The sequence below is a fragment of the Suricata suricatta genome, chromosome 9, assembly GCF_006229205.1.
Source record: "Suricata suricatta isolate VVHF042 chromosome 9, meerkat_22Aug2017_6uvM2_HiC, whole genome shotgun sequence".
Taxonomy (NCBI): domain Eukaryota; kingdom Metazoa; phylum Chordata; class Mammalia; order Carnivora; family Herpestidae; genus Suricata; species Suricata suricatta.
The window spans coordinates 53,058,785-53,130,873 of NC_043708.1; positions in this window are offsets into that span (position 1 = coordinate 53,058,785).

Here is a 72,089-nt window from a genome sequence, read left to right on the forward strand (position 1 = left end):
AGAAATTCTACTAATGGGAATTTATCCAAAGAATATAAAAACACTAGTTCAAAAAGATAGATGCACCCCTATATTTGTTGGAGCATTATTTACAATAGCCAAATTATGGAAGTAAATCAAGTGTCTATCAAATGGTAAATGAATAAGGAGTAAGTAGTATATATACACAATGTAATATTACTCAGCCATATAAAAGAATGAATCTTGCCATTTGCAACAACATGGATACATCTAAAGGGCATAATGCTAAGTGAATTAAGTCAAAGAAAGACAAATATCGTATGATTTCGCCATATGTGGAATTTAAAAAAAAAGATCAAATAAAGTAAAAAAGAGAAAAATGAAAAAACAGACTGGTAACTCTAGATAATGATGGTTACCAGAGGGTGGGGTATGGGTGAGAAATATAAAAGGAATAAGAAGTACAAACATCCAGTTATAAAGTAAATAAGGCAAAGAGATGAAAAGTGCAGGATAGGGAATTTATAATATTGCAATAACATTGTATGGTGACTACACAAATTGTGGTGGTAGGTATAGAATTATTGAATCAATATGTTGTATATTTGAATCTAATGTAACATTATATGCCAATCATATGTCAATAAAAAAGGAGTGACATAATTTGAGTCACTTGAGTTTAAAAAAATGCAAATACAAAACATCTTAAATAATTGTGAATATCAAATGATGCTGTATATGAAAATATACTTTAAACTGTAATATCCACTTATAAATTTATTATTTTGAAAAGCAACAAAATTTTAGTCCAAAAACATTAATATAGATATGACCATAATCTTATTTATGAAAATATATTCTTCCATCAATTCAGTCATATTGTCATACAAGATAAATCTCATGTATACGTTCTTTATTTTCTTAGTGTTTAACCTACATTTGATTAATCTCTGATACTGTGACATAGTAATAAATCTGTTGCATAAAATTATTTAAGCCTAAATATAGTTATCTTGCTGGGCAGTAATTTGCTTTAATTGGCTTATTATCCTCTTGTATAACATTTTACTGCTTTTGGCATGGGGCTCTTTAAACAAATTTATTAAATGGTGTCAGTCAACCATAGAAATAAATGAAAAATATTTACCAGCCCACAAAATGTTTTACCAGCCCTTCTGCTTTTGTGACATCCCAACTGGAGTAAAATTAATGTGATTAGCATCCTTTATGACTCACTTAGCAAAAGTTTTTTTTCCCCTCTGAACCCACAATGAAAGGCTAATTTCCAAATGCTAATCATTATCTCTGAGTTACTTCCAACTTGAAGCTGTGAACATCATGCTCTAACAATATCTTGAATATCACTAAATTAAATATTCTATAATCAGTATTTAAATATATTCATGTATATTTTAAAACCTGAATATTTAATGGACTAGGAGACAAGAGTGAGACTAAAGGCAAGAAGTTATTGAATCTATTTTTCTCCTGTGATGACTATACCCAAATATTCACTAAACTTAATTATTTTCCAAAGTAACTTAATTATTTTGTTTGAGAAGAAAACTGTAAAGTTTGGGCTTCAACCACTATGCTCAGCAATTCCTTTTATTATTTACAGAGAACAGTGTCTGGGAATTGACAACAGGAAGGAACTGATGATAAAAGGTGACTCATGTAGAGCCCTGGGACCATCTTAGACTTCTAATGCTGTGCCCCTGCTTCCCTAGCAGCCACTTGCTGAGTGACAGCATAGTAATGTGACTCTAGAAACATGACTCTTATCTCTAATTTTAATTCAGTGTAAAGGCTTAGATCTGTCATTTAATCTTGTTGGATTTTGATGTCCTGAAAATTAGAATAGATTTAGATAATTAGGTAATTTCTACAGCCCCTCTGGATTATTAGACTTTTGCATCACTGTTTGGCCTGTGTGACATGGGGTGACATGACATACCTACTGAGAAGTGCATCCTCAAGGCCACATTGCTTAAAATACGTGTCATTTTTAAATGTGTTAAAAGGAACCCATAACTCTACCTATTGATTTATCAAAAAATATGGAAAGCATCTATTCTTAGCAACCAAGAATGATGTAAAAGAAATAGAAAACATCTAACCTTGATATAATGTATGAAACACAAAAATATATGTGAAGAAAGAAATGTATATATTTACTGTTAGTCTTTTTGAGGGTTTTTTGCAAAAAAAAATAGAGAATTCAAAAAGGTACAACAATGGCAAGGCTTGAAAATTAAAGGAAACTGGGGCGCCTGGGTGGCTCGGTCGGTTAAGCCTCCGACTTCGGCTCAGGTCAGATCTCACGTTCGTGGGTTCGAGCCCCGCGTCAGGCTCTGTGCTCACAGCTAGCTCAGAGCCTGGAGCCTGTTTCTGGTTCTGTGTCTCCTTCTCTCTCTGCCCCTCCCCCTCTCATGCTCTGTCTCCCTCTGTATCAAAAATAAGTAAAACATTAAAAAAATTTTGTTAAAAAGAAAATTAAAGGAAAATAATATTGATAGAACAGAATGCCAGAAAGAAATTTATCAGTTATAGACTCAAAAATTAGGACACTTTATTATAGATAAGTAAAGGTAAGAGAGGGTTCTCTAATTAAAGAAATCATCACAAATGTCAGATTCTTCTAGAAGCTCAAGTCTCATTAGCTTTTTCAACAAGATGGCATTGTTGATCTTGATGAGGACAGGTTAGGAGTACTTAAAGTCTTTTTTTATAGTCAGTTTCCTTGTCCAACTGCTTACAAAGCTCTCTTTGGTTCTTAGACTCATGAAGAAAAAATGCACTTGGAGGTACAATCAAGTTAATATAGGTACAAAGAAATATCAAGTTGTAGCTGTCATACCCTTTTTATATTTATATTTGTTCTTTTACATTTGTTTTTGGTCTTTTTGCCTTAGCTTTTAACAATGTGGCTGTTATTAGTAGGCTTGATAAATGTTGAATGGGTTATATCAATAAGGAGACTATTTTTAAATTTACAGCACCTTCTGCTTTCTGAATTCATGGTATTTTGTTCAGTTTCTTGAGAGATTCAAAACATTCTATGATGTAAATGAAATGTTTTAGGAAAGAAAATCATTTTGGGCTAGATCTACTTTTTAAATTTTTATTTCATTTTAAAAAGCAGTGCATTTAACAGCAAATTCACACATGTTGAAGTGATGTAATCTTCACCCACACTGCATATGCTTATTCACAAAATTGGACTTGAAAATTTTATAAACTTTTTAAAATTTGTTTTATGCTCAGTGCCCATTTGCTTGACATTTCCCTTTCAGTATAGAATTATGTATATTTGTGAACGGGGCAATCATTTCCAGCAAGTTCATTTTATTTTGTAGACTATATCGCTGTACGAGCCAAAAGCTTAAATGTTCCTAACCAACAGAGCCAAAAGAGAGATTTTCTACTTTGCTCTAGTCATGCACATGAGAAGGCATTGGAGAACTTAGCCCCTACTGGTTCAATGGCATGCTGTCTTCCTGAATTTGATTAGGGAGTAGCTGAGATTTATATCAGAAGGGAATCTATTGTCAATTAGGACAAGTTGGGAAGCCTATCTTCAAAGTCTGGCCTTTGATGTCACACATTTCCCCAGGGAGTTAGGACTTTCTAATTGTGATATTCAACTTCCTACCTCATCATAGTTTACAAAACGTATTTCCTCAGTGATTTGCTAGTTAACTGGTCAACTGGTGTTAATGAATTGTTGGTATTATTCTCTTACTTCAGTAACATCTTGAATAGGGAAAAATTTGAATCAGATATGAAGTAGGGGTTCTATAGTGCAGTTGGGGAACATAAGGGGAGGGGAACATTTAGTGACTCTCTTTCCTAGTCCACCTTCCTCTGTGCCACAGAGCTGTCCACCCAACCAAAAGGCTTTGGTCATATGAATTTTTAAGAACATTTTTTCCATCAATTCTTATTGACTGCCAATAATATCCAAGCTATCAAACATATCATGTATAGCTTTCCAAGATTTGATCACATTTCTTTGTAACTGATTTCACATACTTTAGTGCAATATTATGAAGAATGAGGATATTATTTCTTTAGAGTATTTAAATAAAAATGAATAAGTAAATTAGCTAAAGAGATATTTAGTATGCTGAAACATATAGAAAAATAATTAGTTGCTATAATGCCACTGATATGTTACTTACATATAAAGAAGAGTGGAAGTCCTAACATAGGGGGTTTTATTATTCTCCATGTTTTAATATAGTTTTTAAAAAATTTATATGTAAGAGGCATGTGAGTTCATAAAAACAAAATAACTAATTTTAACTCTCATGATATCAAGTATCTTACAGAAAAAGAAAAGGAGCCCAAGGAAGAAGATAACACACACAGTACAAATAAAAATTACAAGTAAACAGGGGCACCTACTGGCTCAGTCAGTTGAGCATCTGACTTCAGGTCAGGTCATGATCTCACAGTTTGTGGGTTCAAGCCCTACATCAGACTTACCGCTGTCAGCATAGAGCCTGCTTCAGATCTTCTGTTCCCCCCATCTGCCCCCTCTCCCACTTATGCTTTCGCCCAAAATAAATAAATATTTAAAAAAGAATTATAAGTAAACAGAAAAGACATATATTACAGGCTTATAACAATACAGTTGAGTCAGATTTGACAAGAAATTGTCAAAAGCATTGGAATTATCACAGATAATCTAAAATAGATATTTGAGCCTATTATTGTTAAAAATAATTCTGTTTTTAAGAATACAGTATACTAATATTATTACTAAAGCATGGTTGAAGACATTTACAAACTCAAACTCATAACCAAAAACCCCTATAGTAAAAAAAGAAATGCAATATACCATGTATTTCATCTTTACCTATCCTTTTAAAAATGTTCCATAGTGTATCACTAGAAATACAATAGATGCACATTATTTATGAATACAAAAATATATCTATATCAAGTTTTCATATTCTTTTTTCTTTTTTTAATACTTATTTTTGAGAGAGAGAGAGAGAGAGAGAGAGAGAGAGAGAGAGAGAGAGAGAATATGAGCAGGAAAGCGGCAGAGAGAGAGGAGGAACGGACAATCCAAAGCAGGCTCTGCACTGACAGCAGAGAGGCCCCAGGAGCAGGACTCATGAACCATGAGATCATGACTTGAGCCTGAGTCAGACGTTTAACCAACTAGGGCCCCCATTCTGTCTTTCTTTTGCTTGCATTAACGCATTTAGGGCCTCAGCACACCAGCATTAATTGTAATGTGAATGTATTCCTTCAAATTTTGCAAAACAAAGACTATGGATGCATAATCAAAAATGAAAGACCGGTCAGGCAGTGGACATTGTATGCTCACCCCTACTTTTCCACTAAGAGAGTTCTCTCCTCTTGAATCACTCTCTCCTCGCTGCCCTATTATAACCCATCAAGCATTAGTACTGTCATAGAAATTTAGGAACGTGCACTGTGAATATGTTCCCATATTGCCCTCCTTTCTTGGATGGCTTATTTTCAGACACCATGTATCACATTTTATGCATTACTGAAACCGAAAACAATGTTTTGCATATGCTAAAATCTTAAAAAATACATAACTAATTGATGAATATTTAGATGTAGGTAATGTGGCTTTACATGTGAACTTTCTTACAGGTATATCATTTTTTAAATACAGTCTGCATTTTTTCTCATTGCTTTAAAAAATATAATGTTTGTTTATATTTGAAAGAAAGAGAGAACGAGCCAGCAGGGGAAGGGCAGAGAGAGACTAAAACAGAATCTGAAGCAAGCTGCAGACTCTGAGCTGCCGGCACACCTTGAACTCATGAGCCATGACGTCATGACCTGAGCAGAAGTTGGGCACTTAACTGACTGAGCCAACCAGGCACCCTTTTTTTCCTCATTTTTGAACATCAATAATGATGGTGTTCAAAACCAATTGAACCAATAATGATGGTTCATGTTTCTAAAATGGATGTTCACCCACATTAGCTTCACAGAAATTCCATTCAGCTTGAGAGAACTCTATTAGAGCAGGTTATCTGTACTTAGTCACATGTCTTCTTTCTCAAGGCTATGAATATATATATATATATATATATATATACATATACAAATACATATATATATGTATATATATATTTGCTCCATACAGTTGCATTACAATAAGTATATACATAAATGTAATGAACTGCATCTGCTGATCACTCCATAGTTCTAGAAGTCAGATTGTATGGGAATTTTTAGTGATTATAACATAGCATAGACTCATGAAAATTGTTTAATATTTGAAGACTATGGTGTTAGTAAATCAGAGGCAAAAATAGTTTTGTGGGGTTTTTCTTTTTTTCTTTGTTTTTTTAATAGCAACTCCAGTAAAATCCCTTCACAGAAATAAAAATGCTCAGAGTGACCTTGGCATGTGGTCAGTGGGGGAGACATTCTGCACATATTATTAAACACTCATTTTAATTGTAACTTAAATTTGTGGTAAAGGGAATCATTTTTATTCATTAGTCTCTATTGTGCAATATATAAAAAATATAAGAGAATTGAAGCGCCGATGACCTTCTTCAAATGCATTGAGAAAAACTCTTTGTAGTTTATATTTTAAAGTTTTCCAGTATAAAATATATTTTTTTGAATATTTAAGATTCAATAAAGTATGGATTATTATAGGAAGTTTAAATATTATAGAAAAGAAGTGAAAACTTGTCTAAGCACAGAATCTATAGAAAATTTCTGCTAACATTTTAGAGGGTTTATTTCTGTTTTGTGTATAAACTGTGGATTTTAAGAAGAAATCTTTAATATTAAATACTAAAACATAGTTAAGAATGTTTTAGGTATTAGTTTTTATAATAACATTGTTTTTCATTTTTTTATGTAACTCAAGTCCATGGAAATGAAATAATAAAACTTACTGATTCACAGATGCTTCCCTTCCTCTCTCTAGTTTATTTTAATAATGCAATTAGTAACTTTGAATTCACCAGCTAACATAATCAATGACTTTAACAATAAATTGTGTCTAGCTCTGTAGATCTGCAGCATTCCACTTCTGTTTATCATAATAACCTTTCTCAATCCTATTCTTACCAATCCACTATTTTTCCTTTTATGTTGTTCTACTTCATCAATATTCCTAACAGGGTTACTTTTTAGTGTGCTTATTTTATAACTTTCAAAGAATATAATATGTGTTCATATCATAAGTTAAATTCATCAATTCCATTTATTTACTAATTTAAACTTTATATGGCTACATGTAAGATCATATGAATTGTTCCATACTAAAATAACTTTTCCTTATCTTCAAAATAATGTGGACTCATTGCAAACTTTTCAAGTAATAAAGAAATCTGTAAGTTAGAAAATAGTCCTGTATCAGGGTACCTGAGCGGCTCAGTCAGTTAAGCATCCAACTCTTGATTTCGGCTCAGGTCATGATCTCATGGTTTGTGGGATAGAGCCCCTCATCAGGCTCCGTGCTGACAGCACAGAACCTGCTTGGTATTTTGTCTCTCCCTGTTTCTCTGTCCTCTTCCTCTGCTCATGCTCACTCTCTCTCTCAAGATTAAAAACATTTTAAAAAGTCCAGTGTTACCATCAAAGAGACAGGCTGGAGTTTGATGTACATCTTCCTGGACGTAAGTATCAAGCTCAACTTTGAAAACATTATTCCACTTGTTATACATAGACATACATCAGATTTTAAAGGTAAAATATGTAAATCAGTGTCCAATGTAGGGTCATTTCAACCAAATCTGATTTATATTGTTCTAATCAGTTTCTTTGCTATTTCATTGTACATCTCTGTGCATGTTTCTAAAACAGACATAAGAGTTAAGAAAGAATTAAAATTTTCGGGTTAATAAAAAATTGTCCCATATTAAGGGGTATTCTGATACACACATTCACAAACATTATTTCAGAGTACTTGTCTAACACCATTTGACAAAACGTAATTATAAATCCTTTTTACCCTATATTATGCCATGTTAAAAGGTAAAATTAGGGGTGCCTGGGTGGCACAGTCAGTTGAGAGTCTGACTTCGGCTCAGGTCATGATCTCATGGTTTGTGGGTTCGAGCCCCATTTTGGGGTCTGTGCTGACAACTAGCTCAGAGCCTGGAGCTTGCTGCAGATTCTGTGCCTCCCTCTCTCTGTGACCCTCTCCTGCTCTCTCTCAAAAATAAATTAAAAAAAAAGCCAAACAATAATCAGAATACCATACAAAAGTATGTATATATTACAGAATTGCAACTGTTTTATTTTTAAATACAATGGACTTTCAATAAATGTTAAAAGATACATGGAAAAAACAAAACAAAACAAATTTTGCTTTTTGGCAAAGATAAAGCATAATTTTTTTATGTTAGCATGGGGATAAATTCAGAAAAGAAAGGTTAATGGTTGTTGGCTCAATTAGTGCAACTTGAATGAACACTTTTTTTTTTTGGCGGGGGAGGGCTTGAGGGTAAATTAAGACAACATTTAGCTCTGCTTCTTATTAGCTGTGCATAAATTTTCCCAAGAGCCTAATTAGTTTTGTCACAGTAAGTGTCTCATTCATTTACACAAGAGAACATTTTCCTTTCCTTTACATTTTGCCATGTAATAAACTACTACAAAACTGAATTTAAAGTTGTTTAAGTAGTGATATAAGGTTTTCTGAAGATTACATTTCCTACAATTAAATGAACATTTTGATATTTTTGTGAACCCTGAGATACTGACCTAATATTAAATAACAGACAGCAAAGTGTCCTCTTTTTAATTTATTTACCATATGGCCATTATATTCTGCGTTAAATACAGATTTATTTTGGTGACTGAAATCTCTTACACTTACATCACTAATTTTTACTTCCATTATCTTGCTAGCTCCATAATAAATTCTTTTGTTCCAAAAGCATTTATATGATTTCCTGTCCCTCATTTTATAAAGGAAGCAATCGTCACTCCTACTTTGTCACCAAATTTCTTCCCTATTTCTATTCATATTTATTTTACTATCACATTTGACAGCATTTACATTTTGTTTTCCTATCATAAATAAGTCCTTGGAATATTGTTTATGTATTGCTGATTCTAAAATAAAAAAGCAATCATTTTAATACCTGTGTGTCCTCACATACATGTTTTACATCACATTCATTTTAACTTTCTTGTTATACACTTTTTGGAACTCCTTTATTTGTCTAATGATTTTCTTTCAGTTGGGCACTGTGTAGCTTTTGGAGTGATTACTGGAGTCAGACGTTTGAGAATCTCGGCCCAGCTTTACAATTTACTGTGTGAACTTCTCTTGTCCTAGTTTTGCAATTTACTGTGTGAACTTCTATTTAATCTTTATTTCTTCATTTCCATACATATAAAATGGCTAAAAAACTGCAAACCAGATATGGGTGTTTAGAGGATTCACTGAGACTAAACATATACCCATGTATTTGAGCTAGACTGAAGGATGGTCCCAAAATGCATACAGGTCCTAATCACCGGAACTTCTCTATATTAACTTACATGGCAAGATGGGGAGACTATCCTGGGTTACCCAGATAGATCCTAATATAATTATAGTCCTTATCAGAGGGGATTAGAGGGAGATTTGACAGAGAAGAAAAAAATAGAAGTATGAATTAGAATGATGTAGCCAAAGGGCAAAGAAAGCCAACAGCCACAAGATCCTGGAACAGGCAAGGAGTAAAGAAATTTTATCTGGAGCCTCCTAAAGGAACAAGACCTTCTGATGCCATCAAAACCATTCTTCAAAACATGTATTCCTCATAATTTTCCATAAACTAAGGCTTATCTTCATCTACACTTTGCAGATGAAAAAACTAAGTTTTAGCAAGGTTAAGTAACTTGCCCAAAGTTACCAAGAGGAGGCTTGCTTATCTAAGCAAGTTTTAAATTTACTCATTCTTTATTTCTATTAAATTTGTTAATATATCTTTATCCTTTACCACATTCAAAGTCCCCTTTAACACATTCAGAGGTCCTCAGACCTTTTCATGTAGATAGTTTAGTCCATGACACATACATCATAGACAAGCTTACCCAATACACATGAGTTTCTTACCATCACTGTATGTCACTCATAGTCATTAAGTGGTGTCTCAGTTTCTCTGTGGTCTCAGAAACTTTCGTATTAGTAAAAACATGTACTTTTAGAGTGAAATTCTATTCACTGTCATACTTAGGCATTTTTAAATAGGAGAACAGGAGCAGGGGCAAGATGGCAGAGAAGTAGGGAGCTCTGTAGTCTTTGCCTGCCTGCATGTATTAAACTGAGAAAGACTGAAGTGACTATACTGATATGGAAGAGTGAGAAGAGAACATACAGACTCCAGAAAGAAGACAACCCCAAAGATTCCTGAGTGAGTGAGTGAGTGAGAACTGGGGAAATTAAAAAAAAAAAAAAGGCTGGTCCTGGAGGTACCAAGGAAGGGAGCCCCAGCCCAACACAGTGGTGCACTGAAGAACCAAGGGGAAGAGAAAGAGAGATTGAAAACGCTCATATAATGGTCCCTAAAGAAGAAAGAAAGAACCTGCCCCAGGATGGAGAGAGATATTGTCACACCGTATATAAACACTGGGCATGGGGAGAGAAATCCGTCCCATCTAGCTGGCAAATCCCTCCTTGGGCTCAGCGGCAGCAGCACCCAGTGGGATGCACAAGAAGGGGCAGCCCCCACTCCCCACCCCTGCAGGATCCCGGTTGGGTGGCCAGCCACCATAGGGAGCACATTTTGTCTCCAGGCAACAGCAGGCATCAGGAGAGACAGCCCCTGCCCCTTCCCCCTGTGTGACCCTGGCCTCAAGCAGGAGCTCATTTCATCTTCCGTGGTAGCATTAAAGTGCATGGACTAGGATTTGGAAGTGAAGAGGAAATTGCAAAGTGAGGCTTAGCTTGCCTGTGGCACAGGGAGAATGGACTCAAAAGAGCAGCTTGCAATGTTTGGGTTGAGAGGAGCTTGGGGCGCAGCCATTCTTCTCCCTGCAACCACCAAGGTGGGGCCTCGGATAACTGCCCCTAGACTTACCTATACCAAACCACACCCATCTGTGCAGGAGAGCGCCCTCCCCCCTTTTCCTCTTCTTTTTTTTCTTCTTGACATCTAGATAGATTTTCCCTTATCTCATTTTTATCCCTCCCCTCGACTGGTTTTACCCTTTTATATTGTCCATAGGCTTTTGTTGTCTCTGTCCCCCACCTCTTATTTTCTTTTTGTTTTTCCTTTACTTTCCTTTTCTACCTTTCTCCTTTTGGCTTGCTTACTTGCTTGATGTGTCTGTGCATTTGCAAGCTTTTGTTCCCTGTGTGTTTGTCTCTTTTCCTTTTCAAGGCTACCTCAAGAAAACAAGCCAAAGTACACATGCTGAAAAGTCCCAAATATCACTGAGTACAGGAATTAAAGAATCAGAGGCACAACAAGAGAAACTGAGAGACACCATGTAAAAAACATTTCCTGAAACATTGCCCTGGACAATCAATGAGCATTCTTTAATATAGCAATACTAACAGGTGCACAATGCATAACAGCTTTTAAAACTGACAAGAGATAGAAAGCTAGCCAAAATGACAAAACAAAAGAACCCCCCTCTAAAGAAATTCCTGGAGGAAGTCACAGCTACAGAATTGCTCAAAACAGATTTAAGTAACATAACTGAACAAGAATTAAAACAATTGTCATAAAATTACTCACTGGACCTGAAAAAGCATCAGAGAAGCTATTGATACAGACTAGAGACCTTCAAAATAGCTACAAAAAGTTTAAAAAGGCTATAAAGGAGGTGCATAATGAAATGGAGTTGGCCAGTGTACAAATAGAAGAGTCGGAGAGGAGAATAGGTGAATTAGAGGACACAGTTATAGCAAAAGAGAAAGCTGAGAAAAAGAGAAATTGGTACAGGAGTAGGAAAGGAGAATTCAAGATCTGAGTGATACAATCAAATGGAACAATATCTGTACCATAGGAATTATAGCTGAGAATTCCCCAAATTTAGAGAAATAGATAGACACTGAAATCCAAGAGGCACAGAAAGCTCCCCTCAGATGTAACTTGAATCGACCTTTGGCAAGACATATCATAGTGAAACTGGCAAAATGTAAGGATAAAGAGAGAATTCTGAAAGCATCTAGAAATAAAAGGGCCCTAACATACAAAGGGAAACCTATCAGAGTGGTTACACGTCTAGCTAATGAAACTTGGCAGGCTAGAAAGGGATGACAGGAAATCTTCAATGTGATGAACAGAAAATATATGCAGCCCAGAATTCTTTATCCAGCAAGCCTGATATTCAAAATAGAAGAAGAGATAAATGATTTCCCAAATAAACAAAATTTGGGGGAATTCATCACCACCAAACCAGCCCTACAAGAAATCCTAAGAGGGACTCTATGAGGGAAATATTGCAGAAACACCACTACGAATATGAACTCCACAGAAAACACAATGAATCCAAACCCATATTTTTAAATAACAACACTAAATGTAAATGGACTGAATGCTCCAATCAAATGACACAGGGTAGCAGAATGGCTAAAAAAAAAAAAAAATCTATATTTTCTGTCTACAAGAGACTCATTTTAGATATGAAACACCTTCAGCTTGAAAGTAAGGGGATGAAGAAATATCTATCATGGGACTGGTAGTCAACAGAAAGGTGGAATAGCCATACTTATATTGGACAAACTGGACTGTAAAGTGAAGGCAGTAACAAAAGATGAAGAAGGACATTATATAATAATTACAGGGTCTCTCCATCAAAAAGAGCTAACAATCATAAACATCAACACACCGAATTCAGGAGCACCCAAATACATGAAACAATTAATCACAAATAGAAACAATTATATGGATAAGAATGTGTTTATTACAGAGGACTTTAATACTCCACTTATAACAATGGATAGATAAACCAGACAGAAAATCACTAAAGAAACAATGGACCTGAATGACACATTGGAACAGATGGAATTGATATATATATTTAGAATTCTGCATCCTGAAGCTAGGTAATTCTCCTTCTTCTAGAGTGCATGTGGCACATTCCCAAAGACAGATCACATATTGGGGCATAAAGAAGCCCTCCATAAATATAAACAAACTGAGATTACATCATGCACACTTTCAGATCACAATGCTATGAAACTTAAAATCAACCACAGAAAAATGTCTAGAAAACCTCCAAAAACATGGAGGTTACAAACCACCCTACTGAAGAATGATTGGGTGAATTAGGCAATTAGAGGATAAAATGAAAATATATGGAAACAAAAGAAAATAAAAATACAACAATCCAAACAAAACCAGTTGAACAGATCAATGAAATCAATAGTTGTTTTTTTTGAAAAAATAAACAAAATTGATAAACCTCTAGTCATGTTCCTCAGATAGAAAAGAGAGAACACCCAAATAGAATCATGAATGAAAATGGAACAATTACAACCAATCCCTCAGAAATACAAGCAATCATCAGAGAATGCTATGAAAAATTATAGCCAACAAACGGACAATCTAGAAGAAATGGACAAATTCCTAAACACACATGTACTACCAAAATTCGAACGGGAAGAGATGGAAAAATCTGAACAGACCCATAACCAGTGAAGATATCGAATCTGTTATCAAAAATCTCCCGAAGAATAAGAGCCCTGGGCCAGATGGCTTCCCAGGGGAATTACAGCAGACATTTAAAATGGAGGTAATATACACTCTTCTCAAGCTATTCCAAAAAATAGATATAGAAGGAAAACTTCCAAACCCATTCTGTGGAGCCAGCATCACTTTGATTCCCTAACCAGACAGAGACCCAACCAAAAAAGAAAACTACAGACCAATATCCTTAATGAATACAGATGCAAAAATATTCAACAAGATACTAGCAAATCAAATTCAACAGCATATAAAAAGAATTATCCACCAAAATCAACTGGGATTCATTCCTGGGTTACAGGGCTGGTTCAACATTCGCAAATCCATCAATGTGATACATCACATTAACAAAAGAAAAGATAAAAATCATATGATCCTGTCAATAGATGCAGAAAAAGCATTTGAAAAAATATAGCATCCTTCTTAATAAAAACCCTTGAGAAAGTCAGGATAGAAGGAATTTCTTAAACATTATAAAAGCAATTTATGAAAAGCCAATAGCTAATATCATCCTCAATGAAGAAAAACTGAGAGCTTTCCCCCTGAAATCAGGAACACGACAGGAGTGTCCACTAACACCACTGTTGTTTAACATAGTGCTGGAAGTCTTTGCATCAGCAGTCAGACAACAAAAGGAAATAAAAAGGCATCAGAATTGACAGAGATCAAGTCAAACTTTCGCTTTTCACAGATGACATGATACTCTACATGGAAAACCCAACTGACCTTACCAGAAGCCTACTAGAACTGATCCATGAATTCAACAAAGTGACAGGGTACAAAATCAATGTACAAAAATTGGTTGCATTTTATACACCAATAATGAAGCAACAGAAAGAGAAATCAAGAAACTGATCCCATTCACAATTGCAGAATAAACAATAAAATGCCTAGGAATAAACCTAACCAAAGATGCAAAAGACCTGTACGATGAAAACTATAGAAAACTTATGAAAGAGATTGAAGAAGACACCAAGAAATGGAAAAACATTTCATGCTCATGTGTCAGAAGAATAAACATTGTTAAAATGTCATTATAACCCAAAGCAATCTACACATTCAATGCAATCCCAACCAAAATTGCACCAGCATTCTTCTCAAAGCTAGAATAAATTATACTAAAATTCATATGGAACCACAAAAGACCCCGAATAGCCAAAGTAATATTGAAGAAGAAAAGGAAAACGGGAGGCATCACAATCCCAGACTTAGCCTCTACTACAAAGCTGTCATCATCAAGAGAGTATGGTGTTGGCACAAAAACAGACACATAGACCAATGGAATAGAACAGAGAACCCAGAACTGGACCCACAAATGTATGGCCAATTAATCTTTGACAAAGCAGGAAAGAGTATCCAATGGAAAAAAGACAGCCTCTTTAACAGGTGGTTCTGGGAGAACTGGACAGTAACATGCAGAATAATAAAACTAGACTACACTCTTACACTGTACACAAAAATCAACTCAAAATGGATGAAGGGCCTGAATGTGAGACAGGAAACCATCAAAACCCTAGATGAGAAAGAAGGAAACAGCCTCCTTGACCTCAGCCACAATAATTTCCTACTCGACACATCCCCAAAAGCAAGGGAATCAAGAACCAAAATAGACTATTGGGACCTCACAAGATAAAAGGCTTCTGCACTGCAAAGGAAACAATCAAGAAAACTAACAGGCAACCAACAGAATGGGAAAAGATAGTTGCAAATGACATATCGGATAAAGGGGCTAGTATCCAAAATCTACAAGGAATTCACGAAACTCCACATCCCAAAACAAATAATCCATTGAAGAGATGGGCAGAAGACATGAACAGACACTTTTCCAAAGAGGACATCCAAATGGCCAACAGGCATATGAAACGATGCTCAGCATCAGGGAAATACAAATCAAAACCACACTAAGATACCACCTCACACCAGTCAGAGTGGCTAAAATCAACAAATCAAGAGACTACAGATGCTAACGAGGATGTGGAGAAATGGGCACCCTCTTACTCTGTTGGTGGGAATGTAACCTGGTGCAGCTGCTCTGGAAAACAGTGTGGAGGTTCCTCAAATAACTATTAATAGAACTCCTCTATGACCCAGCAGTGGCACTGCTGGGTATTTACTCAAGGGATACAAAAGTGCTGATGCATAGCGGTACATGTACCCCAATGTTCATAGCAGCACTTTCAATGATAGCCCAATCATAGAAAGAGCCTAAGTGTCCATCACCTGATGAATGGATCAAGAAGATGTGGTGTATGTGTGTACACACACACACACACACACACACACACACACACACACACTGGAGTATTACATGGCAATGAGAAAGAATGAAATCTGGCCATTTGTAGCAACATGGATAGACCACAAGGGTGTCATATGAAACGAAATAAGTCCGGCAGAGAAGGACAGATACCATATGTTTGTACTCATAGGTCTAACAGGAGAAACGTAACAGTGGACCATGGGGAGAGGAAGGGGGAAAAAGAATCAGGGAGAAGGAAGGAGGCACGTCATGAGAGACTCTTGAATACTGAAAATGAACTGAGGGCTGAAGGGGGAGGGGAATAGAGGGGGTGATGGTCATGGAGGAGGGCACTTGTGGGGAAGAGCACTGGGTGTTATATGTAAATCACCTTGACAATAAACTATATGGGGAAAAATGAATAAACCTACTGTAAACTTTTGCATGTAAAAAAAAATACCAGAACAAATGAGTTTAGTCAAAAAAGCACTAGACTTCAAGTCAAACAATTTGAGTTTAAGTTCTATTTCTACTAATATGTTCTCTGATGCCCTTGAAAATATCACCTTACTTTTCTAAACCGGTCTCTTCTTTAAAATGACAATAATCACACATTCCTCGATGGTTTAATGTAAAAATTAATGGTAAAAAATGTGAAAGACAAAATCCGGATACACTGACATATATTAGACATTAGTGTAATTTTCTCTCTCCTTTATCAGAGCTAAGAGGCAACACATTTGAAATCACCAATATTAATGTTACATTTTGTTTATTAAATGCAGTACCACCTTCACTATTAGTTCAAGCATGCTTTCATTTTTTTGAGACTAATAATAGCATTCTGTATTCATGCTTATGTTAGAATTCTATCAGAGTATTAAATCTCACTTATATAAAATGTTCTTTTAGGTTGATTTGTTTTGAAAGAGAAAGTGAGAGAGAGCATGAGAGGAATAGGAGCATTTAACTGCCTGAGTTAGCCAGGCACTTCAACTCTTACAAAATATTTAAAAAATTTTTTCAAAAGATTTATTTTAAAGAACTAATTAAAGGCATCTCAGAAATACTGAATATGGGGATGGCACTAAATATCTATGTCTTTATGTTCCTACATCCTAGGACTTCTTGGATCTAAATTCCAAAATCAAAAACATTATCAGTTATTTAAACAACAAACTATCAACACTATTACTTGTTTAGAAGGCCAAATAAGAAAAGTGGCTGTTCTTTAAGATAGAACCGCAATGTATACACCCTTATCATTCTTGAAAATTGAGTTATGCCTTATGGTCCCTCATTGCTCCTGGTATTTTCAAGTAAATGTCAGAATTATACTTCAAAGAAAACCCAGTATGTCATGTCATTTTATATTTTATTGGCCTGTCCCATGAGATCACTATCTCTGTAGCTTGTGATACAAGTAGAGGTAATTACTTTGTATATAAAAGATCAGATATCACAATATAAAATTGTTACCAGCTTTATACTATGCATTTTTCAATAAAAATTTTGTTTTAAATTAATTTCAACTAAAATATCATTTTGATTATCATGGTAATTCATTATTAGAAACTCAATGCTTATTCATAAAAACTAACATATTTAAAATAATTTCTAGAAGGCAGAGAGTATTAGGCGCAGTCAGATACTTTTTGAGACAGTTAGCTTAACTCTGTTTTATTGTAACCAACTGTACTACACTCTTGACCTGAAACTTATGTGATAAAAGCAAATGTCTTTGCAGTTTGGGTTGCATAAGATCAAAATCACACCTGCTATGTATTATTGACTCCCTCAAAAATCTCTAGAAAGTTTCTTAGCTGAAATAAATGCAACAACAAAGTCCACAATTGTTGCATACAGAAGTCAGCCTGACTTTAGGTCTCCAATGGTTTCCATTAGCACAAATTAATTTGTTCCCTTTGTAAGATGTCAAGATACATAACATTAGTTTAATATCTACCAAAACTCAATTACCATGCCTGGTTTCTGATTTAGGAAAAAATATTTCTGCTTTACTAAAGAGTTAATTAAGATTAATTTCTGGTAAAGGACACACACACACACACATACACACCCATATACACACATACACATATATAACTATATATATATATATATATATACACACACATATGTATATATACATATATATATACAGAGAGAGAGAGAGAGACTTAAAGAGAGGGAGAATAGGGAAAAGTGGTAGAGGAAGGGAAAGAAAGAATGTTAAGCAGGCTCCACACACATGATGGATCATGATGTGAGCCAAAATTAAGAGTCTGATGCTTAACAGACTGAGCCACCCTGGCTCTCTTGGTAAAGGGTTTTTCTAAACCACCACTCCAGTAAGTAGAAAGTTTTGGATTCAAACCTGAGAAGTGAGATGTTAGAATATATGATATATCAATGTAGATTATTATAAACAATAACAGAATCAATAATTTTAGTAAGAAGTTGATGCATGAGGGGCAGTACATTGTAGAATTCCTACCGTAAGTTAGGAAGCAGTCATGTTGTCTCAGATTTTTACCTATAAATTCATGTAGTTGTTGCAAACAGAAATTAAGAAAATAAAACTGCTAATGTTTAGAAATAATAAATCCTACGGGTGCCTGCGTGGCTCAGTTGGTTAAACATCTGACTTCAGCTCAGGTCATGATCTCACAGTTCATGGGCTTGAGCTCCACATCAGGCTCTGTGCTGATAGCTGATAGCTCAGAGCCTGGAGTCTGCTTTGGATATTGTGTCTTCTTCTCCGTGCCCCTCCCCCACTCGACTGTATCTCTCTCTCAAAAATAAACAAACATTCCAAAAAAAGAATGAATCCTCAAGAGATGGAAAACAAAAAATTATAATTATATATTGTATATTATTATCCTCAGGAGACTATATATATTTCTGTTTTACTAAAGAGTTAATTAAGATTAATTTCTGGTAAAGGACACACACACACACACCCACACACACACACACACATATATATATGTAAAATTATCTCAAGATGAAATATCAAAAAGTGTCAAAATCAGAAATAACTCTCACTGGTATGTTTTGACTTGATTATGTTTCCTTGGTTTTTAAAAAAAATTTTTAATGTTTATTTTTGAGAGAGAGACAGAGAGACAGAGTACAAGCAGAGGAAGGGCAGAGAGAGAGGGAGACACAGAATCCAAAGCTGGCTCCAGGCTCCAAGATGTTAGCACAGTGCCCGATGTGGGGCTTGAGCCCACGGACCAGGAGATCAGGACCTGAGCCAAAGTTGGACACTCAGCAGACTGAGCCACCCAGATGCCTCTTTCCTTGCTTTTTAAATTCCATAAAAGTATGAAAATACGTGTGAAAATTAAACAGTGAAATATAATTATAATTAATTAGAATCTATATGTACATGTACATCTATATTGTGGTATATCTGTCACTCTTTCTAAGTAGCTAATAAAATTATGAGGAGATTAGGTCAAAGAGGCTCCTTACTTTGTTTTGTCAATAAATTGGCAGTGATCTAATCCTTCTGCAGTTTACAGGACTTTAATCCTGAAATAAGAAAACAAAGTATAAACTTCAGTAATCTATCTTCTAGCATAGGTCCTTGGCTCATTAGGGGAATTTTGAATTTTTCACCACTGCTCTGAAACACAATGCACATGGGATTTCCTCTGAGTGATACAATTGAGAAAAAAGTATCTTCAAAAGAGGATTCACTTGTCTCTGAACATCAGGATATTTTCAGATAGTTCTAAAATTAAGGAAAGAGGCAAAGGAATGTCATAATTACCCATCAGAGTTATAAGGATTTGCTAGCATATATAATGACTTGTTCTGACTTTTCAATTTAAAACAGACTTTTCACTTTGTTCAATTCAATACTGCCTTTCAATCTAGAGTGTGACCCTGGCTCTCATTCCTTTCTAAGTGACACTGGAAGACACAAAGATGTAAAGATGCCTGTTTACCTATCTATGAAATATATATTCCTATTCAAGAGTGACTTAATTCTAGCTTTGGCTCCATCTGTAGTACATTTATCCTCTACCTGGATTACACAGTACACTGAAATGTGGACTGATTTTTAAGACGTTCTAAAATACATGTAATGCACTTCTGATGTTGTCTTTTGTTAAGTCTTCTATTAGAAACTGTGTATCAATCAGGAAGGATTAGCTTATGCTCTAATATACTGTTTTAAATCACTGGTTTATAATTCAAGTTTCTATAGAAAGAACGATTTGTTTGTTGACTGTGCCAAATATCACACATTGCCTGAGAACTTTGTGATCATAGTCTATAAGAAATACAGGCTGACCAGTACTCAATCTTCACGTGTACTTCCATGACCACTGAAATAGAAGGTGGAAGATGTAGCGGCACATGGGTGGCTCAGTTGGTTAAGCATCCAAATTCGGTTCAGGACATGATCTCAGGGTTCGTGGGTTCGAGCCCCACATCAGGCTCTGTGCTTTGGATTCTGTGTCTCCCTCTCTCTCTGTCTCTTCCCCTCCCTCCCTCTCATGCTCTGTCTCTGTCTTTCAAAAATAAATAAACATTAAAAAAAGTTAAGGATTCAATTGAGCCAAAATTTAACCTCAGAGATGATACACATCACTTCTGTACACATTTTACTGTCCAAAGCAAATCACATAATTTTATTTAATCCAAGTGGAAATAAAGTGCCATCCTATGAGAATCTAACACAGATATTTGGCGAATAGAATCAGTGAATACCAAATTGCATTGGTTGTTTTCTAAAATTTTTAAATTTATCATAATATCTGCATATATGTTGTTATATGAGATAAACATTTATGTAAAATCAGCTTTACATTTTACCAATGGTACTTTAAATTTTACATTTTACAAATGGTATATTCTCTGTATTTGAGAGTATTTTATATTTAACATGTAATAGTTTCTGCTATGGGGGTCATTTTTAGAAAGTTTCCCTACTCCAAATTTAAAATATATATTCTAATCATTTGTCTGTAGAATAAATTTTATTTACAACAAAATTCCCCAAGCATGTTAATTTTATCTTGGTATATGGGGAAGGAATGGATCTAAATTAATTGTTAAAATGTCTACTCAAATGATTTAATAGTTATATTTTCCAAATTAAAATGTCACTTTTATTATTTACTAAATCACCATAATTATAAGCTGTATATCTTTACTTTCTATTAAACCAATTTTTAAAATAAATTTAAAATATTTAGCTAATTATAGTTGAACTGTGAAAAACAGAAAAAATGGTAAAAGAACTGATTAATAGTAAGTTTAATATAGAAGATAAGTTTATATATAGAAATGTTAGATATAGAACGTAAATGTTAATACTACAAACTAGACATTGTAAAGTTAAGAGTAACAACAAATGAGACAGAGAAAATTGGATCAAAGATAAGAATTCCAATGTCCTTAACCTAAATAGCTTCAAGTAGGTCAGTTCTACTGAAAATTAAATCATATAGCTAAGAAACTAACTTCATCTTCAACACACATTTATTTGAATTACAGATTTCATTCAGTTTATTTTTTATAGATGGGATTGAGCACAGTCATATTTTTAAATTGTAAATAGCACTTCAACATAAAATCTCATTGTAACAAATGTATCTGTGTAGATAGATATCTGCAGAGGTTCAATGAACTATAACAAAGATTATTATAGAACAATAAAATTACCACATAATTTTTCATCTGTGCCCTTTTCTACCTTTTGAATAATGAATAAAGAATACATATGTTCTATTCACTTGGGTAAATTTAATTTATTTAAATCTATATAACAATGACTGGAAGAAAATATGCCAAATAGTTAATAGTGGCCAACACTGGGCGATGGATGTGTTGATAATTGCCATTTTCTTTTTAATTTTTTAATGTTTATTTATTTTTGAGAGAGAAAGAGAGAGAGAGAGAGAGAGAGAGAGAGAGAGAGAGAGAGAGAACAAGTGGGGGAGGGGCAGAGAGAGAGGGAGCCACAGAATGTGAAGTAGGCTTCAGGCTCCAAGCTGTCAGCACAGGGGCTAACATGGGGCTTGAACCCATGAACCAGGAGATGAGGACGTGAGTCAAAGTTGGAAACTTAACTGACTGAGCCACCCAGGCACCCCAATATTCTTTTCTTTATACATATCTGTTTTTTATTTTCCAAAATAAATCTCTATGAAGATAATATTAAAATAATGATTTTCAAATAATTTAATAATTTCATGTGACTGCCAGTTTCTGCATTGGATGGCCATGCTTTGTTATTCCTTTCAAGCACTACCCCCATTTTATTGGAGAGTGTTCCTGATTTCCATTTCTGATTTTTCCCTAATAGCAAATTGGCTAAATAAAGTCGTATCTTTTTTTAAACATCAGTCAAAACAGATATCTAAAGTAAGTTATTTTTACCCAAAATGTTAGTCTGAAGGATGTTGAACTAAGAGAAAAAACTAATGACATGTATTCCCAGTAAGTCAAGATATGAACACACTGCTATCAATTTCTTCTGAAAGTGTGCTATATATCCTTACTAATCAGCTAATAAGTTAGCTAAGTAAGTAAGTAAATACACTTCCACCCCAATTTAGTCAAGTACTTTGAGTTGTCTTTACAGAAATGGTAAACTTTTCTGTAGTACAAAAAAGCAATAAATACTGTGCTCTTTAGATCAACATAATAACTTGCAAAAAATGATGAATTAAAATAGTGTCTGTTGATGATCCAGCAATTCCACCTCTGGGTATATCCCCACAATTAGTAAAGGCAGAGACTCAAGCCAAGGTTTGTATACTTATGCTCATAACAGCAATATTCATAATAGCCAAATGGTCATAGTAACCCAAATGTCCAACAGATTAGTAGACAAACCAAATGTGATATATGTATTTTTCAGCCTTAAAAAGGAAGGCAGTCTTTACAAATACTACACCATTGAAGATATTAGATAAGTGATATAAGGTGATCACAAAAGGCAATTGTAATCGTACGACAGGTTATACAAATTTCCTAGAGTAATAAATTCCTAGCGGCAGAAGGTAGAATGGTAGTTGTAAGAGGGAGAGCTGGAGGGAGTTAGCGTTTAATTGGAGAAGACAAATTCTGGAGAAGAATGATGGTGAAAGTTTCATGGCGATGTGACTATGCTTGATACCACAAATCTGTACACTTATAAATGGGCACGATGTAAATGTTATGCTATGTATACATTACCACAATAAAGAAAAATAAATGCCATCAATTAAATTGTCAATTCTCATGTCAGAAAGCAAAATGAATTTCAAGATGTTTGAGTCTTTGCTATGAATACAGACTGATATAAAAAGCAATTAGAATTAGTACTGAAGGTTCTTTTTCAAATGTTCACAACTCATTTCAAATCGTGAAGGTCCTCAATAGAGAGTCTGTATTTTTCTCACTGGTGATATTGTGCTTTTGTTTGTTTGTTTTGGCTTGTGTTAATTCAAGATGATGTAGCCTGTCAAGTTTACAAAAGAGCCTCCCTGAACAGAAAGTCCTTTCTGGTGGTGAGTGTATTTGTGTCTGAACACCCAAAGAGAAGCCAAAGCGTTGTTGTTCATGATAAAGACAAATAGCCTAATTTTCAGTTCTTCTAAGAACTGCCTTGAACCTTAATAAAAATATGTTACTGATTCTGGCTGGATTCATTGAGCTATCTTTTTTAATTCATGTTTCAATAGTAGGTGTTCTGGGCTATTTACAGACTTGATTGTCACTTCTCTATCAGTATGTATTACGTTTAATAGGAAAATAAGAATAGTGATAATGACAACTGAAAATTCCTAAATGCTGATTGGCAAACAAAAGACACCTAGGGCATTATATAAAATATTTCAAATTAACCCTAAAATTTGCCTAGAATATAAGTAGTCAGATATAATTCCTCAGAATAGGAAATCAAGATCAAATACACTGAAAAAAATGGCTTGATAACATGTGTTAGTAAAGAAAAGAGTCAGAATTTAATTCTATATGTGTTTTTGTGTGTGTACAGTCTGTGCTTTTACTAAAGTACATATTGTGAGCCAAAGCACTCTATAGTTTTCAAGACAAAGCTTTCTCTTCTCTTGAGAGAAGTTCAAATTTCAACCTTTTCAATTTGTCTTTTTTTATGTGTAAAAAAAATCATAACTATGGATTTTTAAGATGGACTGACATGCACAGCTCGTAAGCCATTTTGGCAAAAATGTTGCCTCTTCTATTGGCAAAGGCATTACTTCTTAAGTTCCTGAATATTTGCTCTCAATATGCTAGCCAGTGGAGGGTATCAGAATAAAGATAGTAAATAGTTATTTATACCTATTTCATTTGGTATCTTCTAGTTTTAATTCTACTATAACTCAAGCTAATATTCATATTCTAACCATAACAAAATATAATTTGTATTCAGCCACTTTACACTTCCTATAGAACTATACATTTAAGTATACACTTAAAACTGTATATAGTAATTTGACTTTTTTGATGAGGAGAATTTTTTTAAGTAACAGGAAAATGTCATGAAAATAAATACTTCCAGATATTATTAACTACCGTTTTGAGTTTGAGATTAATGACAGTGAAAAAATTTAAAGAAGAAAGAAGATGTGGCGGTATTGAGAAATAAGTGTTTAGCTCTATATATGGGGTAAAACATGAATCAAGAATATGTAAGAATTACTTGTATGCAAAAGCAGCTGATCACTTATACAGTTGTAATATATCCTAATTTTAGAAAGTGTAATGTTATCCTCAATAAGGAACATGAAAACTTAAATCACTTGTAAGGTATACCCTTCTCTTTTGCATTCAGTGTGCTTTCCATTAATCATTAATGGAAATCATGTAAATTTGTTTTTTTCATGTACATTTGTTTTTATGAACACTTCAGTGAGATCCACTAATTTCTAATTTGATAGATAAAATACAATTTTTAACTGCAAGACTGAGAATCAAAGCCCCAAGTGATAGTAAATTAACCATATGCATGCCTTTCCATAAAGTAATGTATCAACCTTTGGGCAAACATTTTCTTGGAAAGTGAAATGCCATAGCTTCACACCCCTACTTTACGCAGAAAAAGAAAATTGCAAATCATTCAACAAATCCCTTAAAAAACATCAGTATATGTTCTTACTTAATCTTCACTTTTATTCCACAATCTTTCAATCCTAACTCAACAAATTATGTTGTTTTCTTTCATTTCTTGAAGTGCAATACTTCACTTAAAGAGCAAATGTAAGGGGGTGCCTGGGTGTCTCAGTTGGTTTAGCATCCAACTCTTGATTTAGGTTCTGGTCATGGGTCATAATCTCACAGATAATGGGATCAAGCACCCTGAATGGGATCTGTGCAGACAGCATGGAGCTTGGGTGCACACACTCCCTCTTTCTCAAAATAAACAAACATTAAGTAAAATATTATTTAAAATAAAAAGAGCAAACCTATGAACCATTAATATTTCTGTGTTTGAGTGTGTGTGTGCACTATATATATATATATTCAATTTGTCTTTTTTTATGTGTAAAAAAATCATAACTATGGATTTTTAAGACGGACTGACATGCACAGCTCACAAGCCATTTTGGCAAAAATGTTGCCTCTTCTATTGGCAAAGGCATTACTTCTTAAGTTCCTGCTATTTGCTCTCAATATGCTATATATATACATATAGATAGATAGATAGATAGGTATAGATATAGACATAGGCACCTAGGTGGCTCAGGGTGAGTGCCTGACTTCAGCCTTCTGCTCAGGTCATGATTACACATTTTGTGGGTTCCAGTCCTGCATCCAGCTCTGTGCTGACAGCTCAGAGCCTGGAGCCTGCTTCAAATTCTGTCTGTCTGTCTGTCTCTCTCTCTACTCCTCCCCAAGTCACACTCTGTCTTTCTCTCTCTCAAATACAAACATTTAAAAATTTTTAAAATATATAATATATACTTATAAATATAATATATATATAGTTTTTACATAAAACATACATCCATATATACAATTTATCCATATAAAATTTACTAATAGGTAGACAGACGTATTGAAGAGCTGGAGTCCCACAGGAGGTTTGTTAATCTTTTTTTTAATTAACGTTTATTTATTTTTGAGAAACAGAGTATGAGCAGGAGAGGGGCAGAGAGAGAGAAAGACACAGAATTTCAAGCAGACTCCAGGCTCTAAGCGTCAGCACTGAGCCTGATGCGGGGCTCGAACCCACGAACTGTGATATCACGACCTGGGCCGAAGTTGGACGCTTCACCGAGTGAGCCACCCAGGTGCCCCTGTCAATCTCTTAAAACATCTGCCAGACTTCCTAATTTCACTGTACTGCTTTATTCTGATACCTAACCAAAACATTTACATAATGAATCACCTGTCGTAAACAATAGAACACAATCGATTTATACTAAGGTCATAGCAAAGTAGAAATTCTTATACATTGTTCATAGACACAAACTGGAGTAACAGTATTACTAACGTGCACTTATACAGATTGTTTTAAGTGCTTCAAATATTCTAAACTTATTAATCTGACAGGTTTACTTTGGATATTCTAGTGTGAGGAAATAAATTCAAATATGGAACATATAGAAAATATGATGAATGAAATTATTCATGTTATTATAATAATGAGAAAAAAATGGAAATGATCCAAAAGTTCAAATATATGGTAAGGTTAAGTCCCTAATAGAGTGTTAATACAGATAAAAATAAACTTAGGAATTGGAAATAAATTGGAAATTATTTTGTTCAAATAGGCACAGAGTTGAGAACAAAGAATAAAATGTTGATTTCATATTCTTGGCAATTATTATTGTTACTATTAAATCTCTAATGATAATCCTAGGAATGCCAAAGAACATTCTCTGGATTATTCCCTGGAGAATTTAAGATTTAATTTTACTCTGAGAGATACAATTCTTTTAATAAAACATATATGTTTTATTAAATTTTACAAAATTTGTTAATTTTACCATCATGATTATATGATTCTAGGATTATCTTTTCATTTGTTTACTGAAATAGAAATCTATTTAATGAAAAAATCTCCCAGTATGTATCATATCATCCAATTTTCCTATCTGTTAACTATCAACTTATTTGTAGTAGTGGTTCTCAATTGAGGTGGGGGCTATTCCGTCTCAGGAGACATGTGACAATGTCTTTGAGACATTTTGATGGACTCTAATGGGAATATACTACTGGCACTGGTAGGTAAAGGTGATAAACATCCCATAATGCAGAAGACAGCCACTCCCTAGCTCCCCCAAAATGAATTATCTGCTCTGATTTATCAATACTGCAAAAATTAAGGGGTACTGATTTATAGTAAAGACACGTAGCACTTTTTTTTTAACAAAAGCAAAACTTATGTTCCATTAGATTAACGGTTAAATTATGAGAGATGGTAATTTATTGGAGGGTGCTTGAAAGTTCACAGAACCAGCAAGAGGGCCAGACTGAGGTTTAAAATGACACAGCCAGGAATACCACCTTCAGACCGCGTTGCTGCACTAGTCTGACACACACACCAATGTCCTAGGTCACACAATAACTTCCTGCAGTGGAGCCCTGCAGCCAGGATCACCTAACGGTATTACTAGGTATCATTATTGTCAGAATCAACTCCTGCCTCTAGGAACTGAGCGAAGACAGTTCCCCCTTGACATGCAGATGGAGTATGCCCCTTCTTGCTTTCCCACAGAGCTTCTGCTAAAGTAGATCCAGCACCTGTATTCTAGACATAAAAGAAGCAAGGAAAGCAAGTGTCTGAAATTTCCTGCTTGTACTGTGATATCTGGATGAGATATTAGCGAAGTTGACAAAGAAAGGAAGGAAGGGAAGGGGAGGAAAGGGAAGAGGGAAAAAAGAAAGGAACAAAGGAAAGAATGAAGGAACAAAGGAAGAAAAGGAAGGAAGAAAAGGAAAGAAGAAAGGGCCACAAATGTTTAACGCTCATTTTATTCAATAATGTCAATCAATCTGAAGCAATTTTTAAACTGAAATTTGTGTGCTCCTATTTAAATCACTTCAAAAATAAAATAATGGTATATTTATACAGCGATGTCTGTTTGACTGAAGTTAAATATAAGTTTGTAAATATCTTATTTTTCTGCTAAGTATAGCTTACCTTAATATTAAAACTCCATTTGAAAGTGTTTTTAAAGTATAATGACTAAAAAAATACCAAGTCTGTATATTTCATACTGATATAAATATTAAATATATACATTATAAAATATATTGTCAAGAAGAAGAATATGTCAAACAAGTCTATTCTAAATTATCAGAAAATTTCCCAAGACTGCATAGTAAGTTACGAAAATAAATTTAGAGTTGAGTGTATTAATGTATCCTTGTTTCATATTGCTGAAAATTGCAAAGACACAGTCTGGATATCTGTTAGTTCAGATTTCCTGTGACTTCTGGTCCTGCTCATGCTATATACAGGATGTGCCCCTCCCAGCATAGTGATGGGTGGTTCTTCAACACATTTTAGCTTGTGCCTGGATGAGCATATCTTTTCCTACATTCCCTAAAATGTCTTTATATTTATTATGCTGTTTGAAAGTTGTATACTTTGAAAATCCAAGGAAATGAACTAAAACAAAATATTTAAAACAAAGTAGTTAAGGTAAATAACATTTTTAAATAGTCTCATTATATCTATAAAAATCAACCATTTATAAGACATAATGAGAAAAATCCTCATTTGCAGTAATAATACTTAAAACAAATATCTATAAAATGAAATAAGCAAAGTATTAAAATATAAAAACTTTCCCACTAATGATCCCCCACTCCAAATATGGAAAACATTGGAAAGTAGAAAATAGAGCAGAAAGACAATCTCACTGCAATTCTACCTAACTATAAATTTAATACTACAACTTTTAAAAACTAATCAGGTTAATTTTTAAAAATCCATGTAAATAAATTAAAATTCAATATTAGCTAAAGCGCTTTTCAACAAATTAATAACAAGGTAGTACAAACCTACCTTTTTAAGATTAAAATATATTTACAATAGTAATCAATAGCACACAAATATATAAAGAAATCAATGGAAAAGCAGAGAAAGTCAGAAAATATACACAAGTAAATGTGAGATTAATATACATTAGAAGTAACATTTAAAATATGATGACAAAAGAAAGATTAGAAGTAAATAGTTTGAGCATAACTTCATATATCTAAAAACAAGATAAGTGGTTCCAACTCATGTAACAAATAAAAGACTGATTTCTTTAACATATGCAAGTCTCTTTAAAATGATAAGCAAAAAATCCAATGATATAATATTAATAGACTATAAAACACAAAATCAAATATACACGCTTTTATTTTTTTAAGTTTTTTTCTTTTGAGAGAGAAAGGGTCTGCACGGGAAAGTGGCAGAGAGAGAACAAGAGACAGAATCCCAGCCAGGCTCCACTCCCAATATAGAGCCCGATGTGGGGCTTAATATCACAACGTGGAGATCATGACCTGAGCTGAAATCAAGAAGCTGTTGCTTAACCAACGGAGCAACCCAGGTGCCTCTACATGTTTTTAAAATATAAATTCTTTCTGTATTGATATGGGATGATTTATAAGATATGGTGTAAACTGCAAAATAAACTATAATACGCAAACCACGCCACCTTTTGAATTAGAAAATAAAAATACATGTGTATATAATTATAGTAGTACAAGGTATTTCTAAAAGCTGACAACCTTGGGTGGCAATCATATAAAGAAACAGTGGGGCTCAGGGAAGGACACTTTTCATTCTATACTCCCATAGTTTCGGAATTTTGTATCAGATGAACATATTACTCAGAGAGTAAACACACTCAAAAATAATATTCTCTCTAAAGTCAGACTAAAATCATTACTTTCATGTTTGTCTCTCTCTTTTCTTTCTCTCTCTTCTCTCTATTCATTTTGGAATAAGTTATTGATTTTATACTCCTCTTATATTCTCAAGGAAAAAAAACTAATTACTTATTCTTACTTCGGCTCAGCTTTTGGATTGCTTTAGCATTGTATTCTTTTTGAAAGAAGGAAAATTAAAAAGATTGGAAAATTTAGCTTTCTCTTTGATTACACATATGCACTCAGAGTGAAAGAGGACTTTGGACCTTATCAATATGAAAATAATTACATGAAATATTGAAGCAAATATCTCTATAGTTCAGGTCAAACACTGTTTGCACTTTCAGTTTGTACCCCATGCCAGTAGATGTTTTTCAGTACCTAAAAAGGTAAGAGGGCCCAGTTGGAATTTTCTGCTTCCTAACAGAGCCTAAAAGGAATCAAAATACTATTACCGCTACCACCATGATCACAATCACCAGCACCACCACCACCATCAACAACAATGATTACGATAACCCAAGTGAAAATTCTAGAAATGAAGAGAGCATTTAGTAATTTAATCCTCAGCTACAGTTAGAGTCTGATGCAAAAGGTAATTTGTCTGTTATTCTAGCACTTGTAAATACTTCATTTAGACCTGAAAGGTTAATGCATAACAAATTTAGGTTAGCCTACCATAGTTAATTGTTCATTTTCACTTCTACAAAATATTGCAATACATAAAAACTGAAAATCCTATCAAGCATACAATATTTGAAGTATGCTATTGTATTTGAAATATGCTATTATCTTATATAAATATAAATTAAATAATTTAAAATATAATTAAAATATATAAATGAAGCCGCACTTAAAGGTTCTGAGTAACATTTTATCATAAAGAGTTCATGGTAAGTCCTAATATATAAGATTTGTAGAATAAATGATCAGAAAATTTATAGCAAAACTGATTTCTAAATACATAGCATTAAAAATTCATCATTATAGTATAAACATAAGGAAGTGACATACTCAGATATTTACTGCTTCTGAGATTATAAATGGAATATCAGGTATTTCTATGGCCATTTGTGGTTCAGCAGTTACAGATTTAGTCTTAATTCTGAAGAAGATGTATTCATGTGTATCCAGGGAAATGTGACTAAGAGGGCTTCACCTTTATTTTGGTAGTTAACTCCCTCCCAGTGATTTTCAGAACACTTGCCTTAGGTTATAGCAGTTTAATGGAATAGTTGCCCATTTTTACCATCTACTTGAACTTACAAATGAGAGAATTTAAACATCCCACATGGGATTTTACTCCAGCTGCCCTCAGAATAAATTCATATTAATAATGATGATCATGATTACCACATTAAAATGAAAATAGGCAAATCTGAAGTAATTAACATTCTAAACTTCTAAGAAGAGATGGTAGTTGAAAAAGTAGTGCCCCAAAATTTGCAATATGAAGGCAGCACGGGAACACACTGAATTACATTAATATGATTAAAATCAAGTATTCAATTTCTACAATTAAACAATCACAGCTTTATCATCGTATTCTTTTTGAAAGAAAGAAAAATTTTATCATCAAATGTGAGCCACCTTTGTCACTGAAATTTTTCAGTAGGAGGAAGTTCTGTTTGGAATTTCATCATCTACACTGTCAGGATCTCTGTTCTGGCTCTCCTTCAAATTCCATCCCAGGCTTTCCAAAAACCCGTATTCAAGACCACAGCATCGCCCTATTCCGCTTTAACTGTTCATGGTTTACTTTTGTCTCTCTCACCCAACTAAACCCTAAGCTTGATATGATCAGAGTCATTTTGTCTGTTGTATTCACTGATGTATTCTTAGTCCTGGAACATCAGCTAGTATATGGTGGGTATTTGGCAGGTATTTATTAAATCAATTGATGAGTCCATGCAGTAGAAACTAGTGATTAAAGCTCCTGAGTCTTCCCCTCATACATTAGATGCCACTATTTTATGTTACATATTTTAGTGTGAAAAATCCTTCTAACTTTGAACTAGGTGAAATTCTAAGGTGGTATGTATAGCTGGCTAACTACAAGTGTATAGACAAAATCTTGTGTGAAAAAAAGTACCAAACAAGTGAAAGATTCTAGTAAGTGGTATTGTGTAATATTTTAAGTTTAGCAATAAATTTAAATTATAGTTTATAGAATTATAATGGTGGTGTTTTGTGACAATTATTTTAATTATGATGATTGTTACATGTAATTTTTTTCTTCTTTAGTAAAATGATTGTTCAAACTTATTGCCCATTTTAAAATCTTCTTAGTAATGTCATTATTAAATTATAATATTCCAGCTATATAGGTATTTAAAATTCCATATATCCCTATATATAAATATATATTATAATTATATTATATAATGCATATCCTTATTATATTTAATTATACATATAATTATATAGAAATACATAATATAATCATATGCATATATAAATATAAATTATATATATTATTATATAAGGATATATCAGGTATATATATAAAATATGTAATTTAAGTGTAAAAATTTTGCATGTATTTAGTTAGAATCAATCTTAAGGATATGTTTTTGATACTATAGTATAAGCTTTATACTATATTTTACACTAGTATAATATACTGATAATAGTGATACTATATATGATACATTATACTAATTATTATACATATTTTCAATATCTTAAGCCAGAAGTCATTAAACTTTTATATTACATTTTTAGCTGTACATTAATAGTGTGTATATGTATATTTATTTTTATATATTGAAAATATGTCCTTTTGTTCTTGTCAAATCATCTCATTAGTTCTAGTAACTTGCAGATTATTTTAAACTTTTTAATGGTTTATTTATTTTTGAGAGACAGAGAGACAGACAGAATGGGCCGAGGAGGGGCAGAGATCAAGGGAGACATGGAATCCAAAGCAGGCTCTGGGCTCTGAGCTGTCAGCACAGAACTGGACAAGGGACTCAAACCCAGAAGCAGTGAGTTAATGACATGAGCTGAAGTTGGATGCTTAAACAACTGAGCCAGGAAACCAGCTGAATTTCTAGCTCTTTATTTTGAAAACTACATCTAAGCAGTAAACAGTTAAAATCCCGAGTCTATCATGTTTTCTTCCTTTCTCTGGGAATTCACAGGCATTTAATGACTGTTTTCTAATATAGCAGACATGGTGTACTATATATTTTTTTGTTCTATTTTTTTAAAGCAGAAGGAAAAGTCTATTACTTTTTTCACCATCTTATCTGAAGTATAAGTCCTTATCTAATGCTACAACAAAAAAATTTCCATTATGCAACTCTGTGAATCTTTCTCATCTAGAACTGATATTTGAAACATGATCTGACTTTCAAAAGTACAATAAAATAGATTATATTTTGAATATAATTTGATATCAAGGTATTACTAATGGATATTAATGGGCAATATAATATATATCTTGAATATGCAATATGAGTTTTGTTACTAATGATGCAGTGAACTAAAAGCTCAATTTTGTTTTGTTGTACAAGTGTTATTTAAAAGCATTGCTTTCATTAAAAATTGTAATTTTTACTAGTTCTTTAGCTTGTTAAAGACTTTAAAATAATTTTTAAAATTATTATTAAGGATATTATGAAAAGAAAATTGTCCCTGTATTTTTCCTGTATTTTAACCAACTGGAATTTAAATCAAAGTTGTCCATAATTTTTGTATCAAATAAGTCACTTTAGACAGCATTAAATCATAATATAATAACTCTGTATCCACAAATTTGACAACATAGATAAAATGGACCAATTTCTTGAAAGATACAATCTGCCCAATGTTACACAAGGATATATAGACAATATGAATAGGTTCATTTATTTATTTTTAAGTAATCTCTATGCCCAACTTGGGGCTCAAACTCATGACCCCAAGATCAAGAATCTCATGCTGTATTGACTGAATAGGAGCATTTCTATTAAATAAGTTGTTAGCAATCAATAATATTCCTAACCAGAAAGTACCACAATGGCCCAGATAGGCCCAGATTTGCTACCTGGTGAATTCTACCACATATTTAAGGAAAACATCATATCAATGCTCTACAAAATTTTCCACTAAATAAAAGCGCAGTGAATACTGTAACTAATCCTATAAAGCCAACATTACCTTAATACCAAAACCAGAAAGAAAGAATGCTAGAAAGAAAAGCTACAGATCCATACCTGTCATGAGTATATGTGCAAAAAATCTAAAACAAAATATTACAAAATGGAATCTTGAAATGTATTAAAATAATTATGCAACATGATTAAGTAGGTTATATTCCAGGTATACAAGGCTGTTTAAATATTCAAAAATAAATTAATGTAAAAATAACATAAAGAAGCTAAAGAAGAAAAATCACATGGGCCTATCTATAGGTTCAGAATAACTTTTGACAAAATCCACCACCCATTCATGATTAAAAAAATAATAATAACAAAAAACCCCCTCTATCCAGGAATACAAGTTACTTTTCTCAACATCTATGAAAAACTACAACTAAACTAGCAGTCAATAGTGAGGAATTGAAATGTTCTCAGCTAGGGGCACCTGGGTGGCTCAGTCAGTTAAGTGTCTGACTTTGGCTAATGTCATGATCTCACTGCTTGTGTGTTCGAGCCCCACATGGGGCTCTGTGCTGACAGCTCAGAGCCTGATGCCTGCTTCAGATTCTGTGTCTCCCTCTCTCTCTGCCCCTCCCCCACTCACACTTTATCTCTGTGTCTCTCTCAAAAATGAATAAATGTTTAAAAAATTTAAGTCAAACTATAATCATTATTTATATTGCTTATGTCTCTCTTTTCAGTCTTCTCCCTACTTATTTTGCAAGAAGTTAGATTATATATAATATATGCATATATCATATATATGTATTAGAAATGAAAAAATAAAACTTCCTTTGTTCATAGACATTTTCTGTCTCTGATGAAAATCCCAAAGAGGCAGAAACAATAATAATGACAGAAATCCCCTGGAACTAATAAATAATTATAGCAAGATTTAAGGGTATACACAAAATACACAGGGTATAGAGGGTACACTCTAAATATATATATATGTATGTATATACATGCACAATACCACATAGCCTGTGATTTGTCACTCTTTATTATTATTATTACTGAAAGAATTATATACCCATCCATTTGCACAATTTTAGACACAGAGCACAGCAGATCCAAGGCTACTACCTGGCTTCCAGCCATCTATTTCTATTCCTATCTAGTTCTATGAGACACAAATCTGTGATCTTTATCTTAACTATAGATTTTAATGTTTTATGTAAATATTTACCTGTTTTTTATCTTACTTTAAATACTATTTTTGGAACACTTTTAAGTTCACAAAAAATTGAAAGAAAGGTACAGAGATATCTTATTTACCCCGTGGTACATACATAGCCTCCACAATATTTATTGTGGTTTTGAGAGTAGAAAAATAAATTTAACAATGGATCTGACAGTGTGCTTTACATAGTACTATCTGATATTATATTTCTAAACTATTTTCAAACTTTTCTTGTGAGAATTCTGAACATGATCCAAGGTTAATTCACCAATACCTAAAAGTTAAATACCATGAAATTATTTAAGTGGTTAGGATACACTTGTTCCTCAGCGGTCTCTTTTAAAAGACATTGAGTTTACCAGTACTAATTCCAACACTACTTAAGCAAATATCCTATATCTTCATTAGGTTTTCATTAAATTTGTTTTTAAATCCTGTTCTCTATAAATATCTTCTTGTTACATTATTACTTCTTTTAAGAAATTCTAAACAAATGACAAAAATAGTTTTTAAAGAGAATGAAAATGAGTAGCTGTATTTTCAAGCATTAATATACCTACACCAGAAATGGTTGTAATTCTATGCTGCTCTGAAATATCTCCTAGGATGGATATTTTAAAATCCTCCCCTAGTATTTCTTTTGTTTGTCTGACAACCTAAGCACTTAGATTTTTGGAATTGGTAATGGTGAAAAATAGCTGAATTTATGCCCTGCTTATACTTTAAAATAATATGATTGATTCCTGGGTCAGGCTACATCTTACAGGTAGGTAAATTAGATGTCAGAAAAGCGGCAGAGATAATCTAATCAGAAGCCAGGAACAAGTAGCAATGATCAAAGGAAAATGCTCTTCTCTATTTGAAGCAATTGAAAAATTACTTCTGCTTTCTCATGTTAAAGCCAACATTCCCTTGGTTCCTGATTCAGTTGATGGGGAGACAAAAGTCATGATATTTTAAATCAAATAAGGAGATAAATTTGATTTAGGTAAATTATACTAAGTCTCCTGTGAACAAAGTACAAATAGAAGTAGGGAATAATTATTGAAATAAAGCCACCATTAAAAATTAATTGTACAATCTTCCAATTAGCCTAAGAAGCAAACAAAATTGAAATTTGTTTATATTAATCTGTAAGTTATTCAACAAAATAAATGTAAATGTCATTAAGAATAATTACCAATTCACTTATTAGGTTGCACTTACATCAGTAGCGTGTGCAAATAAAAAATAAAAGCAATACTTAATAAATACACCCTATATGTGGTTGTCGATATGCTTAAACATGAGGAAGAAAAAGTAGAAGGGGTATTATGTTTGAGATTCACTAAAGTAGATGTACATGTTAAGAAAAATTGAACTGAAAATTATGAGAAGAAAATATGGAAACCCAGGGGTATTTCAATGAGAAAAAAATGCTTACAATGACAGGTGAATTTTTTCCTTTTTTAAATCTCTGCTTTTTCGCATATGGTCACATACACATCACATGCATATTATACTGACATGTAAATATACATTTAAACACAAATGCATGCAAATTACAGCAGCACTGTACTAGGCTCAAACCATGTCACATAATACCATTTCATAACAAGTCATATCACACAATAAAATACTATTTCTGACATATTATCATTAAACAACTCAGACATATAAAGCAATGGTATCTGCATATCATGAGGACAAATACACTAGATATATTTTGTATCCTTCCAGAACCACCCTTCCCCATCCTATCCTCTTCCAGGTTACCTGACCTGTATAGATCACATCAGTGACCTACATGCATCACGACTTCCTGTTGGATTCAGAAAATGAGGAATGATGGCAGAGGATTGGAGGGATGGAGAAGAGAGAGGTCAAAGTATATAGTCTTCTGATTCCCCACCATTTGAGCCTATTTTGTGCTTGCTGCATCCCTTCACAGAAGGTCACTGCTCTTCCCAAAGTGGTGTGTTTTACAGAATTATCTTATCTGTTGAATTTTAAGCCTCTCCCTCCTAACTTTTGGACCCCAAAGTGATGATAGTTGTACTAATTCCAACCTAAGTTTGAGAACTATTCATTATGGTTCTCCTCTACCAAAACTTGTAAAATTATTTTTTGTAAATTGTTATTAAAATTTGTACATGATGATTTCCATTGGATCCTGAACGATACAATGAGAAAATAAAGCTTATCATTCCCATGCCTCAACCAATGCAAACAGTGAGAACGGAAAAACCTGAATAGAAAATACTTCTGAGTATGTACATAATCATCTGCAAATTGTTTTGTTCAATAAATATATTTAAAAAAAATAAGAAGCATGCTGCCAATTATCATTATGATGATCTCTAATTAGAATATCCTATAGGTATCCCTGATTCTCATATATCAGTTTGGTAGAATATCATTATGTTAGTATTATCAGTAAGCTCAGTGGTGTGCCCAAGATCGGGCTTACTTCCACAACCCTGGGATCTGGATCTGAGCCAAAATGACTCAGATGTTCAACCAACTAAGCCACCCAGGCACCCCGTATTTTTCTATTAAATTTTAAGTCAATTCAAAAATTTTAAAACTTGCCCTAGGAATAATAACTGTTAAGTTATTGATTTGCTCTTCTAGACAGTTTTTTTCCTAACAAACAATATATGTAAAATGGTTTGTCAAATTAATTCATCAATGTGACACAAAATAATTCTGCTTATTATCAGTGTTGTATATATTACAGTTTGACATGCACTAAAACAAGTGTATAGTATTTGCAAATCTTATTGATCTCTAAATTTTGGAATTTATTAGATTCTTAAAAATTTACTATCTTCTATAACAATTTTAGATGATAAATAGCATAATAATACCCTTTGTGACTAAATGTCATAAGAAATGCAACTTGCAACTCTCCTTCAAATGGAGTTGTTTTCAGAATTTAACTTCAAAAAATGGATTGGAGTTGTCTGTCATAACATGATTAACGAAAAGTCAAAGTCATGATTAGTGAAATATCAAAGAAAGAAATATCAATATAAAGCACAAGCTCCTGTTGAGCAGTCCTGATCACATAACTTGAATATCAGAAAGAACTAAGAATATGTTTTAACTCCGTGCCTTTTACCCTTTCCAAAGTATCTCAATATGTGATTTAATGGAATTTACCCTCATCTCCTTTCATGTTTTGTTTCATTCTAAACATATGAGTACAGAAAAACCTTTATATTATTTCCTGATCAAATACTTGTGTTATTTTTGAATTAATATTGCATTTGTATCTACATAGTCTCATATAAAATTACAAAACTTCAGATTATTTTTTTCATAAAAGCAACTCTTAATAATCTTCATTTAGGATAAATAATAAACATAAATACAACTTTATTGGCTAAATATTTCTATGTGTCAAATTGAAAAAAATGCCTGTTATCTATCATATAGGATTTGTATTCAGGCTGAAGAGTTACATGCACTATTACCTCAGCTAGAATACACGATTTTGTTCTTAAATTGTTTTATTTAGAACTAGTTTTGATTATTGTGATTATTAATACAAGGCGAAATTTACTGAATGCTGGTAGAATACTCTGTATACCCTAATGACTTGTATTATCTCACTTGAACATCATGGCTAACTCTGATGTAATTATTATAATAAAGACAGGATAATTTGCCTATATTTAGAAATATTTTAGTAATACTACCTGTCAAAAGTTTATCAATAATACAAGTAAAACAGTGAATCAGGGAAGTTGTAATTTTTAAAAGTTTACCATGCACATACCAAAAATACAGTTCGCAAACCAAGAGCACTCAAAATAAACATAGTATGAAACTCTTGGGTAAATTTTATAAAGCAGCATATAACAAAGAGATAGTGACTATTTATTCTTCACAAGGATTGCTTATACTTTTAGAAATTTCTTGAATGAGAGGGAACTGGTTAGTGACTACCTCAGGTCAATTTTGGGGAAATGTGTAAGTTTCACTTGTGAATTCCAGTGTCATAAGCAAGAAATTGCCCAGGTCAAGTTAGTCTTGCAAAATAAGCAAAATTAAGCTTTGTTTGTTGTTTGTTAACAAAGCAGCTAAACTGGCTTTGTCTGTTCAGAGAATTTGCAAGGCACTCTCTTTATTTCAAGCCAAAATTTGAACTCTGATATGACTATGTATTTTAGTAGAATACTTTTAGAATTATTCAGTTTGAATCATTTACAAAGTCAGGCAGAATTAAGAGGTGTATTGTATTAAAATGCTCTTTCTCTCAAATGCATGAAAATCAAAAGCATTCAGTTATTGTGTTTACGCAAAGATATATATATGTAGAATAATATATTAATTGGAATGCACCCATTGCCCATAAGAACCAGTGACCTAAAATGGCTTGTGGTGAGCATCTTTTCATGGATCTGTTGGCCAATCGTATGTCTTCTTTGGAGAAACTGGAAAACAATAGAAGGTTCTTCAAAAACTTAAAAATTATCATATTATTCAGTAATTCCACTACTAGATATTTCCCTAAACAAAAAGGAAACGCTGCTTTGGAAAGACATATGTACCCCTATGGTTATTGCAGCATTATTTACAATGGCCAAGATATGGAAGCAAGCCAAGTGCCCATCTATAAATGAATGGGAAGACGTTATGGTGATATGGTACATGCAAACACACACACACACAGCCAAATTAAGAAAAAAAAAAAAGAGAGAGAGATCTTGCCATTTGCAACAACATGGATGGGCCTGGAGGGTACAATGCTAAGTGATATAAAAGTCACTCAGAGAAAGCAAACATCATGTGATTTCACTTGTATGTGGAATTTAAGAAACAACAAATAAAAAAAAAAAAGAAACAAAAACAAACCAAAAAAAATAAATAAAACAACAACAAAACAACCAAAAAAAGCGACTCTTAAATACAAAGAACAAACTGGTGTTTGCCAGATGGGGAGATAGCTGGTAGAGGGTGAGTGAAACAGATAAAGATAATTAAGAGTATACCTGTATTGAAGAGCACTGAGAAATGTATAAAAATTTTAAATCATTAGATTGTACACCTGAAGCTAGTATAGCACTGTATATTTCATGTCAATTAAAAAGTAAAAAATAAGAGAGAAATAAAATATAAAATAAAAGTTTAAGTTACTTCAAAAGTGAATTTCATTTTAGTTTCTTACCTGCTTACAGTAACTCTTTTCTCAAGTTCCTAATTATCACCCACCTCCATCAGGAGGGAGTACCTCGCAAACATGTTTTTATAAATAATAACAGGAGTTTTCCCTTTATCTAAATTGAATCAAGCTCCTCTTCCATCAGTTTGCTTTCCTGAGTCAGTCATAGGCTGCCAATATGCTTGGAGTTTATACTAATTCTTGCACGTTAAGAGTATAATTTTTTATTATAAGCTTCAGGAAATGTGTCTGTCTTGCAAAATTATCATTGCAGATGATAAGATGCATTTCAGACAAAGTGAATTCTTTAAGGTAAATAAAAGCATCTAATGATTTGGAATACTACAAATAAAACTGAAAAGAGGTGGAAGCAAATCCTAAAATCCTCGGCGGCCAGATACTGAACATTTCCTGCCAGCACTTGGAAATTCTAATTTGGGGTTCTCTGCAGGCTGTGTTCTAGTTCTTGCCAGCAGGAGGGATTCAGCCAGGGGAACAGGCCATAATGTGAATGGCACATCCTCACTGGGACCAGGGTCTAGACATAAATTTCCATCCAATTTTGTAAATAATCAGTGAACATTTTTGGAAAATGTGTTTACAATTATTTGGACAAATACATGAGATCTGTTAACCAACATATTTTTTTAACAGAAATAATTTTGAAATTCAGTATTGACTTCATTCATTACATCTTCACATGAAATATAAAAGTACAATGTGATGAGTTCTCAGACTGAGATATTCATGATATAAAGAGTATTCTAGAGGAGGCAGAGAGTGATGTATACTACTAGTGAATGACAAAACAAGTCAGGTTTCATACTGAACTTTTTATCTGCACTTGTTATCCTACCAATATATACAATAATCTCAAATATTAGATTACTGCTATGAAGCTCAAAATCAAGCATGTGTCTTCATTTCACTAACACAGTCTTCATGTCTAAAAATTATCTGGCTTAATCCTGCTACTCCACATAAATATTCTCTGGCCTTGAATTTTTGTTCCTTCTACATGTATTCTTGTTTGACACTCAAAAAATTGCAGGACCAAAATTATATACAGGAGAAGTGGATATTCCACATTATTCAGTAAGTTGCTAAAGGCCACACATGAAGACAAAATCATTTTACTCCAAACCAGGTACTTTTAACTAAGGACATTTTTCTTATCCTTTTGGAATTAATTAGATAAAACTATTATATTACTTTTAGCTATTCTTTAATGTTTAATTTTGAGAGAGAGAGAGAGAGAGAGAGAGAGCACAAGAAGGGGAGGGGCAGACAGAGATATGGAAACACAGAATCCAAAGCAGGCTCCAGGCTCTGAGCTGTCACCACAGAGTCTGATACGGGGCTCGAACTCATGAATTATAAGATCATTACCTGAGCTGAAGTCAGACACTTAAATGACTGAGCCATCCAGGCTGCCCTAGCATTAGCTATTTTTATGCCCTGAACTAACAGAAATTTTATTCCCATTTGTAGTACAGTCATATGCAGAGGATACGGTGATGGCTGCCATTTTCTTTTGTTGTTTGTTGTTTAATAATGTGTCCTAAAACTAACTTAAGTAGTGATTCTCCACCATCCAAAGAGAAAATACCTTTCTGAATAAAATGTTGAGTTTTAGAACATTTAAATAAAATAACAAAAAAAAAAAACCCCACAACTTTTATATTTCCTTCTTAGAAAAAAAACTAAGACTCATCAGGCATGCTTGCTAACTAACCACAGGAAGGTTGGGCAGAGAAGGTCCCTTGAGGTGAGTTTAGATTGAACTGGAGTGTGAAGTGACAAAAAGGGATATTGCCAGAGGAGTGAATGTGAACTGTAGTATAGAAGGAATCCCCAAGTCATGTCACTGGCACACCCTAAGTGTATGAGGAACATACCTCCTTCCTTGAGAGGAAACAGACAGGTCAGGAAAAAAGAATTGAACCACATTAGTTAATGGTATCAGAATGTATCAACGATGGCACTTAGGTGTTATGTATTGAAAGCATGCTACAGATATGGGTGGATTACTGTAGACTCACCAAGGAATAGACTGTACAACTGTTCCTGAACCCAAATCCTGATGTAACGTGGCTTCTGCTACACATTTCTACCATTGCCTTCCTACTTCATCACATGCTATGGTTACTGGATTTTTTTTTTTCTGTTCTTCTAATATGTCCCATCCTGCTTCCTAGTCATTGTATTTTCTGTAAACCCTACCAAGAAGCTGGTGTTCTCAGATATATGTATTGTTTGTTTCTTCTTGTTATTCAGATTTTAGTTAAAAATTATGCATGTTAGAAGTGCCTTCCTTATCATCATATTCAATTCCTATAACTACTTAGTTCCAAAGATACTTTACTATATATTCCCAATAGCACTTACTGTTCTCAGAAACAATATTTTTATTTCCTTCTGTGTGTGTTTGTTTCTCCGTCAAGAATATAAACTACATGACGGGTTGCCTGCCATGCTAACCACTCTATCTGAGTGCTAGGGGCGCCTGGGTGGCTCAGTTGGTTGAGCATCCGACCTTGGCTCAGATCATGATCTCATGGGTTTGAGCCCTATATTGGGCTCTGTGCTGACAGCTCAGAGTCTGGAGCCCGTCTTCAGATTCTGTCTTTCCCTCTCTCTCTGTCCCCACTGCTCACACTGTCTCTGTCAAAAAATAAATAAGAAACATTTTAAAAAATGCTAAAACTGCCAAATATATAATTAGGCAAAAATAAATATTTTAGTAAATGAATTCATATTAGTCAATCTTTATTAAATTCTTCTGTAGAAACAAGCAACTCCCAAATCTGAGTGGCTGACACACATGGCTATTTCTTGCTTTATGTTTGCTTTGAGTCAGCTTCCAACATGCCCCAAAAATCTTTTCTTAGCCACAAAATAAAGGAGCCACCCTCAGCTGGGTCAGGCAGCTGTTGTGGCAGAGGGAAATAAGGCAATGGCAAGGAATGCAGTGATACTAAAAGTATATTATTTCACTTCATATTCTGTTGTCCTAGCATGCAGTCTGGCCAAGGCTGCTTTCAAATGGAGTTCAGCCAATCCCCATGGTAGGGGTAGAATTGTATAATCTTGGCAACCTGTTATAGCTGCAGGTTGATTTGCGTGGATTCCCCTGGAACACACCTTTCTGTGCCCACAGAGTGGAAGCCAGATAACTATGAACACTAACTCAATCTATCATAATATTAGAATGGATGGAGACTAGGTACAGCAAAAAGATCACAGAGAACATTAGTTTTTGAGTGACGCTAGTGACTTCTAGGAAATGTGAACTGTCCCTAAACTCTCAAGCACAACTAACATGCTGGCCTGGCCTAACTAACATCAGGAACTCCTAAATATATGTATTTCATGAAACCAAGGTATCATCTACTCTAAGACAACACTATTATGTTAAGTACTCCTGTGGCATGGGGCGGGGAACTAATGAAATAGACACCAGGTAAAGAAGCATTTAACAGAGAATATAAAAAGAGACTAGCAATAGATAATCAACAAATATGATAGTAAATAGTCATTAATAATTGAAGCTTTTAATACTTTTCCATAGGCTAAACATATTTACTGACAATAGAGATTAGCCCTGCAAATTAAAAGATTAAATAAATTTATGGGAGCATATTTAATCGCTTAAATTAAAATTCTTATAATTACCAGTTAATTTTGATCTATAAATAATTACTATTTCTAAAAAAACATCTATGCGTCAATTGGATAGTATTTATACTTCCCTTTGAGAAAAAACACTTAGGAAGTTAGATAGAAAATCTGAGTCTTATCATCATTCTTAGTAATGAAGTAAACACTACTTCACAGATAAAGGTGGGCCTCAGTGTGTTTCAGTTTCACAGTCCACACAGTGGCCTAGGTCAGAGCAGTAATTTTCAAGCTGTGCCTCATGGAGTTTTAGGATTTGCCTGATGGTATTCAGGGGCCATAAGAGGATGGAAATGTGACGGGAGTACGAGTAGAATATCCTTTTACTTATTCATAAATAGAGAAATTTATTTTTTAATCTAATCTATGCAAAGAACTACTAAGTAACATTTCATATAAAAATAAAAAAGGGTAGGACTGGCTGATAAAATTTGGAGACTAAGACTAGACTAATTTAGATAAAAAATACTCATATAAATTAAAATCAGAAATCATATATATGAATCTCATAATTATTGGGTATGTTAATCTTAGGGACTGGGACAAACTGGTAGATTGGGGTCTGACACGTAGCCTTGTTGAAGAGTCTCAGCTAAAAAGTGTTTAAAGACACTATCTGATTATTAGGATACATATTGTGCCATGAGAGTTAATTCTAGTAGATCTGGAGTGGCCCTAAGCCATCTGATTGAAAATAATAGATGTACCTGTGACATCAACCCCTCATCAAGGCATCAACTTATCCATTAATTGTTACTTTAAAACCATCTGTATAAAGATCAGTTCAAGTTTGTCAGCACAGATAACAGGGATTGAGGATTTGTAAGTGTCTCTGTGAGACCTATGAGAAAGCGCTGACACTGGGGCAAGCTATGTGGTAAAATCAAGCCTACGTCATCTACAGGATATAAGAAGTCTGAGCTTCCACTCTATACTGAACTCCCTTCCATAGGGCTCCATGGATGAGAGCATTACCTTGACATCCAAGAGAAAGCACATCATGGTGCCTTCCAAGGGCAGACGGTTGGAGACTGTACTCAGATTCTTTGAACTCTTGCTGTGAAATAGCCTTTCAATGTGATTATTGTTCTTTCTTAAGAAATAAGTTGCTATGTGCTATAATTTTCTTGTAACAAACCATAGATTTGTAAAAGTTATTATTTTGGTCCTATGAATCATTTATGTAGCAATTAAACCCTGCCCAACTGCCACCATCAATATGTACATATGCTCTCTCTAGATGACAATAGGCAAAAACAAACAAACAAACAAAAACAGATACTCATGAGATAATATACCTAGGACCCTGAAACAGAAAGAAAATATGAGTGATATTCTCAAAGTAGTTAGAGGTCTCCTTGGGAGACAAAGAGAGTGTCCAGAGATGGCAGGGCACAAGGAAGAGTTTGGAGTCAAACCAAATGATAACCAGAGTTGGATATCACTTCTGAATCTATTCTCTTAGTAATCCTAACCAAGGAGTTTAAACACCTCAAGTCTGGTATGTTAAAGGAAGGAAAGCTTCCACATCATGCTCCTACATTGTTAAGTATTAGTAAAAAAAATTATATGAATATCTACGCATTTAACCTTATAAATGCTTATCTATCAGAGTATACATCTATACATATACACAAAGTATACAAGGCTAAAATATACTGTGTTCAGGTTGGATGGAAGTAAAATAAATTAGAAGCAAATGTTAGAATAGTAGTAGTCACAGGGCCATTAACAGAGAATCATCAAAATTGTTTCTGAAAAGAGCATGGTAAATAATCTTTAAATAAATCTGTTGCTCTTAGACTGATGCCTAATGCAAATGTTACCATGTTCTGTGCAAAGGGTGGAAAACAGTGTTGCTAGATCAAAAAAAATCAACATATTTTTCTGCAATAGGGAAAATACTAGGCTATTTATGCCATTAGCATTTTTCTGATTAGCTCACAAACACAAAGAAAACCAAAATGAAGATAAGCCTATCAATTCCCAAATATTCTATAAATTGTGTTTTATGGAATTCCAAATACTTTTAAGTCATGAGTCCTAATACACGAACACATGATTTGAAACCGGAAATAACAGTGCCATTCCATCAATTAGGATTACAGTTTTTATGGGACTGCAGCCTTCAATTAGAATTTTAGTATTGTTTAGAATTGAAATATCACAATTTTTGTTAAGACAGTGCTCCGGATACAGAGCTAAATTTGGTAATTCTTGAAAATGTATAATGAAAAAAAAATAAAGAAAATGTATAATGAGCAAAACATGTCAGTCAAACCTTGAAAATTCACAACATATTCTATTGCTATTTTACACAGAACTCCTCTGTGCAGCCCAGACTCCAAAGAAAGTCTGCCACTGTGCAGACAACCATTATCCAATTTTTCAGCAAGTACTGCTGGGACAGTGATTACTTTATAGGTCAAATATCGCTTCCAAGCAGTGGATATTTATAGCGTTCTACTTTCCTGGAAAATGCTGACACTGCAGTGCTATGTTTAACTTGTGAGCTCAGATAACAGATTGAGTTGATAACATTAGTTCCAGCTTTTACATTTCACCTTTCTTCCTTCCTAGTCCATTTTTTTGTGAATCATTCTATTTACCTACTTGCACAAATGTCATGTCTATCAATTCAGGGAAAGATCTGTACCCAATTTCTGTGCTTACCCTGGAGCATGTACTTTACCTTGAAAGACACAAAATGAAAATAAGTGTCCGACTACTTCTCTAAGCAAGCTGATAAAAATGCATGGTGCTCTTGTTTGTGAGGGTTTTCTCTTTCCAAAGTCTCAGAAAAAGCAATGCATGCAGGCCTATTCTCCTTCAAGTTTAAATGCTGACCAAATACTGACTGGAATAAACAGTATGCCGCACACAAATCTTTCAACTATCACTGGGAGCCCACTTACTTAAACCTACAGAAAATCTTATACTGATTCAAGTACCAATAATTTGGTTAAGTACATGTTAGAATTCATGCAGGTTGCATATGCATATATAGCATATATAACTGTGGTTAATTTTCCAGAAGACATATGATATAATGAAATATGACTAACTGAAAAGAAATAATAATGACATTATTATTATACTTCTCTAGATTTTGGTGCCCTCGCACTCATTGCATACCTAACCATTCCAACAATGCTGAGACAAAGTTTTTGCATGGGCTTGAATTGAGGCAAATGAATATAGTTTTCAAGATAAATAAATGCAAATATATAGACAAAAGTCAATTGAGTGATATAATATACGTTGACAGTGGGGCACCTGGGTGGCTCAGTCAGTTAAGTGTTGGACTTTGGCTCAGATCATGATCACACAGTTCGTGGGTTCGAGCCCTGCATCGGGCTCTGGACTGACAGCTAGCTCAGAGCCTGAAGCCTGCTTCAGATTCTGTATCTCCCTCTCTCTGACCCTCCCCTGCTCATACTGTCTCTCTCTCTGACTCTGTCTCTGTCTCTGTCTCTGTCTCTCTCTCTCTCTCTCTCTCTCCCTCTCAAAAATTAAAACATTAAAAAAACATTAAAAATATATACGCTGACCTTATCTTCACAGAAAAGATGGAAAAATAATGAAGTGAAGAATTTCACAGCTGACGGGTTCATCATCAACCTTAAATTAGCTTTGTTTTTAAAAGAAAGTCTATAAAATATTCACAATAGCAAGTTGTTAGAAGAGACACAACTGAATGGAGAAAACTTGTTTCAATATGACAGTCTAAACAACCATTTTCTTTATCATGTAAAAAAGAAATTAAGTGATATTTCCTTCAGTAGATCCTCATGTTTATGGCATCTACAATCCATTTGTGTGAATAAACAACATTAAACTCTTCATAAGAATCACATGAGATGCTTTGCAGAGCTTAATGGAGGTATAAGTTATATGCAATTCAGTTCACCATTCTTATGTCAGTGTTTATTTAAAGAGTTCTTTCAATGTATACAATTTTATTACAACGTCTGGAGTTATATAGAAAATCCCAAAATGTGTATTTCTGTACTCCATTAATGCTGATGTCTAATCCAATAATGCACAAACAAACCAAACTTTTGTAGCAAACTGTCAGTGCTAAGCATTTAATATTTGAAATAATGCTTGTTCACTAGTATATTTACAAATATGGTTTCAGTATTTCCAATATTTAAGTTTTTAAAATATCTGATAAAAAATTTTGTTACTAACACAAGGTAATATTTTGTCAAGAGAATGTTAATTTTAGTATTGTTTTCAAAAGGAAATGTGTTTTATAAATTAAAATTAAGAATAAATTTGACCTTCATATTATATAAGCACAGAACTGTATTTCATTTCTGATAACATAGATCTGAAAAAGTATGATTTGAAAAACTTAGGGATTTTACCTTTAGCACATAAAAAGAAATATAAAGGTAGTGGTCCAGGGATAGTCTTCAAGCCTTTTAGTGTGTTTTACTAACGCAGACTTTCTTCCCAGTCTTTCTTATTCTGTATTTATTTATGCACAGTCTCAAGATAGTTATGAGTTTTCAGTCATAATGTTAACATTGCAGGGAACAGGTAAGAGAAAGGAAAAGGCAATGAGCACAAGACACATATGCCGGCTGTGTCAGCCAGCGCCCTCCCACGCGGCCTGTAACAAACTTTATGAAAGACCCACTCAGCAGGTTTTCCTCACATATGTTAGACAGAGCTTAGTTACACAGCAGCAGCCACTGCAAGGAAGAATGCAAAATACCTTTTCAGCTGGTCATTCTATCGAACAAATACAAGTGCGATCTATTAACAAGAAAGAGAGCAACACGGGGCTACAAAACCTTTGTTTCCACCATACAGATTAAAAGGAGGTAAACTCATCTTAATACCACCTGTATTTTGGATAAACATAGTTTGCTACTTTTTATCAAAACAACCCCACAAATTCTCTATTATGGCTTTGCTTACCCTCTTACCTACAACTGAAATGATCTTTACGTCTATCGCCATGTTGCACCTACCAACAGGGACTGCTTTAAATGCCATCTCATCCATATGTGCAGAATCTGCGGAACCTACAAGTAGTCATTCTATTTTTATAAACATACTATTTCAGCTTTATTGAATTGACAGTTTATAATTTATTAAAATAATTTATATTAATTAAATTTTTCTAACATTTAAGTACCACTGTCTAGATATTGGGATGGTATGGTTTTAGATCCTCTTGACTATACAACCTAAGAATTCTGTACATTTAATACTTTCCATCTAATAGGATGGAAAATTGAACTTGTTCCAGCTATGTATATGTAATTATTTACTGGTAACAAAGGTCTAGGTCAAACAAACATAGCATTCTTTAGACTAGTAAAAGCATTACCCAAGGAGAAGACCAAAGGGAATTCTTTTTGTTTAAAAAAAAACTGTAATATTCAATATACTTATTATATTTCACATATTTACTTTAAGCTTTGTAATCATTATCCTCCTTAAGAGGCAGGTGAAGAGCATGTTTTCCAGGAAATGAAAAAAACAAAAGACAGATGGGGCAGGATATCTTATCTGGTAGGATTATCTCCAAATATTATGCTCTCAAAAATAATTCTAAGACTGTATATGTCTTGCCTCCTTTACAAAAAGGTCCACAAGAGATTCAACCAAGAAAAATTCAACTAAAATAAGCAGAAGGAAACTGTCTTTTGATTTAGAAAAAAAATGTTAAATTTAAAATTACTTAAAACAATCAAATAGATATATAATGAAAACTGTTTCAATGGCCAAAATCATTAAAAAAAAATTAAACTTTGTTTTCAAAGAAAAACCCTCAAAAATAGTAGACTTATAAAAGGACTGAATTGATCTACTATGTTATGAGGAATTTTAATACACTTATGACTGTGATTACTAAATCAAGGAGAAAAATCAAACAGGGGATTCTAGAAGTTCAATTATTAAGATTGGTCTAATGGAGAAATATGTTAAGAACACTATATCATTGATTAGAATATCCACATTTTTAAGTTTTATTTTCAAGGAAACACATAATAAATGATCATATGTGTAGACATAAAGCTGGCCTTCAAATTTAAACACAATTTTTTATTACACAAATATATTTTCTCACTACAATGCACTTATATTTTATATTTACAAGTTTTTGAGAGCCACATATATTTTTATTTAAAAAATTCAAGCATATTTTTATTTTTTAATGTTTATTTATTGAGAGAGAGAGAGAGACAGAGTGTGAGCAAGCAAGAGGCAGAGAGAGAGGGAGACACAGAATCTGAAGCAGACTCCAGGCTCTGAGCTGTCAACACAGAGACTGATGTGGAGCTTGAACTCATGAACCATGAGATTATGACCTGAGCCAGAGTCAGATGCTTAACAGACTAAGCCACCCAGGCACCACCACATATTTTTAAATAAAAAAATCTGTTGTAAAATCATGAGTCAATGACTAAATCATTACAAATTTGAAATACTTAGAATTTTATCACAGTAAAAACACAAAGTTTTAAACTCATAGATGGCACTAAAGATTTATTAGGCAAAAAGTTTTAGTCTTGAATGTTTTTGAAATAAAAAACAAAACAATCTAAGCTTCCAATATTTGAAATAAGAGGGGCACCTGGGCAGCTCACTCGGTTAAGCATTTAACTTCAGTTCAGGTTATGATCTTACAGCTGGTTAGTTTGTGCCCTGCATTGGGCTCAGAGCCTGGAGCCTGCTTCAGATTCAGTGTTCCCCTCTCTCTCTCTCTCTCTGCCCCTCCCTCACTCACACTCTAACACTCTCTCTCTCTCAAAAATAAACAAACATTAAAAAAACTTAAAAAATGAATTAGGAAAAAGAACACTATAATAATTAGGAGGATAAAAATATTAAATGCAAGTGCAGAAACTAATAGAACGTAATCATATATCCAACAGAGACAGGCAACAAAATTGATTACCTGGAAAAAAATATCATCCTGAAAATATCTCTATATTCTGAATACAAAAAAGTGGTCTATACAAAGTTCATACAGATTATTAAATGTTAAAAGCGAGCCACCCAGGTACTACAGAGATTAAACAGATACTGAGAAAATATTATGTATACTACTTTGTGACATACACAAACATGTATGAAAAGAGGAAATTACTAGAAAAATACTTAATGTTGACCCAAAAAGAGTATATTAATCCTAGAAACATTAAAATTAAATAATGTCTCTTTTAAATACCAGAACCATAGATCTTAAGCTGTAAATATGCTCAACATTTAGACCACAGAGATCTAGATGTTACAAAAACTTGGTTACAGAATACAAAATAAGACAGTGCTCTGAAACTCATTTTATTATTCTAGGAATACTGTTTTAAAAAAATATTAATGACATATTAATGGAGAAGTAATAACATCATTTTAGAAACCAATAAAGTCTTATATACAAATTAATTCCATTTATAATAACAACATTGCCTGGGTCCTATAGCTCATGAATAGGCATCTTGTATAAACAACAGCAGTCAATTGAGACTGAGTAAACATTAGGAACTATCACTTGTTATAAAATAATAAGTGATGAATTTGGGACATTTGGATTTCCTAATCTATTGATTACTGATAATCAAAAATAAAAAAGTACATGAAATGGATGAATTCCTTGAAGAGCACAAATAACTAAAACTGCCTCTTAAGACATAGAAAATATTTCTAGTTCTTTAACAATTACATGGATTGCATTGGTTATTTAAAAACCTTTTTGGAAGTTATGTCCACATGCAAAGTTTCCTTTGGATATTTACAACATCTTTATCCATAACTGCTAAAACTTTCAAACAACCAAAATATCCTGCAGTTGGTGAATGGATAAATAAATCATGGTATATCCAGACAATGGAATAGAATTCTGTGCTCAAAAGAAATGAGCTATTAAGTCATGAAAAGACATGAAGGAAACTTAATTTTATATTACTAAGTGAAAGAAGCCAATTCTCTGAAAAGGCTATATACTGTAGAATTCTGACTATATTACATCTTGGCAATAGCAAAACTATGGAAACAGCAAAAGCGATCAGTGACTGTCAGGGTTTCAGGGATAGGAGAGAGGAAAAAATAGGGAATGGAGGATTTTTACCATCATGAATACATTCTTCATGGTACTATTAAGGTGGATACATGCCATTATAAATTTGTCCAAACCCATAGCATATGCAAAACCAAGTGTAAACTCTAATGTAAAGTATGAACTTTGGGTGATTAAGATGTATCAAAGAAGATTCATCAGATTTAAGAAATGCACCATTTTTTCAAGAGCTGTTGATAATAGAGGAAACTCTGCATGTATGGAGGCTGAGAGTATAAGAAATCTCTGTACCTTCCTCTACATTCTCCTATGAACATACAAATAAATAAAGTCTTAGAGAAACAAATCTTACTCTAAAGATGTTCATATTTCCCTGATGAATTCTATGAAACATTTAAGAACAAATCATTCCATTTTTTGCGGGGGTGATCTCCCCACCCCCGCAAAAAAAAAAAAAAGTCATGTGCACAATGAATCACAGAATGTCACTTATCATCAGGGTTATTGACAATGCAAATGGCTAAGGATCTTAAGAGAATATCACACTGGATCTAGGGTGGGCCCCAAATTCACTGACTGGCCTTCTTATTAGAAGAGGAGAAAACACAAAGACACACAAAAGAAGTCCATTAGAATGTGAAGAGAAACCTACATAACTGCTAAGTCAGGCAATGGCAAGGGACTATGGGGAGCCCCCAGAGGCTAGAAGCAGAACAAGCCAATGCACCTACGCAAGCTCTTTGAGAACACAGGAGGACTGATACTTAGAAAACTATGACCCAGTTCTCTTTACTGCACTTTTCCTTAAGTCTGAGACAATTCCTGACTGAAATTGAATTATATATTACAGAATTCCAATAATTAACAGTATAATGCTGTAAAGTTCTGAGAAATAATAATTGAACATGATAACCAGGAAACAGTCTGTGATATTTAATATTTTAGTTTCTTGAAAAAAATAAAACACAGATCCCAGCATTTAATGAAAAATATTCATACAAGGTATATTTACTAAATATTTAAAATCATCTCATAATATATAGTCACTAGTTTGACCTTTGAAACATGTATTTTTCACTAGTATTTTATATGTAAACAGTTAAAATGCATTTTTAAAAATTTTCTCTCAAGAACTAATGTCATTATTTAAATGGAAAAATAATTCTATGCAATTTATTTTCATAGAAAGATTTTTCCTATTACATTATAGACTCTGCTATATAAGTAAGTGCTAAATCAACTTACAGTTTATACAGTTTTATTGAAAAATTACTTAAATAGAGAATGATTTACCCTTTAAGCACAGAATTTTATGATTTTGGAAAATATAGTCATGTACCTACCATCTAATTGAAAGTAATAGAGCTTCAACACAGTATCAGTTAATTTTTTGACCAGCAAATTCCAAACATTTTATACATTAAAATGTAAATACTGGGAGTTTAAATATTTGCTCATCCAGCAGACATCCAATATACCCTTAGCTAACTAGACGCTAAAGTCCTAAATTTTAATATTCTTTGTATCTTTCTCTCTCCATCCTGTTATTTAAGAGAATTTGTATTTTGGGAAGAGCATGCTAGGATCACTGAATCCAATAAAGATTACTTTTTCAACACTTAAATAATACATACGATTAAATAAACTTTAAAGAAAATTGTTAATAAAACTGTTTTCCCTATTTTCCCTGTTTTCCCATTATTTTCTCCTAGGGAGAAATTACCAATCAATCCTGAATATTATTTCTCTTTATTATTCTAGATTTCCTAGCCTTCATATAAATGCCCATTTTTCATTTATGGTAAAGTAAGATTTTTGTAAAAATGTAGCACATAATCTTAAGTGTCATTTTTAATATAACCCTCTCACCATTAAAAGGGAAAGAAGATAAATTGTAATCTTAAAGAACAGTTGGGTATTATTAAAACCCTACCACTCATTTTATGAAATATTTAATTCCTTAATGTTTTGTTATCTTATGGTATTTCTTGATATGTTACTATTATTTTGTATTTAATAACAATAATGTTATAAGAAGAGTACATACATCTCTGTTTAGATTAGCACAACAGGGAAAATAAGTAAAGAAGAGCCTTTAGGAACAATCAGTACCAAAGTTTCAGAAATTTGAAAAAAGTTGATGGATAAGATTGATAAAATCTCACTTGGCAACTAATAGTGGAATATAGTCTTAAAGTTGCACAGATAGTTTCCTCTCATCTGAGTACTTTTTAAATAATCCATCTATATGCATTGGCAATATTAGAATATTTTATGTAACTTAGTATCTATAATTAAATTGACCTTTTCTATTGCTCTGCATTTACTTTCTCCGTCACTGAAGAATGGTGTCCTTACTGAACAGTGACATCTGACAGGTGTCCAATATCATTTAAAATTTAATCAAAAGCTAGTAGAGAGATTCAAGACCACTTCAAGTCTTTTCTAAGTGAGGATAAATGTATTTCTAAAAGAGCAATTAAATAATTGGTTAAGAGATACTCAAAATCTCAAATGTTCTACCATTATCTTAAGTCAGATTTGTGGTTGGTGTGAAAGACTCTTACGTACTTACTTATGCTACACTTAACTTCTTTCCTTCTCTCTGTCTTTCCTACTTTTGACCTTAATCATTTCAGTGTATGTCATTTATTCAATACTTACTCAGCAACACTATAACTTTTTCCCCCCTCCAATCATTCTTACAAGCTAGTGTAACATAAAATATGATACTTCCTTTGCTCTGACATTTATGGGGTATTTGCCATGAGCTTTTTTATAGGTGTCTGCATACTGGTCAATTGTTAAATTTATAAATACAAATGTTAAATGTGGTATGGAGTTTTTTCTAATTGAAAATTACCAATGAATTTTCTGTATCTTTTTAGAAGGTAAACTGTACTAAAAAAAATTTAAACATTTTAAAGAATATTAAAAATATATGTGACCATGTTGGGCATGGTATGATTTAAAACACTTCATCAAGATTCAGTATTTCACTTGATTCCACATATATTTTCTGTTGTGTTCTGATAAGAATGTGGGAACCAATGATTAGAAAAAATATATTTAATATTCAAGACCTTAATTATATCTTTATGTCAATCTCCAAACCTCCTCTCTGTAAATGTAGTCATATATTACACATTAAAAGTTGTAGCTTCTACCTAGGGATAGTTAATATTCAGTTTCACTGCAAGTATTTATATATTTCAAAATAATGTTATTTGAATATTCATGAAGCACATATATGAGTACAAATGTAGATACACTGAACTTTTTAATGCAATCTAAGTAAACAGCAGTCTGATATTGGCAGATTTGATACGTTCTGTTAATGTAATATAAAATTAGAATATTGTCTTATTTGATTACTACCTCCTAATACTCACAGAATTTTCCAGTACTTCAGTATTCCCTGTAGAGTATCAGTTTTGTGAGTATTTTAATAGAAAAAAAGTACAGAGATATGTGAATGCTGTTATGGGAATACTTCAACATGTATTCCATACCTAAAATCTTAATTAGCAAAGGCAAGTTTGATTATACCAGCAAAGAAAACCAAAGTATTCATAACTATACAAAGGAAGTGAGCTTATACGAAACAACCTGTACCCTAACACCTAACGTGAATGTTCTCTCCAATACACTCATCCCTTCCACCAAGGTCAAAGCAAGCTGAAGTAAGTTGATCCATGTTTCCAATACTTGTAATGAAAAGCAAAAATGAAACAAATTTCAAGAACAAATTTCAAAGATTCATAAAAATTTTATACGTGACCTATTTGTATGTGTTTTAAATAGTTTAATATATAATTTTAATTATTTTCCCTTAAAGCAGAGTACACTCATCTGACATCACTTTCTCTAATTTTTAATACCAGCTTAAAAAAATTCTTACTGATACCTAATCAAACAGCATGTTATTTTGTCCTATTTATCATTCTTTCACAAACATTCCAACTATTTTCTATAGAAAGAACAATTCATATTATATTATAGCCATATTTCATTGGTCCATAGGAAGTAAAACTATTTTAAATATAATAATACCTACAATTGATATAAATAGCTTTGTGAACCTAACAGCTAGTTATTGGTAAGTAAAACATTCAAATACTGAGAAAAGAACTCTATATTACTCTGAGTGATTTAATAAACCTTGTCAGAGTCAGGAAATGTATCTTACAGCAAAATACAAAGCATGCATAATCCATAATGGAACCGTATTTTAAAAATCTTCCATTATATAACAAAAATTTAAGGTTTGTTATATATAACACATGGTGAAAAAATTCCATAAATTTTAATAACGTTTGGACAAGACCACAAGCTCATTTGTGTGTTCCCATAATCTATCAGAGTACCTAAAACCCATTATATGCTCAGTGAATATTTGTTGAATGAAGAGTTGAGTGGTGAAATGGATAATAGTTAACTTTCAGTCTAAGAATAATTAATTTTATGCAACATATAATTGCTGAATATCTACTGGAGCCTGGCATGTTTACAAACTGTGGGAATAAAGCTATGATCATAGTAGAAAGAACCCTGCTCTCATGAAAGCTACATGTTAGTGCATGTGAAAGACAAAATATAAGATAAACTGGTAAAATAATTAAAAAATATAATGTTAGATAGCAATGAACTATTGCTAAACTGTGTAGTGACAAGTGCAAAACATTGAAAGTACTAATCATTGACCAAGTTTAGTACTCTTGCACACTTGAGTATAAGCAACTTACAATACAATGCCCTCAAAACTACAAACATTAGAAGATGATAGCAGAAAGCACAGTGATATATGTTTCTAACTTCCTTCTGAATGAAAAACTGAATTTTTCTTGGTATCTAGGTACATTAAAATATATATTTATTTTTATTAGAGAGAGTGGGGGAAAAGGAGCAGAGGAAGAGGGAGAGGGAGAGGGAGAGGGAGAGGGAGAGGGAGAGAGAGAGAGAATCTTAAGCAGGCTCCACACTCAGTGTGGACCATGACCTGAGGCTCGATCTCATGACCCTGAAATCAAGAGTTGGTCACTCAACTAACTGAACCACCCAGGCACCTCCCCCCAAAAATCATTTTTTAAAAAAAATCTGATACCTCAGTGTGACAATTTCTCACTTAACTTTTTTGCAGTCAGTACCAAAGAAAGTTTGATTAACAGTCGCATGTTAATGAAACTTCTGTAGCTCTTGGTACTCAACTCTTTAGGGATTATTTAAAATATTCCCAAGTGAACTTTATATAAAAGCTCTTGAAATTTCAGAGGAAAGCTTGATGAATAACTTTCATTTTTTTATTTTTTAATTTTATTTTGAGAGAGAGTAAACAAATGCAAGCAGGAGAGAGGCAGAGAAATAGAGAAAGAGAGAGAGAATCTTAAGCAGGTTCCATATTGTGCAGCAACCAGCTCAGGGCTTGTACTCATGAACTGTGAGATCACGACCTTAGCAGAAATCAAGAGTCAGAGGCCATACTTTTTTATTTGTCATCTTCAGTATTACTGATGATTTCATTACTATATTCAAGCAAAAGTTTTGTTTACAAATTTATTACATGCCTTACAGGCCAATTAGATTATGCCTCTTCTTTGTAAATCCTTGACTCCTTCATTAGAGTTGTTTTTGGTTTAATAATTATGAGTCTAGAAAACAGTGTGGAGGTTCCTCAAAAAACTATCAATAGAACAACTCCCTTATGACCCAGCAATAGCACTGCTAGAAATTTACCCAAGGGATACAGAAGTGCTGAGGCATAGGAGCACATGTACCCCAGTGTTCATAGCAGCACTGTCAACAATAGCCAAAACATGGAAAGAGCCTCAATGTCCATCACCTGATGAGTGGATCGAGAAGATGTGGTATATATAGACAATGGAGTACTACATGGCAATGAGAGGGAATGAAATCTGGCCATTTGTAGGAAAGTGGATGGACCTTGAGGGTGTCATGCTAAGCGAAATAAGTTAGGCAGAGAAGGACAGAAACCATATGTTTGCACTCATAGGTCTAACAGGAGACCAGGAGAAACCTAATGGAGGACCATGGGGAGGGGAAGAGGAAAAGAGAGTTGGGGAGAGAAAGGGACACAAAACTTGAGAGACTACTGAATACTGAAAATGAACTGAGGGTTGAAGGGGAAGAGGGAGGGGGGAAAAGAGGTGGTGGTGATGGAGGAGGGCACTTGTGGGGAAGAGCACTGGGTGTTGTATGGAAACCAATTTGACAATAAACTATTAAAAATAATTAGTGTTATAGAATTAATGTTATTTTTATATATAATTTAGATATCTATTTAACCATTTAATTTGAATGCTATATACATTTAAGTATTCAGTAAGACAAAGAAACACATCTAAAGAAATAGCATTGTGTAAGTCATGATGGAACTTTTGGGATAAATATGGAAAGAGAATAAACATAATGAATGTGAAAATAAAAATAATTTTGGTTGAAAAAACTCTGAAAGTTTGTATAATCCAAATATTTTCATTGTGATTCAGTCTTTTTTTTTTTTTATAACAAGTGCTCATCTAGACACAGTATCTAAACTCTTTCCTAAGGACAGTAATGGGATTTTAAAATGTATAGCTCCTATTATTTTTATTATTGTTTATTTATATTGATCAATTTTTTTTTTGCTAAGTGTAAACTGCATGGTTTGAGATTAAGACATATTTTTAAGTTTTCTGCAATTAACTTTTAACTTCAGATTTTCTAATCCCTGCACTGCCATATTTTCCATAATATATTGGAAAGCCAGTTTTGAAAGTGTAGAAGATATATAAATGTCAAATAAGTACATGAAAAAAGGTTTCCAACAATTTTAGTCATCTGTGCAGTGCAAATAAAAATCACAATGAGATATAATTTACTTCCACTCGATTAGCTATATTTAAAACATAGCCAACAAGTGTCGGTGAGGATGTGTAGCAATTGGAACCCTCATACATGTTGGTGGGAGTGTAAAACATTGCAATTGCTTTGTAAAATGGTTTGACAATTCCACAATAAAGTTAGGCATAGAGTTAGTACAGACCCAACAATTCCACTCCTAAGTATATATGCAAGAAAACTGAAAACATGTTCACATGAAAAATTGTATAGGAACGTTCATGGCAGCATTATTTTTGACAGCCCAAACAGGGAAACAACTCAAATGCCCACCAGATGATGAAAAGAGAAATAAAATACAGTGTATCTAAATACTGGAATCAGTATTGAGACTTCAAAATATAGTGCTGATATATGCCAAATCATGGTGGAATCTTTATTTTTAAGTATAATTTATTGTCAAGTTAGCTAACATACAGGGCTCATGGCTTCAGCAGTGGATTCCCATGATACTTACATACGACACCCAGTGCTCATCTCCGTAACTGTCCTCCTCAATGCCAATCACACACGTTCCCCTCTCCTCCCCACCATCAAACCTCAGTTTGTTCTCTGTATTTAGGAGTTACTTATGGTTTGCCTTCCTCTCTGTAACTATATTTTTCCTTTCCCTTCCTCCATGGTCTTCTGTTAATTTTCTCAAACTCCACATAGGAGTGAAAACATATTATATAGGTTTTTCTCTGACTGACTTATCTCACTTGGCATATTACCCTCCTGTTCCATCCACGTTGTTGCAAATGGCAAGGTTTCATTCTTTCTCATTGCCAAGTAATATTCCACTGTGTATATAAACCAGATCTTCTTTATTCATTCATCAGTTAATGGACATTTGGGCTCTTTCTATACTTTGGCTATTGTTGAAAGCACTGCTATAAAGATTGGAGTACATGTGCCACTATGAATCAGTAGTCCTGTATCCTTTGGATAAATTCCTAGTAGTGCTATTGCTGGGTTGAAGGGTAATTCTATCTTTAATTTTTTGAGGAACCTCTACTACAGAAAGCTGTAACAGTTTGCATTCCCACCAACAGTGCAAGAGGGTCCCATTTCTCCACATCCTTGCCAACATCTGTTACTTCCTGAGTTATTAATTTTAGCCACCCTGACTGGTGTGAGGTGGTATCTCAGTGTGGTTTTGATTTGTATTTCCCTGATGATGAGTGATGTTGAGCATCTTTTCATGTATCTGTTGGCCATCTGGATGGCTTCTTTGGAAAAATTTCTATCATGTCTTCTGCCCATTATTTCACTGGATTATTTTTCAGGTGTTGAGTTTGGTAAGTTCTTTATAGATTTTGGATACTAGCCCTTTACTCAATATGTCATTTGCAAATATCTTTTCCCATTCTGTCAGTTGCCTTTTCATTGTGTTGCTTATTTCCTTTGAAGTGCAGAAACTTTTTATCTTGATAAGGTCCTAATAGTTCATTGTTAACTTTTATTTTCCTTGCCTTCAGAGATGTGTTAAGAAGTTGCTGCAGCTAAGGTCTAAGAGGTTGTTGCCTGTTATCTCCTCAAGGGTTTTGATGGTTTCTTGTCTCAATTTAGGTCTTCCATCTATTTTGAGTTCATTTTTGTGTATGGTGTAAGAAAGTGGTCTAGTTTCATTCTTTTGTATGTTGCTGTCCAGTTCTCCCAGCACCATCTGTTAAAGAGGCAGTCTTTTTCCCATTTGATACTCTTTCCTGCTTTGTCAAAGATAGTTGGCCATATGCTTGTGGGTCCACTTCTGGGTTCTCTATTCTATTCCATTGGTCTATATGTCTGTTTTTGTGTCAATACCATACTTCTTGATGACGACAGCTTTGTAATAGAAGCTAAAGTCCAGGATTGTGATGCCTCCTGTTTTGGTTTTCTTTTTCAACATAGCTTTGGCTATCTCAAGATTTTTGTGGTTCCATACAAATTTTAGGATTGTCTGTTCTAACTCCGTGAAGAATGCCAGTGCAATTTTAATTGGGATTTCATTAAATGTATAGATTGCTTTGGGTAATATTGACATTTTAACAATATTTGTTCTTTCAATCCATGAGCATGGAATGTTTTCCCATTTGTGTCTTCTTCAATTTCCTTCATAAGTTTTCTAAAATGTTCAGCATTCAGATTTTTTTACTTCTTTGGTTAGGTTTATTCCTAGGTATTTTATGGGTTTTGGTGCAATTGTAAATGGGATCAATTTCTTGACTTCTCTTTCTGTTGCTTCATTATTGGCATATAGAAATGCAACTGATTTCTGTACATTAATTTTGTATCTTGCATCTTTGTCAAATTCATGTATCAGTTCTAGCAGCCTTTTAGTGAAATCGTTTAGGTTTTCCATATAGAGTATCATGTTTGTGAAAAGTCAAAGTTTGACTTGTTCTTTGCCAATTTGGGTGCTTTTTATTTCATTTTGTTGTCTGATTGCTGGCTCTAGGACTTCCAACACTATGTTAAACAATAGTTGTGAGTGGACATCCCTGTTGTGCCCCTGATCTCAGGGGGGAAAGCTCTCAGTTTTTCCCCCATTGAGGATGATATTAGCTATGGGCTTCTCATATATGGCTTTTTTGATGTTAAGGTATATTCCTTCTATCCCTACTTTGAGGATTTTTATTAAGAAAGGATGTTGTTTTTTTTATCAAATGCTTTTTTGGCATCTATAGACATAATCATATAGTTTTTATCTTTTCTTCTGTTAACATGATGTATCACACTGATGGATTTGCAAATATGGAACCAGCCCTGTAAACCCAGGAATGAATCCCAGTTGATCATGGTGGATAATTCTTTGTATATGCTGTTGAATTTGCTAGTATCTTCTTGAGAATTTTTGCATCCATGTTCATCAAGGATATTGGCCTGCAATTATCCTTTTTAGTAAGGTCTCTGTCTGGTTTGGGAATCAAGGTAATTCTGGCCTCATAAATGAGTCCACATGCTTTCCTTCCATTTCTATTTTAATAGTTTGGGAAGGATAGGTATTAACTCTGCTCTAAATGTCTGGTAGAATTCCCCCTGAGAAGCCATTTCGCCCAGAACTCTTATTGGTTTGGAAATTTTTGATAGCTTGATTCAATTTCTTCACTGGCTTTGGGTATGTTCACATTTTCTATATCTTCTCATTTGAGTTTTAGTCATCATGAGTGTCTAGGAATTTGTCTATTTCATCCAGGTTGTCCAGTTTGTTGGCATATAATTTTTCATAATATTCTCTCTGTTTCTGTGGTGTTGGTTGTGATCTCTCTTCCATGATGGGATGTTTACACATTTATTTTGAATGACAGAAGCCAGACACAAAAATCAGATATGTAATTCCATGTATATGTAAAATCAAAACTAGCATTTCCATAAAAAGAGAGAGTATGTCAATGGTTTCCAAGGACAGAGGAGAAGAAGGAAAAGGGAGTGGCTGCTATTAGGTACATACTTTACCTTCTCGATGAAATATTCTGGAATTAGAGAGAGGTAATATGATGGTTGAAGAACTTTGTGAATATACTTAAGCAAACAGAATTGTATAATTTAAAATAATGAATTTATGGTACTTAAGTTACATTTCAATTTTTTAAAAGTATACTACTTAGTGCTCTTAATACTCTAAGATGGGTTTTTATAAACGTAATTTGGCAAATAAACTCAAGTCAAATATGTGATTATGAAAATAAGTTAATACCTCTATACATCTAATTGTGCATGTGGGGCAAAAGGGTAGATTTATATTTAAATTAAATCAAATTACTGAGCATGAAGCCACCTTGGCCTCTATAGCCAACCTAGTAGTCTTTAAGCTTTAACAATTACCCATAGCCTACATGATTGATTAACCTTTTTTTTTTTTGTATAACTATAGTTCATACATTCTTCCTAAAAAACCAACAGATCACTTCTCAGTCATGAAACAGAAACTAGACCCTCATACCCAACCCCTTCCTGGCTTCAAGGATCCAGACTCCTTTTGCAGAACACCTGGGCATCTTTTCTATTTTCTTTTTTTTTAATGGATTAGTGGAACATCAAGACCAAAAAATTTGAAATAAGCATAAATATTTCAAAAAATGGATAGAAAAAGATGTTTGAGATATGAACCACTTGAAAATAGTGGTATAAAGAATAATACTGATAATATGAAAATATATCAATAGAATAAGAGCAAAATTAATACAAGGGAGGTATGTATTATTGAGTTTCAAAATCAGAGAAGCTATCCTGTTAACCAAATACCTAGTGATTCCCAAATTAAAAATAAATACAAAGAATTTTTCTATATTCATCTTGTATAGTTCATTATGATAACTGACATCACTGACCACTTATTCCTACTTGAAATCTTATTTTGGCTTAACGACTTCAGTATCATTAGTTTTGTAGTACCTTCTGGTCCAGCAATTTTATTCTCTTTAGGGACTTCATCCTCTATACAAACCTTAAATATTGAAATTCCCTAGTGTTACATTCCCATCTGTTTGCTCTTTCACTTGAAAAAGCTTTGCTGGACCAATCTCTTTTACACATAGAATTTCTTATTAGTATTCAGTTTGAGTTCAAGTGACTGAAACAAAACAATAACTTTAGACCAGAAAGAAGCCAGAATTGCAACAAATCTTGGAGTAGTCTAAGAACACAGTCTGCATTATCTACAAAAGACATAATTTGGGAGTGTTATTGGAATAAACTAAATTCTTATTGCTGCAGCTTTTTCCAAAGCCGAAACATTCTGCCTCCTCCAATACCAAAGATAGACTGTCCTTATCTGTGGTTAGTATTTCAGAAATTCTAGGTTGGTTGATCCCAAACTTTATTCTGAAGAAGTCAAACCTCTACTTGTTTTTTGTTTGTTTGTTTTTTTACCTCTTGTCACCCATGACTCTTGTTAAGTGTCCATTTACCACTATCATCAGGCACAAAAGAATGAAGTGACATAACGGGGGGCTTCAGGGGTTTCATACACTTTCCTGCGCCTATAAGGTAGCAGCAAATCTAGTTTCTTACAGTTCAGAGCCAATGGTCTACACAAGAGACTCTTTGTCTGCTGTTCCATATGGAGAGCCCAGATTGCAAAGTAATAATAACTACATTTGCCTGTGCCCCCTACTGGAAGCAATTTCATCTGCTACTGGTACAGGGATCCCTGGCCTCTGATAGAGCAAAACATAAGATTCAGGAAATTTTTTAAAAAAAGAAAAAAAAATCTTAGAGTGGTTCAATAGACATGACTGTTAGAGAGACCAGAGATACTTCTATCTTTTGTTTCCATGTATTTGAACATAATATATTAGCTACTGGTCCTGTGAAATTATTACTTCCTCAAGAATATTATTTTAACCCATCAGGAAGATTTCTCTGAGCTGAAGTCTTATTTATAATTTAATCGTGCAATCTATTGTTCTATTAGAATTATTGCTTCTAGAAGATAAAGGCTAGATTAGGAAAACTTGATTCGATGATCACTGTTGTATCTCCTTCTGCAAAGTAAGTCTCATGGTCAAAGGCAATGTTTTTGGATTACTGAGGATCGTAAGTAAATCATTTCTTTTTGACATACACCACTGTACTGGCCAATGAGAAATGCTAGCAGTCAAAGAAAAATTATCTTGTCTGTATGCATGAAATAATCATGTGGTAATGCACTCCAGTTGACATAAATATGAAATATGAAAATCTGCTGCTTTATGCCCACACCATTTTCTACAGAGCCTTTTTCTCCCAAATTTTCTTGCATGTATTCTTTTAAAGTTGCTCCTTCTAGGTCTTTGTCTATGAATGTCTTCATATGACTATTTGGGTCATTTCAGCCTTCAAAAAAAATGACTGATGTGTTCTGCTCACATTTCTGCCACGGGGAGGATTTCCTTCACCAATATTCTTCTAAGCCATGACTTACTTAGTTCATATTGTTGTAGCAGTTCATCTTCAGTTTTCACTTAGTACATCATATTGCATCAAGCCACTTTTTAACCAGACAGAGCTGTTTTTTCTTCCCCTAACTTACTTAGGCCCCAGATGCAACTTGAGAAAGGGACTTTGGTGCAATAGATGTGAATGAAATGAAAAACTGTGTATGTTTGGGATCGACCTCAAATGTACCAGTTCTGGGGTATGGTAGATTGCTGCTTCACTTCCATGACTCTCATTTGGTGAACAACTTAGGGTATTGAGGCTACTCTAACAAAGTCCCATAGACCATAGACCATATGGCTTCGAAGAACAGAAATTTATTTCTCCCAGTTTTGGGAGCTAGGAAGCCTAGGATCAAGGTGTTATCAGATTCAGTGTCAAGTGAAAGTCAATTTCCTGGTTCATGGGTGGCCATCTTCTTGCTGTGTCTTTATGTGGCAAAGGGCATTAGAAGGCATTCTCTTTCATAAGAATACGAATCCCATTCATGAGGGCTCCTCTTTCATAATTTAATTACATTCCAAAGGCCTTACATCCTAATACCATTACATTGGACATTAGTATCTCAACATATGAATTCAGGGGAACACAAGTATTTAATCATTAGCAGGAGTGTAGCAACATGACCTTAAACTTAAAGCAAAAATCCCAGCAGGATCAAGATTTCTGGAGCCATAATAGGTACACTGATTTGTCAAGTATCTGTATCTACATAAAACTGATCTCCAATCCTTTCATATATATGTGTCTTTCTATGGCATTCAGTGTACTTGCCACTTTCTTCTTATCAAATCCTCTAACATAATAGCAAGATATCATCAATATAATGGATCAACATGATATGCTTAGGAATGTTCAAGATTACCAAATTCCCTGAAGACTATATTCTTAGAATAAAATGTTAACATAATCCTGAATAAGACAGAAAACCTATACTGTTATCTTTCCCACATAAAATAATTAGTATGATTTTTTAAATTATAAGCATAGTTAGGAACCCATTTTCCTGTTTATAATGTGGCAGTGACTTGTACCCCACACACCACTTTGTTTGGGGACTCTCTTCTTTCTGGTAGTTGGCCATCATCCTCCATATTCCATGTAGTCTTCCAGGACCAGACAAGTGGTATAAATGAGTATATGACAGGAAACCCACATTACAATATTTGATGTGGTTTCCAGTCTCTGCATTTCCTGATGGGAAATCTGATGTACCATCTTGGCTGAGGCAGGACACAATCAGAACCTTTCTATGCTGTCTTTCTACGATAATTTCTACTCTCATTTCACATGTCAAGCAACCAATATGAGAATTCAGAGAGGTCTCCATATACTTATACTATTGGTAATTACATCTGAAGGTTACATGCTACCATTAACCTCTGCCTTTCTGGCATCCTGTTATCATCATTTATTCCAGTTTTCTCAGTCTTAAAGAAACAATCTTACCATTATCACTAACCTAAAGCAGACATAATCAGCTTTGCAAATATATTTTGCATTTTTCCAGCCAGTACATTGTCTATTGTTTTGGTGAAAACAATTATCAAAAATTGTGAATTCCCTGAGATGTTACCCTACTTCTCAGCAAACAATTTATACTAATATTTCTCCTGGATGTTGGAAGAAACTACAAGATTCCTCTCCCAAAGACAAAGGTCTTTATTACTCATTGCATAACAAGTTACATAACAGGTTGGTATCATTCTTATTTTTTAATGCTTATTTATTTTAGAGATAGACAGAACATGAGCAGGGGAGGAGTGGGGAGGGGAGACAGAGAATCTGAAGCAGGCTCTAGGCTTTGAGCTGTCAGCACAAAGCCTGACACAAGGCTCAAACCCATGAACCTGAGATCATGACCTGAGCCAAAGCTGGACACCTAACTGACCAAGCCACCCAGGTGTCCCAGTTATCATTCTTAGATGATCATAGTAACCCTGCTCATCCTTGTATGAAAATCCCCTTTGAGTCTTGGAAGAGATCATGAATATTTTGAAATCTCATTCCTGTGATTATGTTACATTATACAGCAAAAGGGAAACTACCTTGAGTGGACCAAACATAATAGATGAATCTTCCAAAAGTAGAGGGTTATCTTTGCCTGGTTGCAGAACAGGAAGTCAGAAAGACATCCAGACTGGCCTCAAATAATGAAACCATGCTTGCAAATGTTCTGTGGGGCCACATGGCAAAGAACTCAGGATGGCCTGTTGGAGCTGAAAGCAGTCCCTGGCAGACAGGTAGCAGCTAAACAGAAAACTCAGGCCCTATAGCTGCAAGGAAATAGATTCTATCAGTGACTGATGGCATTGGAGGAGGCCCCTGGGCCCCAGATGAGAAGCACAGCTCTACTTGAAACTTATATTTCAGTCCAATGACAATCTGAATAAAGATCTGAATTATGATATGCCCAAATCCCTGACCTATAGAAACTATGACGGAATATATTTGTGTTGTCTTAAGCCCTAAGTTTGTGCTATACCTCCCCAACAACCACCAAGAGGCTAAAGCAGATGCTTAGCACAGAGTGGGTTTGTGTCATGGCTGAGGAACTCAAACTTTAGGAAACCCAAACTTACTACAATAGGATACAGGCAAAAAAAAAAAAATCGACTTTCACTACAGAGGGACAAACTCTATGTGTCAAGGCACAAATAAATACACTCTCAGAAAGGTAGTCCGGAACAAAAACAGTCAACACTCTGCTTACAAGATGTGAAAAACCACCAACAACTTAATCTCTCAACAGATGTAATCACTGGTCCCTCCTGAGAAACATAGTAAAAAGATGGGCTCTCTGGTCAAAAGTTTAAATTTATTATCTACTATACAATTGTATAGTAGAATTTTTCTTCCTGCCCTATCTTACTCAGTGTTCAAGCGGCCCACAGTTACCTACTTGGTGACTACTAGTTTAGTGTCCTTATTAGAAAATGCTTACTGGTAAAGAATCCAAGAATGTACAAAACATGCTTATTTGTTTTTGTTATTTTAAACCTGTCAGTGATTTATGTATCTTGATTTTCTCAAGGCAACTTTTAATGAATGCTGTTTATCAAAGAATTAACATAGATATCTATATGTCAAAAGATAATTTCAACAGAATTATTCAATTTATGAAATTATATAACATGTCTTATCTAAACAATATTTTCTGGAAAACTATAGAAGCCAAGTGACAGAAAATATGTATTAGACAATTTATCAGGTAAATTTGTATATGTAATGTGACATTAAACAGAATTTAAATATTTGTTTTATAACCTGATTTGTACTGATTTTACTATATATCATTTTTTTCTATAGATAATGTAAAAGTCTTAGCTTTCTTTGCTTTATGAAATTCCATAGTTATGATTTAACTTTAAGTCATTGGGGCTCTCTTTTTTGTATAAGTTTAATTATTTGATTTCTCAATTGATCTATTGTTAAGAATACCTTTAATGAGTACATGGCCTTGATGATGAAATTCAAAATGTCATAGAAATAATGACATTTTCCAAATTGAACCATTAAAGAGAATGCTTGGGTTTTACAGAGAACAAAGTATTCATTCCTACAGCAATCAAACTTATGTCTGTCAGATTTTCTATGAAGTTCTTACCTTGAAAACTTCTGAGAAAATAGGTTAATTGTAAAGAAATGAATAGAGGGGAGAATATATTAAATCTGGAATATTAGAAATATTTTATTTAAAATTTCATGACAAGGGCACCTGGGTGGCTCAGTCATTCAGCATCTGTGTCTTAATTTCAGCTCAGGTCGGGGTGTTGCAGTACATAGGGTCCACTCCTCTGCCATTACCACAGAGTCAATTAGGGATTCTCTGTCTCCATCTCTCTCTCTGCCCCTCTCCTCCTCAAAATAAAACAAATAAAATAAGATTTCAAAATATATATACTTCATATAATTTGGTCTGAAATTGTAAAGAAAAATAAAAACATTTTAATATGTACATTTTAACCTATTTCATTAGGATAAAAATGATTTTAAGTGGTATTCATATGTAAAATATGTATTAATTATGCCTACATTTATAAATATATGTGTTTATAATTATATATATAATCCTGATATTTAATAAATGATATTAAAATTAATATATAGTATGTTGTCAAAGAGATCACTCAACTTATTTTTTAAAACCAATTTGGATATTCAGCCTATATCCTGTGTACTTTTTAGTACAAAAGTACCCATAACCCACAGTTACATGATTTTAGCATGTCATAATATTAAGACACATAAAGAGAACAAATTATCTTAAAAGAAAAACAAGAACTGGACTATGACTTCTGTCAGAACTGGCAACCATAAAAGAGAGAAAATTATGGGGCGCCTGGGTGGCTCAGTCGGTTAAGCCTCCGGCTTCGGCTCAGGTCAGATCTCATGTTCGTGGGTTCGAGCCCCGTGTCAGGCTCTGTGCTGACAGCTAGCTCAGAGCCTGGAGCCTGCTTCCGGTTCTGTGTCTCCTTCTCTCTCTGCCCCTCCCCCTCTCATGCTCTGTCTCTGTATCAAAAATAAATAAAACATTAAAAAAAAGAGAGAAAATTAAATATAAGCCTATTAATCACCCTACAATAAACACTGAAATGAGAATCATTATGTAATAAAATTTTAAGAGAATCCACACGGAAATGTTATGTTTACAGTTGTGATTGCTGAAGTACAGAAAAGAGTAGATTGGATAAGTAATATAATGATTATGGCTGAGGAAAAATTACTTTAATTATAGCTCAGATAGAGAGACATCCCAAAAATGTTGTAAAAAAGGATACAGAAATAATAAACATATAATACAATTAATGAAAATACAGTGTATGAAGGAAAAGAGAGAAATGCCGTCATCTCTTTGCCACAAATCTAATGACACAAATCTCAGAAAGAGAAAAATTTAGAACAAAGACTCAAACAAAAAAGATGAACAACCTCAGGCTAAAGAAGCCTGTGGACTACTAAGATAGGGAAAGAAGCAAACTTAAAAATATTATAGAGATATTAAAGAATATGAAATAGGACCCTAATAAAAAAAAGGGAGGATCATACATGCAAGTGAGTCAGGATCCACTTAACATCAGATTTGTTTCTTTTTCTCTTCCTTTTATTTTTGTTGTTTATTTTTGAGAGAAAGTGAGCTGAAAGAGCGGGATGAGTGGCAGAGTGAAAGGGAGACAGACTCTCAAGCCGGCGCCACGCTGTCAGCACAGAGCCTAACACTGGGCTCAAACTCACAAACCAAGATGTTGTTACGGGTAATCAAGTCAGATACTTAAGTCAAGAGTCAGATACTTAAGTGACTGAGCCACCCAGGCACTCTGGCATTAGATTTTCAAATAGCAAGATTAAGAATCTATTCTCAAGACTACAGTATTATTTTCAACCAGATAACTATAATCTATAATTTATATCCAAACAAATTTACCAAATATAAGGCCATTCTATAAACAATCTCATGAACACAAGGTGAGATTTACCACAGAAATATGTAGAAAATAACTACCTTGGATGTAAACTAAAAACATATATAAAGTCTTGTCAATCCAAAAGAAATAAATTATAAATTACCTTTGGAGAAAGTAAATAAGACAAGGAATAAATGCTGTAGATATCAAAGAGGTAATGAGGGAAGGTTGACCAAATACTTTGCAATTAGAGTTGATACGTCAGAATAGATAGATATGATTTAAGATTTAAATGAATTATATACACACACCTAGAATTAAAATTCAACATGAAAAATGATGGGAAATAATCAGTGAGAACATCCTAAAACTCTTCTCTTTTTAGTAAATAAGTGTTATGGATATCTATTTTAAAATATATTTTAAAATGATTAAAAAGTGAAAATAAAGTTTATACAGGTTTTTTTTTTCATAAACTAACTTCTTGGAGTATTTTCAAATAGCTAATATTACAAAAAATGTAAATGTACCAAAGTGCCTTGTAAGATTTGATTTAAATGTCTGTTGTTCTTTATAAGAGATATCTATAAAGACAAAATACTCAAGGAAATTGAATGCAGAAATATGATATAAAAATATACAATGTTAATAACAATGAGCAAAAAATCTGTTTAGATATATTGAGATTATAGACTTTAAAAATCAATATTAGAAATAGTCATTATTTCATAACATTTTTAATTCATCAAAGGTACATAGCAATTAGAAATATTTTTGTTTTGGGGCACCTGGGTGGCTCAGTTGGTTAAGCGTCCGGCTTTGGCTCAGGTCATGATCTCACGGTTTGTGGGTTTGAACCTCGCATCGGGCTCTGTGCTGCCTGCTAGCTCAGAGCCTGGAGCCTGCTTGGAATTCTGTATCACCCTCTGTCTCTCTGACTCTCCCCTGCTCACATTGCCTCTCTCTGTCTCTCAAAAATAAATAAAATACATTCAGAAATATTTTTAAAAGAAATATTTTTGTTTCAACAGAATAGATTCATCATACATGAAGTAAAATTGATTAAAAATTAGAGTAAAAAAATGGTAAGTCCATTAAATGAGACATTCTAATTCACGTTAGGCATTTATGCTTAGGTCAAATAGAAAAGACAACAAAAACCAAACAGAAATGTATAAATAATTTGAAGAACATAAAGTGAGAAATATAGAATTCTGCAACCAATAATCAGAAAGTAAGATTCTTGTCAAATATATTTGTAAAATGTGTACAATTTTGTATCAGGCATTAACTATCAAATAGGTATCATGGTCTATGGTTGGGGCTACTGAAGCTTATGTGTTTGTAGGCATATTTGTGCATAATTTATTATCACATATATATTTTATTTCCTCCAACTTATTTGGGTCTCATATTCAATAAATATATTTAATAATATACAAATGTATTGCAATAGTTGTTTACATTTTAATGGTGATTGACTTTTAGTAGCCTGTTCAATTGTTATGTTTTTTGTTTAATATTATTTCGCTCTTTATGTTGGAATACTGTTATAGTTACTGGTTTCTGTTTGTCTATTTTAAATGTTTAAAGATGTAGTAACAGATACATCAATAAATCAAAATGTTGCAATTATATAGAAGTTGAAATACATTAAGAAATTAGCAAAATTTCAAAGAAATCAAAGGATATAGAAAATAAGCTAGGAGGCAGTAATGTAGTGAAATATCAGCTATATTAGCAATATATGGAGATTTTAAACAGAAATAAATAAATCCAAAATTCATTTGCAGCATTGAAAGCAAATGAAAGACACTCTTCCTGTGTATCTGATCGAAACATTTACTGTATGTTTTCTTGGTTTTGTTTTGTGCATACGTGGGTGTGTGTGTGTGTGTGTGTGTGTGTGTGTGTGTGTGTGTTTTATGTTACAAAACCAATGGAACTGAACTATGAGTACAAGGCTGAGACCGGAAGGAGACAGAAAAATACAAATGATACTATTTAACTCAATCTGCACTGCAGATATACCAAT